We start from the raw sequence: 72,089 nt of genomic DNA, 5'->3' as shown, positions 1-72,089 counted from the left end.
TTGATATTATCTATTTTGTATACCTCCTAGTGGATAAGAACAAGTTTGTTGTTAATCCTAAATCACTAAATATATTGATAAACCAATTATATAGGACCAAACTTCTTGTGATAGAGGAAGGTATCAGTGAGGAGAAAGTGTGTTAAATATCATGGAATATATAGATTAAATTGTATCAAATAATAAATAAAGTTTGATGTTGATTATCTATTTTCCCCTAAATGACCATAAAAATATATTAACCTATAGAGAAAAATTATCGATGTAACAATTGACATATACTTCATAAAATAAGACAAGTTGATAGTCTTGGGAGTTATGGATGAAGATTTATGTGCTAATTATGCCCATGGGCATAGTTGGTGGATCTTGATGTTGCCTTCATGAATTTTGTGCATTTCCCACTTTCCTTTATCCTATGCCAATATTTTCTTCAAAATTTGATCAGTTAATTGGTTATGTTCCCTATAGATATGTGAGAAAGATATGTAATAAAATTATTCGGTTTTATTAATCACATTTTGATATAGTGGAATGAGGGTGTAATTATTTAGCTTGTAGGATCCTTTCACGGATTTGATGACAACCAAGGATTCTCGATAAATATGATGCTCATTGAGGTGAAGATAAGAAGAAATCTACAGGAGCAATTTTAGAGCGAAAACATTTTCATAGTTGTTTGAAGGATGCCCATTATTACAGGAGAAAGTGAAAAAATGAGAGCCGGGCAAATTCTCCCTCTCGAGCCTCCTATAACAAGAGTTTGTTGTAATGCCCCATTAAAGTATTCCTAGGGTTTGTCTTTGAGGATTACCATTTCATTTCTATTCTAAATTTGAGTAGAGGAAAGAGGTTTCAAAATGGATGCAAATAAAGCCAACCCATTGATAAACACTCTGAGAAAACATGATCCCTTATTTTTTAAAATGGAGCTATTTCATTCCAGCTAGATTCCCCAACAAAAAATTAGAGGGAGAGATTGAATGATATTAGGAGGTTATCTCTCCAACCATTTTTTTAGAAACATATCCACAGAGACGTCATTCTATTGATGTGAGTTACCAATATATTTATGAACTTTAATTCAAACTATGTTAGTGAATTGAAAATTTATGAAAAGATGTTAGATGTCCTCAACATTTTCTACATAGAGTGGGAATCTATGAGGTCCAGAGAAAGAACTTTTATGTAAGATATCCCACATTGGTACTTTATTTTTTAGGAGAAACCACATGAATAATTTTCTTTTTGTTGGAAAATTTTGTTTCCTAATCTTTTTTTCCTAGTAGGTAGAAGGTAGGATAGAGGTTGATGGGCTAGGGACAAATAACCAACTTTGGGATTGTAGATACTCAAGGGGGAATTAGACCAAACCAGAGTGTTCATAATTTGGGAGAGATACTATATTACGCGAAAGAGTTTCAATGTAACTATTCCCTTCTACAACTATATCTCCATCAAACAAAAAGTCAATAGATTGTTTACAAGCTTAGTGGCCCAAATGACCCATATAAGCAGATTCCACACTTAAGAAGAAGACTAAAAGAGTGTGCAAAGCTTGGATGAGTTGGTAAGATAGGATGTGAGAGACACCATATTCCTTGTGGGATGATTGAAGAAATTTTTTTAAGAGCTTTCCAAAAGAACGATCCATATGTTATAAAAATTTTAGGAGTATGAATTCAATCTGGAATTGAAGAAGGGAATATATATTTTTTTGATACATCTTGCGCCCACATCCCAATACCCTGAGTTAACTTCCAGACCCCCTAAGTAGCAAGTGGCTTGGAGAACCAAATGAGATTTTTTAAACCCCAACCTCCCTGTTGCCTGGGGATAGTTATGGAAGGCCATGCTATAAGTGAAAAAGGGTGTCCATCCTTTTCCATTGCCGATAAATATCTTAAAGATATGTATTTAATTTGTGTAATATTCACAAAGGAACTGAAGCACGTGAGATAGGAATTGGATCAACTATTTCCTTGTAGAGAATTACCCTACCCACTCTATAAATTCATCTGTGGCACTAGTGCATAATTCAAAGTTTAGTTGTTGTGATGAGATAATGCCAATCCTATTTTGTATAATGATTCTATTTTGTACAGAACCCCAGATATTTGATAGGATTTCTTAAAGGAGATCTGGAGACAAAGAAGATCCTAGAGACATAAATGATGTCCTCCTCGCTGAGGGAATTTATGATTAAGGATGAATTTAGACAGTTAATTATCATACTAGTGGTCAGAGAGAATAAATCGAAAATACTATTCATCGCTTGGAGAATACCCACATCCATTTATATAAAAAGAATGATATCATACACCAAAAGAAGATGCATGATATATTAATCCAAACAAATCTCAATACCTTTAATAAGGTACAATTTTTTACATGAATGATGGCATGACTAAGGAATTTGTCCACAATCCATGAAAGGAGAGGGGACAGGGAAAACCTTGTTTTAGTTGTCTTTGGGGATTGGAAAACGGGGAATTCAATCCATTGTTTAAAAGGGACATTGATTTTGGACCAATACTACTATATATATAATAAATAAAGGAGGGAGCAAAGACCAAATTTAGGAGAATTAATCTTATGAATAGCCAGTCCACCTTGTCAAATGCCTTAGAACGTTCCACTTTACATATAACAACACTTTTTTTAGTATGAATGGAGTGAAATATTTATTGAGTTACCCCAATAGCTTCATGAATTTTTTGTTCCTTCAGGAAGCCACACTGTCGTGTTAAAATATGGTCTGAAAGAAAAATAATAATCTTAGAGAAAAATAGTCTTAGAGATGAATAATCTTAGAGAACAATAATCTTAGAGAAAAATAGTCTTAGAGATGACCTTGTAAATAGTATTGCAGAGAGAGGTGGCATCGAATTGATCAAAATAAATTGGATTATCATATTCAGGGATCAGAGAGAGAAAGGTGGAGTTGATAGAGGCTAGAATCATCATATTCCATCCAGAGTATTCCACAACCAACAATAGATAATTCCTTATGAAATTGAAGCATTCTAGGTAAATGTAAATAGACATGCCATCAAGGATAAGACTTTTTTCCTTTTTGAGTCTATGAAGGACAACTTCCAATTCGTATTTTGAAATCATCTTTGTAATATCTATGTTATCATCCTCCTCAATGAATCTATGATGGTAGGCTATTATTTGTGGCATCTTGTGAACGTTTTATCTTCCCGACAATTTGAAGATATCATTGAAATAACAAATTATTTGTCTTGAGATATCCTTTAATGAGTTTGGTTTTAATCCATCTTTTTTATTTATTTCCCGGATGGTTTTTATAAACTTTCTATGGTTTGTTATCTAGTGAAATAATTTGTGTTCTCATCCCTGACCTTCACCCAAAGGGACCTACTTTTCAGACGTCATTCCTTCTCCTTAACCAAGAGTAGGGATATATTTTTTTTCTTCAAGAGCATTTTGTATCAATAATTGATCCTCGGAGAGAGAGGAGTGATCCAAATTTAGAAGGGGGACCTTCACATTTTCCTCAATTTCAATTAAAGATCTCTTGTCATGACATTTATTTTCTTTGGCCTAAAGAGAGATGGTATTTTTTTTCCTTTCTAAGTTACCCTACAATTAAATCATAGGGGATGTTCCCTGAGTTGGATCATAGGGGTTCTAGTGGGCCTTTATTTTTTGATTAAGAGAAGCATGATCAAGCTAGCTAGAATTCAATTTGAAAGGTCCTGAAATATTTTGTACATAAGGATTCATATCTATGATAATAATTTGGTGGTCAAGTCCATCTCCAAGATCCACTCATTGACGAATATTGAAAGGTTGGTTTAGAAAAAATTTGAGATGAGAAAGCGATCAAGTCTTTTAGTAATATCAGAAGGGCCAATCCTATTATTCATCAAAGTAGGGAAAATATTTGTCAGGAGGACATCCACTAGGCCTAAGATTTCAATTTCGCCACAAAATAATGCACCATTGGGTCTAGGTGTGCACAGGCATGCCAAAATTTAAATTTCCCTAAGGATAAATTCAAGTCACCCCACAGAAAAATGAAATCTAAGTAAAAACGTGGGTGCCTAAAGATGTTGTCCCAAAATAATTTCCTATCCCCATAAGTACCATGAATATTCATTAGAGTGAAGAGAAAACCATCATCTTTGATAGTAAAGTAAGTAGTAAGACATCAGATCGGCGCCCAAGCCAAGGAATAATTTAGAAAATCTAAGTTTTGACTCATGGCGAGTCCACTTGATTTGTCCTGAGCATCAATATGGTGAAAGGACCAGGTTGAAAGGATAGGGGATATCAAAGATTCAACCTTTAGTTTTTTTGTCATAGTTTCTTACAAAATGATAATATGATGCTATACAATAAGCCTCTTCAATGCTAGTGATTTTGAGGGGTTTGTAAACAAATGAATATTTTGTGATGGGAGTCTCATTTGGAAACTCTTCTAGAGCTAAGTGCTCTAAGATCCCCAATAATATACCATTTCTTCCCAAGTTTCACCTCCAAGCAAGCTTTCTCCTTGGAAAGGGAGATATGTGATTTTTGCCCCCCTGCTTGAGCTCAGAGGTAAAAAGGTATCAATTGATCGTAGACCCCCTCCAATTTCAAGGATGAAATTCCTTTTCTAAAGACTATCCTCAATTGAATGAGAGGAAAGAGAGCAGAGATTTTGATGGTGATTGTGAGAGACTGAAGGGAGAGGAGGAAAAGAATCCTTTGACAGGAGGGAAATCTTCTTAATAAGAGAAATGGGAGTAATAGGGGAAGGAGGAGGAAAGGCAATAGAGGGAGAACGGAGGGGAACATAAATATTTAGTAGATCCAAAGGGGGGAAATTACATAGAGACAAAGCATCAAAAAATGAACCATGGGAAGGGCTTCATGTATGGAACATACGCAAAGAAGAGGTCGTGTCAGCTATGACACCAAGATGCACATCTCCCATGGGTTCCTCCAAAGTGACAATACAGTCGTCTATGTGCACTACCTTTGTTGTGCTCGAAGTTCCTTGAAAGGTTTCCATGAGGTTGTGATTTTTACCATTTGGATTATTTTTGGGGTCATATGCAGTGTCCATGGATATATTCCTTACAAAGTTTCTCATATGCAGGTTTTTAACTCATTTTTTCTTCAGCTCACCACTAGGGAAATCCTCTCCTAGGTGTTCGTATGAATGGCACCTAGGAAATTTATATGGGATGCCTTCATAGTTGAGGACTTGATTGTGCAATTTTATGTCTGTTGTAATAGTAATAGAACTCGATGTTAGACTAAGTATGAGAAAAATTTGAGGCATTGCAATATAACTCGATTCCTTCAAAGAAAAATCCACATCATAACAAAAACCACGGATGTTCCAAATTTCTAGGAATACCTCTTCAAACCAATCTTTTAGGGGGAGCGCAAGAAGTCTTACATAAATGGGGACCACTTGGAGTCACTCAGAATGGGCATCAAATTACACCAACCATTTTTTGAGAAAGAAGTGTATTCGCATAATCCCTTAACAATTAATCCACCCTAACCACCCTTTTAGCAAGATTATGCATCTGGGTGAGTACCATATAGCCAGAGTGAAATGTTTTGTCATCCAATATCACATAACATCAATGTCCATCCTTTTACTTAAAAACCTTCCCACAATTGTGGCTTCTTCCATCTTGGAAATGTCATTCAATTTGATATCTACTCCAAGGACTAAGCTTGGCTAAACTAGATTCTTCTTGACACATTTTTTTTTTGTATTTCAATGTAGTTTTCTGAGGTGGTATCGAGGATGGTGATCGAAAAATCAAAGAATAGTGACCGTAGAGCATTTCCCCCATAAGTATATTGCACATAAATCTAGTTGTGGAAGGAAAATATAAAGGGGATACCATAAAAAGCGATGTAGCATTGTCGAAAATGTCGAATAGATGATGTTGAGGAGAGTTCATGGTAGACAACACGAGGGTTACAAGTAGATAGTTAAATGGAACAATAAAGGGGAAGGGGGTAGCATACCGAGAGTGTGATTGGAGATGGGCATGAAGGTTGAGAGGTGGGAAAGTGTAGGGAGACGATGAGGGACAACAAGAAATGTCAACAAAATGATGTCTTGGATCAATGTTCTAGGTCTGGCAAAGTGACATCGTCAAAATTGACAAAGAGGCTAAAATAGGAGGGGAACACCAAATTTCATAACCATAATAAGGGTCATCAGAATAATTGAGTTAGCTAGCTTCCATCCTGGATCAAGAGAGAACAGGGAAAAACTAAGCCCTAAAACCCCATTCCTTTGGAACTCTATTCATTAGAAATATATAATATACCATTATTTTTTTTCTTTTTAACTTTTAATCTATAATTACTTTTTTTAATATTTAATTTATTTATTTTTAAATTCTGTACTTAAGTTATTGAAAATTTCCCATTTTCCTTATGAAATTCTCCTCTCTTTCGTTTATAGCATTTTTGTTGAAGATATTCGTATGACTGAGGTTGCAGTATTCCTGCAACATCTCCTGACTTTCAACGATTATGATTATTTTTAAAATAACTTATAATGAATATCTAAGTATGATAAACATAAATTTGAAATTTCAAAAATAATAGGAATTAAATATATTAAAAAAAGATAAAGAGATTAATTTTTGTAAATTATAAAAAAGAATTTGTCATTTAATTTTATATCATATATTAAATTTTTTCATATTAAATAATAATAAAATAATTTTAAAAATTTAGTTATATAAAATATCATAAATATCATTAATCTAAATACAATTCTAATATATCGTTAGAAATAAAATGTAAAACACCATAATAATTAAAAAAAAAAAAACATATTAACAATTTAATATATAATATATAATATATAATATATAATGTTATTTGTATATTTCATTACTATATTTCCGTATTTTTCATTTTTATTCACTGCCAGGTTAGGGTGGGCAAACACTGTTCACCCTAACCAATGAGGAAGCTTTATTTTCGTGCTCCTTGCTCTCATAAAAAAATCCGACACGTGGAAAAATCAATGTGGGATTCCCCACCGACACGATGTGTGCCAGCGCCTTTGCCACCAGCTCGGCCAGTGCCCCCGCCACCCATCATGTCCGCATTGTCATCAAACAAATTTGCTTCATCAACCGGTCCCGAAGTATGACTTCGTAGGGTCTATCATTGAAAGCTGAAACTGCTCTGATGAAACTGTAGACATGGCTTAGAAAAGCTCATCCTGTCTTGATGAAGCTCATCCCCGAGGTTCGATGACTGATGTTTACATATGAGGCAGTAAGAGTCGTGCAAATGAATGTACCATCTTTCCTGGCTCTGGTAGAGGGGGAGGAACTGCATCAGTGCACGACTCATTTTGTTGCAATTTAAACAAAAATCATTAAGTTAAATCTAACTCTTGAAACAATGAATCTACGGCCAAGATCAAATTATTAGATCAATGTTAAATTTTTAATATCTAGGTTGAGATATATATAGTTAAATTTCAATATGTAGGTTGAGATATATATAGTTAAATTTTTTATATCTATTGGTTAAAACTATCATAGTTTTATCTTAACTCCAGATGTATCAAGAGGTAAGAGGAATCAAATCCCTTAAGGTGCAAAATTTTCCTCAAGTTTTGCATCTTGAGACATTTGATCCCTCTCATCTCTTGGTAGATACAGAGTTAAGATGGTTCTATGTTGGTATACATATAATTTGATAGAGGTTGTAATTGCTTTATAATTTTATTGAATATTTGTGATATATATATATATATATATATATATATATATATATATATATATATATATATATATATATATATATATATATATATATATATATATATATATATATATATTTTATATATATATATATATATATATATATATATATATATATTTATATATATAATTTCATTATAATTGAGAAATTTTATATCAATCAAATTTTATGTTTGGAAATGTAGTAGAGATTTAAAACTATATGGAAAATTATTATTTAGTGATCGAAGCATCTCTCCTTTGTATAATATAAAATTAAAATGCTAGCATAATCAAAAGTCTTGGTGGTGTAGATTTTGTAATATATACTTATAATTTAAAAAAATATCACTTTCATGTTACTTAAATAAACGGGGATTTCTGACCAAACCTTGTGAGGTTTCAAGCTCCACAATTTGAGCATATACATTCATGTCAAGAAGGATGATGATATGAGAGCATCTAAAGTTGGAAGAGGAGGTACAATATAGAGTACCCTACATGGAAATTTGCTTCATTTCCTCTATTTGACTCCTTAAACTACTTATTTCATCTTCTTCCCTTTTAGTTGTTTTGTTTATTCAATTAGTAATTCCATTATGGATGTCTATTGTGTTTCTAGCCCATGGTACTTTAATTGTAGTTAATCAATGTTTTTTTAAAGGCATGAGATCTCAAAGGAGGGAAATTATTGGATTTTCTATCAACAATGTAGGCATTCACTGTCATATTTCATTGGTAATCCATAGAAATCCCCACGAGATAGATAATCCTTACAATGCTAAATCTCAAAAATTATATTCATGTAATTGTTTCCTTTGATGCCAAGAAAAGAGAATATTGCATCCATTCAAAATCCATGAGCCTCGCCTCCACAGAGTCCCAAGCTTTATGCTTACGAAGAAATGCCACATAAACCAAATGGAGGGGTTGCATCATAGTTACCATCTATTATATGATCATAATGATATTCCTCCTTCATTTCCCTTGATTTGGAATGTACATTTCCATAACCATTGGGCGAGATGGGGAAAAAAACCAAGTATTGAATATTGATTTATATTGAAGTGCTGCAATGCCATTTGTCAACATAACCCTAGACATGGCCTCTTGTGTCACTAGATGATGCCTGCATAAATGACCAAGTTGCTTCATTGTCATCAAATGGGGAGTGATACTCCCAATCCTTCATATTGAATGTTCCCTTTGCACTGTAAATGGTGAGGTTGGCTAAAGAATCGACCTTGATGTTATTATTCTTTTGAACACAAATTCATTGGAACTTAATGGAACCTAGATTATGTTGAATCCTTTTAAATATTAAAATGATCTTAAAGTCTATAGGGGAGAATTCAAAATGAAATTGTTTGATAGTGAGTTTAGGGTCACTCATAATGATTAATTTCTGAATACTAAGTGAAGCCACTTGTTCAATTCCTTGTAGCACCACATAAGGCTTTGCTTGGTTATTAGAGGCTCTGGTCAAACTTTGGGAAGAAGATAATTCTACTTGTCCTCTAAGGTACACTAGCAGCCCCTTGCCAACAAAACCCACCCAACACCTGCCACTCCTCTTTCCACATGTATTATTAGTTAAAGTTATGTGTCATGATTCAGTTGTATAGTTTATCATGAATTGTCATGTTATTGCAACCCAAAACTTGCCACCCCTCTTTCTACATGTATTGTTTGTTAAAGTGATCTATCATGCTTTCATTTTATAATTTATCATCAATTGTCTTGTTAGTTGAACTTGGCACCTGCCACCCCTCCCTCTACATGTATTGTTAGTTAAAGTCATGTGTCATGTTTTTGCTATACAATTTATTAGATATGATCTTAGTTGTATTTATAGTATATGGTACTTCAATTTTAGTTGATCCACACTATTTTGAAGGTATGATACATCAAAGAGGGAAATTATGGGATTTTCCATTGAACAAACTAGGCATGCACTATCATATTTTCCTTGTAATCCATAGAAATCCCCACAAGCTAAACAATCCTTAAATTCTAAATATCAAAAACTATATTCATGTAATTGTTGCCTCTCATTGCAAGCAAAGAGAATACTACATCCATTCAAAATCCACGAGCCTCGCTTCAACAGAGTCCCAAGATTTATGCTTTAGAAGAACCACCACATAAACCAAATGGCGGGGCTACATCATAGTTACCATCTATTGTACCATAATATTTAACTCCCTCCTTCGTTTTCCATGAATTAGAATGTATATCACTATAACCATTGGGAGAGGGAAGAGAAAACCAAACTATTTCATAATTGAGTTATATTGAACTACCACCATGCCATTTGTCAACATAATGCTAGACATAACCTCTTGTGTCACTATGTGATTCTCGCATAGATGAGAAAGTTCTTTCATTCTCATCAAATGGGGGCAGGAAACTCCCAATCATTGATATTGAATGTTCACTCTACATTACAAAAGCTAAGGTTGGCTAAATAATCCAGCTTAGTGTTATTATTCCTTAGCACATGAATTCATTAAAAATCAATGCAACCTAGATTACGTTGAATCCTTTTAAATATTGAATTGAGATTGAAGTCTAGGGGACAGTGTTAGAGGTTAATTAAGGGAGCAATGAAATACATAGAATATTGTAGAAACACAAATACAAAAATGCATAAAATAAGAGAGACACGGATATATGTGGTTCACCCAATTTGGGCTACATCCATAGAGAAACAACCAGTCGTTCCTTTTATATTATCAAACAAAATGAAGAGATACAACCTACAACAGATCCGTTATAATTTGCTCTTCTATATCACACAACCTGCTCCTGCTCCCTCTCTCTCTCTCTCTCAGAATAATAATACACAGTCGCACTATAATTCCCTCATATAAACTGAGGGTTGCCTTCTAGGGTAAAAAACCCTAAATTAACATAACTTTTGTTGTACCTTCAAAGATAATTCTAGGTTAGAAATTATGTGAGAGCATCTAAGATATTTTGTTGGTTTTTTAAAATGTTTGGATGCCCAATGTTCTAAAATAATTCAAATAGGTGTTGACTCTTAATTAATCATGATATAATAAAAGGGTTGGTTCTCCACCTCTTGATATAAATTTTGTTTAAAAGAGATGTGTAAGGTAGAAATCAAAGTGTTTATGGACTATAAAAAATCGGATATATTATTTAATTAACTATATGGAAAAGATGCATGTAACCAATGTTTACAACCCAAAAAAATATATATTTAAATTGATGAAGAAGTGACAATTTAAAGATGTAGAGTTATTTCAGACAAACAATCCAATAAACTAATCCCTGTAATATATTATAACTTCATAGGGGATTTCAGATAGGTTGATACTCAACCTTATCTTACCTATATTTATTACCTCAAAATTAAATATTTGAAGAATTTACAATATGAAACAAAATAACAACGGATAACTCACATGAACACAACTGCTTTGAGGAATATTCAGAATCCTTTCATTAAAATCAGAAAACTTCAGATGAATACATTTTTGCTTGGTAGATTATCACAAGGGTTCAAACCTTTGTACTTCGATATATGAATTATTTATCAATTTTCCTCAAAATATCTTGATTAAAATATAAAGAATTCTTTACAAAATATCTAAGAAAATTGTTTACAAAAATAGTACAAGAAAATAGGAAAATTAAACTACTAAAGCTTTCTGGCACTTATTTTGAGGATTCTGTTGATGACCTGGACTGAAAAGGTTGTTTCTTTGCTGGTGAAGATTAATATCTATTTACTCAAGATGATGACAAAATTTATCCCATCTTTCTTCATCTTGGATGGAAAATTTGATTGACTTTCTATAAGTTTCATCCTCTTTGGTATATTTCTAGAAAGTGGTCTTGACAATAAACAAATGTTCTATTTCATGTTTGATAACTAATTTGAAGTTACAACCTTCCATTAAAGCCTTCCCTATAATAGTTCCCTTTATGGTGGAAATTTTGGATTTATCTCTCGCTATGGAATATAAATTTTGTTGATAATCATCGAGATGAACTAATTTATCCCTGATCCCCTTTAAACCTAGAGGTCCTTTTTGATGCAGTATATTGAACTTTCTGTGGAAATTTTGAATGCTGGTCTGTAGGTTATGACATTTATTTTCTAACTGTAGCATTAAATTTATTTTAGTAAGAACTCGTCTTACCTCAAGAATTGTCTTAGTTCTATCTGAAATCTCATATTCTTCTAGTTCGTCTTTTATATTTGAATTTAAAATTCTTACAGAGGCAGTAGGTTCACCTAGCTTATGTCCCAAATTTTCCTTTACATCTTTTATGACTTCTTTTTATTTCCACACCAACCCTTCTTGCTCGAAAGTAATTTCAATTGAAGGCCAAATTTTAGTGATTGCTTCATTAATCTCTACCCAGATATTCTCCTTTTCTTGTGTAATTGTCTGTACCATAATAGATTCATTATCTAGAAATTAAATCCTTTAAGTTAATCTATGAGTTTTCTAAATCTCTCACAAATACACATTATCAATTTTTTATTTTTGTTCGTGGAGATTATTAAGTCGAGCTTTCAGTTTTTCAATCTCCTACCCTCTGATAGATAAATCTTCCATAGCTCTGATTAATTCAGTTGATGTATTTGTAGACTGTGTCTCCACTGTTGTAGTATTTGCTAAAGTAGAATCCCTTGTTGTTGATATACCTATGATTGGAACTATTGTTAGAGGAATAACTCCTAATTGATTTTATTATTGTTATTTCTCTTTTATCAGTTTTTCTATTTCTGTCTCCATTTCCTTAATCCATCCATTTTGTTCAATGATGATTTTGAACATATATTCTTCTTCCTTTCCTAGTTGACTAAGTTCCTTTGTTTGTGGATCTTCAATAGATGGAAGTTTGAGTTGCTTCTTTAATGCTGCAATATCAAAAAAAAAACTTTTAATTATCTCCTCAAAAACTTTTACATTATTGCGATCATATCCCACTTTAATCACCAAATCCTCTAAATACTTTATCTTGGTGTCTTTTTCTAAAGAGGACAATTTTTCTAATTTTAATTGACTGAATATTGTCAGCTAAAGTCTAGAGTCTAAATGTTTCCATTGTTGAATTTGTTAGAGTAGAATACATCATTTCATCAGTTTGTTTATGCAAATCCATTTGATCAATAGGATGGATTTGATCAATGTTAAAATAAAAAATGGATTTTTTGTAGTCATCTTCAGTCTTACGAAAAGGAACTTTGGCTTCAAGGAAAGATATTTTAATTTTTCCTTTCTCAGTACCAAAAGAAGAAAGAATTTGGTGTTGTGATGATGTTGTTTGCTTCCATAACTGAGAATCGGTTGTAGCTTCCAAGATTCATTCTTCTTTTTTATTTCCTTATATGTTGCAAATATACATGGTTCAACTTGATCATGGGCTAATTCTCCTGATTGAGATGTTTCCACTAGCTCTTGAGAAGCTAAAGATGTTGGTGACCCTATAAATATTTCTTCATTTTGAAGGAAGGTAGTAGGATAAGGACCTGTTAAGACTATTGTATTCCGTTTATTTTCTTCCTGCAAATATTCTTTTGTTGGATTAATTTTATGCCTCTTTTTGCATATCTAGAATTCTTTCCCTTGAATTTTTGAGTGTAGAGAGGAAACAATTTCCCTTGGTCTTTTATCCTACTTTTCAAGTGGCACTGGAGTTTGTGATGTTGTAGAGGAAAGTACATGTTCCTCTACTTCTTGCAATGTATTTCCTTGTCATTCATATTGATTCATATATTTCTCAATTTCAAGTCTAGGAGTGTGAGTATAAGGAGTAGTTTTCTACTCTACTCTTAGCTTTGAGACAATTCCTAAAGGATCATATGACCAAGTAAAACTGAGTTTAAATTTCACTTGTTTAAGGAGGAGATATGCTCCCTTTTTATTGTCCTTGCATTACAAATGAAAGGTCCAACTTGTGTTTTGATCTTAAACTGAGATTTCTTTTTAGCGGACACAAAGTGTAGCTCATCAATATTTATTATTTTCCTAATATACTCTAATGAAAAAATCCTTATGGGAACAAAATTAGGAAATTTATATGAAGGAAATTCACATCAATACACTATGATCTCGGTGTAGTTTTGATACAGGTACTAGTCACATGTCTTTGTTTGTTCATTGAGATGTAGAATTCTCTTAATCTCAGGTACAATTATAGGTTCAACATCACTGTTAAGTAGGCAAGAACCTCTGTATAAAAATTGATGCATATAATCACTAAATGTGAAATCAATGGTATTATTCTTTACCAAGGAATTCCAATGAATCACAAATGGTGCATTTCCCTTTTCACTAATTTCTGCAGTGGAAATTGAAATTTATCTACTTGATGAAATAAGAACAAGTAAATTAAGACTGAAGCATGCTTGAAAAATCCTTCGGTAGAAAATTTAAGAAATTGTCCATGGATGACCTCTGCCAAGAATTCACTACAATGAAGAGGAACTGAAGGATTTTCTCCTCCTGCGAACACTGATAGAGAAGCTATAATTTCTTCATTAACCCATTGATGAGTTTGATAGCCTCACAAACAAGAAACTATAGAAATATTTTGTTTTTTCATTTTTGAAAACATTAAGAATGGGTAAGGCAGGTTTGTTTTAGGCAATTGGACACTTTCAGGTAGAAAATCCTTAAAAATTTTGGCTCTGTGGGGCATAGCTAGGTTTTTGTAGAGTTCCATGAGGGAGTCTATAGAGAAGGCATGTAAAGAGGCTGAATTTTGGATTTGGAGCAATTGACATATGGATTTAGGGGTAATTGTGAACAAGATGTCATTTTTCTGGGCAACAATAGCTCTTTGAATGGGTATGTACCTGAAATGGTACCATGAGACAAATTCTGGGAAATTTTGGTTTTGTAGAAAAATGAATTGAGGTAGGAAGCAGTCCCACAAACTCAATTCGTGACTGAGATCATTTCTTTTTTATTTTTTTAACCAATTGTGGAGTTCGTAGAGATCAAACTTACAATTGGTTTCAGAGGTTTTATAATGTTGATCTACTAAGGGTTGGTGATCTAGGTCAATTATAGGGGGAAGCATAGGGTTTTCAACTATGACTTTAGATTTACCCTTGAAGACATTTTGAAAAGAAATGAAAGAGAAGACTGTAATTACCCGAGAGTTGGCTGGTTGGAAATTGTTTAGCTTTATTCTTGGTTGCAAAAATAGTCTAAGTTGCTCAGCATCACAAAATAGTAGAGGAAAGGACAACTGGACGAGGTTTTCTTTTATTTAATGGGCGAGAGAGTTTACCATTGAAAAATATATGTTAATGGAGCAGGTTCATTAATTTTGGCAATGGTTATATTATTGGAATAGATCATTAATGGTAGCATAATAGTTGAAATAGGAATGTGACACTTGGCAAAGGATGATTGGATTGGCGAGAACAAGATTGATAGTTATTATTTAGGCAGGAGTGATGGAAGGTGGATTTCAGAGGGGGTGAGAAATAAATGGTTTAGGTCGAGGGGGTCTGAAATTGATGATAGAGTGACATGTAAACAAAGCGGGATGGGGAGAATCCGTTTTCTAGATCCACCCCTTTGATTAACTGTCAGAAGGGAAAAGGGGGTCCAAAGTCAATGAGGGCCATCAATCTTGGTAGAATAGATCGTGGTGCTTTATTGTAGAGAAATTGATATAACATAAGACAAACAAGTTATATAAACAACAACTTTATTAAAAATTAACTAATCGTGATTAAATTTGTGATTTAAACTAATTAATTTAAATTTATTTAATATCTCTTACGACATTTGAGATAGCTCTCACATTTTGATTTTTCTAAGGGTTTTCATCGCTCTTTTTTTTTTAATATATATCTATTTTTTCTTTAAATACCCTTTTCATTTTTCCCTTTTCTTTATATATATATATATATATATATATATATATATGTATGTATATATGTTATTTTTCTTTCTGTTTCTTTTTGTTTTATTTTTTATTTTTGACAATAAAAGTAAATTGCAGAATAATGTTACAACATCTTCTACCCTCATATCATCTTCCTAATGAATGACCCAGATTGAATTCGAAATTACAATGTTTTACAAAGCAATTTTTCATGTATTTTTAGCTTCGGGAGTGTCGCCCCTGAACCCCCGCCAGGGGGAGGCTAATTAAAAGTAGTCATTGCCCACTTTTGGAACCCTCTGATGGATATCATATGAATGTCATTGAGACCCCATTTAGGAACTAGTGTTCAATGCTATTAATACCTTCCAATAAAAAAGATAGCTAGGCTCCACACCCAATAGGAACGATCCAAAATGAAAGTGTTTGATAATGAGTTTAGAGTCACTGATAATGATTAATTTATGAATACTAAGTGAGCCCATTTATTCAATTCCTTATAGCACCACATAAGGCTTTGCTTTTTTATTACAAGGTTTGCTCAAACTTTAAGAATGTGATAATTCTACTTTTCCTTTAAGGCACACTAATAGCCCCTCACCAACAGTCCCCACCTGGTACTTGTCGCCCCTATTTCTACATGTATTATTATTTCAAGTATTTTTAAAGTGATATGTCATGATTTGGTTGTATAATTCATCATGAATTGTCTTTTTAGTTCAACTTGGAGCTTGCCACCCCTCTTTTTACATGTATTGTTTTTTGAAGTCATGTGTCATGTTTTGGATATAAAATTTATTAGAGATGATGTGATGGATTAACATATTTTTCCCTTCAATATTCATAATCTGAATAAGGTGGAAACTTTTTCCGTCTTGGCTTATGAGGGGGTAAGTTTGACCATTTACATTTCTTAGTTTCAAAACATGAGAGTTTTAGACTTGTGAGAGTGTGGCCAACTTAGGGAGCTTCCTGCATACTAAATTGGGAGTGGAATTATGGGTACTGCTTTTCAATGTTGAAGAGCTTGAAACTTCACAATCTAAAAAAAAATAGAAATAATGGTGGGATAGTCAAGAGAAGAAAAATTGTCAGAGTTCAGTGATATAGATATATGTGCTTGTGGTAAAATGAAGAGATTGGGAACGAAGAAATTACCGCATCTAGAGAAGTTATGCATCCACTATTGCTAGAGCTTTGAAGCATTGGAACTTGAGAGTGGTGTTCTTCTAATTTTTTATGACATGAGGCTTCTTCAACTATACAAACTTGTCCATTGTTGAGAAGCTATCTAATTTAAGGGACATTAAAATATGGGGGGTGAAATGAGCTAAGGAAGTTAGAGGTTGGAGCTATTGGAGTGTTATAAGGTAGAGAATACAGTGGGACCTTGTGATGTGAAGGATGAAAAACAAATATCTAAACATCAATTGTTAAGGATAATACAATGTCCATTATTGAGGAGATTGCTTAGAGGAATGGGAAAAACGTCCAAGTTGCAGAAAATAATTGATTGACTGGTCGAAAAATCTAACTTAGGGAGATGAAAATGTAAAAATTAATCTGTCTCCTCTTATCAATGTTGAGAGCACATTATAAATGTTTTTGCTATATACTATAATTTGTAATATTTTTTTAAATATATCTTTTTATTTTTTGAAGTAATATTTGAATATTATTTCTATGTCATATACAAAATGTTTACATGAAAGTAATCTATTTATTTTTAAATATTTTTTTTGATAAATTACAAGTTATTTATACTTTTATTTAAATTTAATATTTTATAATTTTATTTTTATTTTTAATTTTGAAAAATAATTATAATCTTTTATTTATTATTTTATATTTGCATTAAACATAAGAATTCCATATATCAATACATAGTGTTTAATATTGGAGATTTAGAGTCGTGACAAAATTTAATTTGTGAAGGTGATCATGTAAAAATTAATCTTTCTCATTTTCAATGTTGAACACAAAGGAAGAAACAACACACAAGTACGCATTCCAAACTAAAAGGTTTATATTTATATAAATATGGATAATATAGATGTTTCTATTAGAAGGACTCATCAAAATTCAATATCTAAAGAGCCACTTCCCTAAAATTCCAAATAACCTCTATAATTATGACATTATATTCACCATCTTTTATTGACAAAACAAAAACATTTGTTTAATGATAAAAAATAATTGATGCTTAACATATTGTTTCAAGAAACATCTTAGAAACATTTGCACATCAAAGAGATACTGAAAATGATGAGTTGCAAATAATCATAATTAGAAATGGAACTCCACGATTTCCATCTCCTAGCTATCCCAATACTCATATAAACCAAAAAAGCTAGGCTATAATTCCAAAGCTTCCTCTGATAATTCATCTACCTTTTGATTCAACCTTTGAAGTTATGCTTGAAAGAGTACCATTGCAAAGGATAGAAGAATATTTTGTATTTCCTAACGAAAGGGGGCATGACATGCATTACCCAACACAATATTTTTACATGTCCAATCTATCATCAATTTAGAGTCATCCATGATGTCTAATTTGGATACTCCCCACTTGCTTGCAAAATGAAGAAAGACCCATAAAGCTAAAAAATCAACCTTTGTGTTTGTGCCTTTGCATGATTGGAATAGTTTTTCATGACAAATTTGGAAAAATCGTTTTTCCATCGATTCCATATTCTTTAGTTTGTTTATTTTCTACTCGACTAATTGAGGAAAATAAAAAGCACTATCCACAATAGACACAGAGATTTTACCCAAGAAATCCTTACAAGGAATACCTAACTAGAAGGTGAGGTCGATTTGTTGTGTTCTTTTCATAATTTAGTTCATATCATTTTAAAACACCCCAAAGAAATTGAACTCCTCTACTATGTACCTTGTGCCTACAAAGATTGCTATTGTTGTAGGACATTTATGTTTAATGTAACTTTCCTCTTCAATTTAACCTCTTATTACATTTTTAAAAATATATAAAAACTCAAATTTTAAATGTATTTCATTATCCATATATTTTGCTTAATTATTTCTTTCCATATTCCCCTTTCTTATAAATGTTGCATTGCACCTCTTAGTAAGGAACCTCTTAGTACAATTGCTCTCTATTTAAGCCTTTGCTATGGTCTGTGTTCATCTGGTCCTAATGATGAACCACACTTGTTGGTTCGAAATGTCGTGGCTAAAATATTCTCTCATGTGATTTCTACGAAAAAACTTTGTTTAATTCATTATGGATCAAAAAACTAGAATATAGAAAATATATAACTTTCTTTCTTTAAGCATCATTAATGACTTCTCATTAATGATCTTCTCATTGCGTTAATGTTGCATAAATGCCTTTTCAAAGCCGTCACCAGCAAACATCGATGTCAAGGACATTAATCTTATAAAACGTGTATTTGTGGTTTGAATTCACTAGCACAATTGCGAGTCCACTATTTTAGGTAAATTAGATCGATAAAATTCGTGCCTATGTTACCTTCCATGACCCGTTCAATTTCCATCCATCAGCATCATTGAAGCAACGCCATCCTAATTAAAAACGAATCGTTCTAAGCTTAACACGACCAATTATTTATATTATGTTGATACGAGTAAAAGTTAATAAATTAATGTATATTAATACTCGTAAATGAAAAATTGGGTATATTTTGGTTGTTTTACTGAAGAATGGATTTATATATATAACCAAAAAAACACAATATATGTTTTTATGGTTTGAGTTAAATTTTAAATATTAATTTTTTTTATAGGTGGGAATAGATAGGTTTATTTTAAAATAATTTAAGATTTTTTAATTTATTTATTATAGGGATGGTAAAAATTTAACTTCTATAAAATATTTTAGAATAGTCTTAATAGTTTATAGAAATAAAAAGTTGAGATTTATCCGCAAAGTAATGATGCATCATGCTATTTTTAAACTTTTAGTTAAATTGATTGATTAAGAAAATATCATAAACAAGTATCATAGAAAATAAATTATGATGTTTTGAGAGTGTGATATTAGTAAGCCTTTATATTGAACTATTGTATTGTATCAAAAAAACCTGTATACATGTTAAGAATTTCCATGATAAAATAAGGTTAAATTTTTATAATTAAGAATCATGTTTTCTTAAATATACATATTTTTTGTTTATATAATATTTTTTATTTTTATAATTATTAATAATAATAATTTAAAATAAAATTATACTTTACTCAGTTATCATTCTTTTAATTTTAGCAATGTGAGATGTATTATGAAAGAAACAATTTAATATTTATTATAGATTAATATGTATAAATATTGATTTGTATAAATATTTATGTATATTTTCAAAGATTTGTAGAAAAACATGTGAACACTTTATGAAACCAACATTTCGGACATGGAGCTATTAATAATTAAAAGAGAAATTATTTGATGTCTCATTTTATTGTCCACTTATTAAATGACTAACTGGTTAATAATAATAATAATAATAAGAAGAAGAATAACAATAACAACATTATTATTATTATTATTATTTATTTTTATTATTTTATTATTTTTTATTATTTTTATTTATTATTATTATTATTATTATTATTTTTTAAATATGTTTACTGGTTTAAATTAGTGATTGATTATGTACATACTTTTTAAATTTATATATTGATAATTATTAACTACTTATTATTATTATTATTATTATTAAATGTTAATGGTTTAATTAGTGAATGATTATGTAATTATTAAAATTTATTTACTTGATTATATATATATATATATATATATATATATTTATTTATTTATTTATTTATTTATTTAGGATATGTACTAAAAGCAGCTTAACTAGTAATGAAAATAATTTTAAAGATATAGTTTGAAGGTTTATTTAAAATGACTTATTAGGGTTAAATAGGGTGAAAATAATTTTAAAGATATAGTTTGAAGGTTTATTTAAAATGACTTATTAGGGTTAAATAGGGTGTTAGTTGTGATAGGCTATATTTATTTATTTATTTATTTATATGTTTATTTATTGTATATCTGTATTTACTCCTTTTTTATTTTATTTAATAGGCGTTTCCATGTGTTACTTAATTTTAGTCCGTCATCTCTATTCATGTTGTTGGAGGATGTTTCAATTTCAATTGCCTCTTTCACTCTTCTTTTTAAATAATGGTCTTCTTTGTGAATTATTTTGCTTGTTCCATATAGATATAGTGTGAAGAAAAACATGCATGCTCTGTTAGGCCTGATTTTTCTAATCTGTTTCTTGTGATATCATTTATATATATGTTGTAATAGTTATTAGTATCTATAATATTATATTGTTTTTTCCATTTAACCTTTTTTAATTAGTAAGACTATATTAGTATCATGTTTAAGAATAATAATGTAACGTTGATTTAACATTTAAAAGTGCTTTAAAAACCCACCCTATCACAATGTATGCACTTTTCAATTAAATTTTATCACAATGGATGGACTTTTCAATCAAATTTTTTAAATAGAAATAACCAAAAAAAAATGGGAAAAAAATCATTTTTACATATATCAATGGGTAAGAGAATTTTTTACGATCTCTGCAATGGATGCAAATTAAACCAACATAGTTGAAATTCTAGTCATAATGATTCCTGAGAAACTCAAGCAATTATGAATCTTACGGGACATCTCTACGGCCTTCAACTAATGTTTGTCTTTACGCCTCTGCCCTTATTTATCTGCCGATTCCATCAGTGGGAAGTTCAGCGACTGTGCGCTTGATTTCTATAAATATTCGAGCTTTCCCCGTTGCATGTTACTGTAGAGTTCTTCCACTCCTTGATAATTGGCACTGACTGTAAAGCTGCCAACGCTCTGCATATCTGTGCTTTTATAAAAATATATATATTCAAATTTCAAACTGATTTCTCTCTGCAGCCGCTTCCCTGTAGAACTCTTCAAATTCTAAATCTGCTGAACAGGTTACAGCAGACACGAACATATTCCAGTCGGGATATGAGTGCTCGTTCATATCAAATAAACTTTCACGAAAAGTAGCTGTTACGCCTGCCAAATGATCCGAATGTGGGGGATCCTCAGCCCTTAAAGTTGCCATGCAGAAAACAGAATTTGTAACTGCTTCTTCAACAACATTAGGCTCTGTCATCTCAGAGGCAAGGGGCTCAAAATCATCCAGTGTGATGGAATCGTTCATAAGTAGGTCACACCCTGACATGGAGAAATTTACAGTTTTTTTAATATTACACAATTTGAAGCCACAAGCTGAATTTTCACTATTACTGCAGCCATTTGCAATTACAATTTCAGGGTGTTGCCCTGCGATCGTTGTTTTTATGGGGGTGGTTTTCAACACAGGATTTTGTGACGAAGAAGGATCTTTTGACCTCGACTCCAGGTTTCGCTGTTCCCATTTGGGTTGAGATTGGTTTCGTAACGGCACCTTCTTACAGAGATGACTGTTCCAGTAGTTCTTGATTTCGTTGTCTGTTCGTCCAGGCAGTCGTCCTGCTATCAACGACCACCTGCACGCAGGTAGCATATATAGACACTCACATCACAATTGAAATTATTAGCATGCCATTAGCAATTCGAACCTCCGACTTGGGGCATCAACGAACTCTGATAATTGAATAAGTTTTCAGTCACTCTTTACATACCGATTGCCAAGAACGCGGTGCAGCCGAACAATGAGATCCTCCTCGTCGGGAGAAATGTTTCCACGTTTAATGTCGGGACGAAGATAGTTGAGCCAACGCAATCTACAGCTCTTTGCACACCGCTTCAGACCTGCCAAATAAAACCATTATGCTTATTTGGTTTCCACTTTCCAATACACATTTACAGCTGCATGAATAAATCAATGTAAGAGATTCCCTGAGATTCAGCCGCATTTTGAGGGAGCTTTTTCCATCGACCATCGCCATGAATTTGAATGTATGTGAAGAGAATCATATCCTCCTTTTCGGTCCAGGCCCCGCGGTTGAGTCCCTTGTTTGAGCAGCAAGGAGATCTACCCATCATCGATATTTTTCGTTTGTAACTCCACCGCAGATGATGTCCTCTTCTCTGAATATACAGAGACAGCACTGACTTCGTCCCTTCTTTGGCAAACACGGGGATTATATATAAATAAATAATTGGATTTCGTGCAACTTTTCTTTCGCTGAGGTGATGTATACATTCTCAAATTGTCAACAAAAAAATAGTTAAAAAGTCCCTCATGAAATCTTGAACCGACCATGGCCACGTGACAGCGTGATTATTCTTATTTCTGATTTAAACTGGCACAGTTCTCATTGTAATACTAGCCACAGATGGTTATTCTAGAAGGATATAGTCAAACAAAAATATAAGCAGAGCGATCTGTCATTCAAATCAACACAACACATCACATCACTAATTGGGGTTTTAAGAAGAAAAAATGATATTGTTCTATATGTTCTGTATAAAGGAGGTGAGGGTCATGGATTTTAACTTCGAGTACTTTGGCAGGTATGCGTAATTTCAATATTTTAGGTAGGACTTACCGAAGGTGTACCATGCTGATTTCTCTTTAAAAAGTTAAGGTTATGGATGAGGACTTTTCCCTTGGTTGGTTTATTGAGATGTTATTTTTTCTACCTAATTTTAAATTTCAAGGGAAACACTTCTGGCCCTTTTTAATAAAGCTTAGATTCTCAAATATACTATTCTATTCACTATGGTTAAAAACAAAATGAGACTTTCCATACAACTGTCTAAAATTTAAATTAAAAGTTTCTATAAAACTTAGATACTTGTAAGATTTTACAAAGTGTTATGATCTTCATGTACTCCAAAAAGGCCGGTTACAATGATACAATTTAAGCTCATTGTATTAGCTACAATGATGTATTTTAGGTTAAATAGATTTTTCTTTTTTCTTTTTCTTTTAAATTTAGTTGATATATTGATTAAATGTTTTGAAAATTTAATGAATATTATAATAGAATTTTGTAAATTATAAAGTTAAAATTGGTTGAATTTTTGGCAAAATTAATAAGGAGACAATAAAATTTTAGTCAAAATTTTGTCTAAATATTATAATATAATTTTTTTCAAGATTATAGATTTTAGTTATTTAAAATAAGTTAATAAAAGAATTTAATTTCACTTAAAATACTTACACACTCCAATTCTACAAATTATACAACTATAATCCAAAAACAATCCTACTAAATTATAGAAAAGGTTGAAAAGAAAAATCTCCAACAAAAATATATAATAATTCTTTACAAAATGTTCACAAACATATAAATTTAACTTTATTATTTTTTATTTAAATAAACAACAATCAATTATATATATGACCAAAAAAATATTTCAGAAAAATTTAATATAAAACTTTCCCAAAATATATATATTTATGATTTATTTATATTTATATAACATTGATAAAAAATTTAATATAAAATCTTCCCCATATATATATATATATATATATTTTTCAATTTAAAGTTTCCATTAATATCTATTTATATAACACTCATGCAAAATTTAATATAAAGCTCGAATGCAGTGGTTTTTTTAGATTCTTTTTAGATCTGTTTACCTCACAAGTGATTCGGAATTAAGATTATCTTTATATACCTCATAAGTGATTAATTAAGATTATATTTATTTATTTATATATATATATTTCAATTTAAAGTTTCCATTAATATCTATTTATATAACACTGATGTAAAATTTAATATAAAGCTCGAATGCAGTGGTCTTTTTAGATATGTTTACCTCAAAAGTCATTCGGAATTAAGATTATCTTAATTTTAGATTGTTAAATCAGTAAAATTTAAAAGATTCACTGATTTTCCAGAGCCTTAAATTCATTTTCACATTAAAAATTCATCAGCCTAAATAACCAAAATTGGCGCAGTCTTTCCTAACCACACTTTTATTGGGACGACTGTATTTTTTTAAATCATCTATAATTTGAATGGTTAAAATTTTTGGATTATTTTTTCCATGATGGAAATAAATTTAAAATTATCTAAAGTAATTAAGGCACCTAAAATCTTGAAGCCTGAAAACCACCATCTAGTTTTTTAAAATGGTTTACCTTATTATGATTATATTTATATTTATATGATTAATTTTTTCAATTTCTGTGTCATTTTCCAAGGCATATATAATTAATTATGTGATTACTGTTTTTTCTTCTGTCTTCTCGTTACCAAAGGATTTTAGTCAAGTATTATAAATTTGGCTAAACATTCTTTCTGTAGGCAAAGCAAGGTTGGTAGTGATATTTGACTGTTTGGTCTATTTAAGAGGCGCAGGTAATGTGAGGTGGAAATCAATGATAGAGAAATTATGTTGGCAATACCGTGAGAGGGACATGAGCTGTTATTTTTTTAGAAGTTTTAGGTAGAACTAGAAAATAAAGATATGAGGTGAAGAAAAGGGAGGATTCGATGTGGGTGAGAAAAACAGAAATTTACGGTCACCATGTCTGCGCTACCTTTAAATTTGATTCACGCTCTGCAAATACACGAGACAACGAATGATACCTTAAAAGATTTTCACGTACATGTTGAACAGAAAGTCGGCAAATTCAGTGATTATTTCACGTGAAATTTCTTACCAGTCACCTTCAAGTGGCGCATACGACAGATGTGAATATGTTATATTTGAGATTCCAAGTTCTCTACATGCGAGATCGCCAGAAAATGCCAGAACAACGTCGGACGGCTCTGTATATTTTTACTTTAAGAAAACGACAATTACGGTAATAAGGGTCATTGTCTCCGAACGACCTTTTTGGTAGTGGTCTAAATAGTCCACTTACTAAAATAATTGAAATTTCGATATGATTTTTGATAGAAATTTTTTAAATCTGGCTTACAGTTATGACGATTTAAAAATTTGGGTTTCTGGTGTGCTATATTTTAATTATAAGTAAATTTTAACGAATTTAAGTTTCAAAGTTTTTAATAATACTGAATCCAAAATTTAATTAAAAAATTTAAAATTAGGCTTACAGCTGTGGAAGATTCAGAACTTTGGATTTCGAAAGTGCTCAATTTATTTCAACTATAAATAAATCTTTACGAATTTGAGTTTCCAAAATTTTTAATGATACTAATCCATTTACATCCTAAATGATAATTTAAACACTACTGCAATCGTATTTCTCGGGAAAAAAAAAATCAATTAAAACGTACTCGTGAGTTAGAATTTGTAACTCATGACGACAGTGAGGCAACTACATCGAATTTGGTGCAGTTAGTGCAGAGGCTGCAACACTGCCTTGTCTAACTAAGTTTTGGAGTTCGTTTTTCCAATTATGTAACATAATTTTTATTTTTTTCAAATGGTGTTTTTTTTCTTTTATATTTAAAATGGATTTATGAATATATAAATTCAACATTCAAAGTTTTTATCTACAAGATCTCTACCAATTTTAAATAAAACAAAATTAAGCATATATTAAAAAAGGCATAGAACCAATAATTAAATTACAGATTTTTAAATTTTCAAAGTTTACGTATCAAACTATTTAATTATAAAATCTCTATCCAATTTAATGGGATAGAGACTTGTTCTCATCATTAATACTTTGATTGTTTGGTAATCCCTGTTTTGTAAATATCTGGTGTATTTTAAGTTATGTATCGGTGCCAACATTGGGTTGGATGTTAAAGTAAACTAATAATTGCAAAGGACCATTCCATAAGAATTTACTTCACCATAATAACATTCCATGACGAATTCCATGTGAGTGCAGATCATTTGTACATCATCACCTGTGTTGTACATATGTTGACGAGAGTGTGAAAGATTCCGAAAAGAAATAGCCTCATCGTGTAAGGGACCCAGGTTGCCCAGAATAGGTAGGCACTCAAATCGTTATTTTGATTGTAATTGATTCGAATTAATATAATTTTATATAAAAAGTGCCGTATGAAAATTTTAATTTGTATTTTTTTTTTTGGTTGGGCAAAATTGAAATTCGTAATGAGCAGACATTTTGGAGGAGTTAACTCAGTTAGCTAGAGTTAAAAGCATGAAGTTGAGTATGTAGCGATTTCTAAACTTTAAGATCCTAGGTTGAGTTAATTTCAATTGTAATTAGTTCAACTAATTCTAATTCTTAATAGAACTAGTTGGTGGTCAGTTAAGTAGTGGGACATCAACCATATCCATTTTAATAAACTTTAACCATAACCATCATAAGAATAAATTAATTCATAAGATAAATTTAAATGATTAATAAAAGTATACTTCAAAAAATTTGATTATATTGATCTTTCTTAAGTCCAAATAAAACATAAATTTAAATTAATAGTATTCATAATTATATAAAAGAACATTTTTTTTATATTCTAATGTTTTGCTATAAATATATAATACTTTTTTAATGTAGAAAAAAGCACATATTTTGTTCACATAAATAAGATACATATGTAGTCTATGCCACGAAATTCAAAAGGGCCCCTTGGCCTAAAAAAAGTTATGGTCTACTATATTCAATAGTTTGAACATTATATCAAAAAGATAAAGTTTTATCCTATGAATAAGTTACAAAAGTATATCAGATTCACTGGAAGATGTGCAAATAGTTGAGTTTTATGTTCTCTGTATAGGACCAAATAGAGAATAACACATTTTCTTCTTAGATCTTGGAATATATTTATAACCAAATTGTTAAACATCAAACTTCTTGCAATAGAGGAAATATCAAAGAGGGGCATGCAAAATGAAATGGCACTGAATTTGTTCCACTTACATTGTTGCATGTAATAAGAAAGGGTAATGTTGCGAACTATTTTCTAAGAAAAGACCATCAATTATAGTAATCTATAGAAAAAAAAAAAAGGTTGATATTGAATTCCAGATCCATCCTTTGTTCCTATGTGAGTAGTTACAAGATACGTAGTTGTGCACATGAGTTGATATTATCTGTTTCGTATACCTCCTAATGGATAAGAACAAGTTTGTTGTTAATCCAAAATCACTAAATATATTGATAAACCAATTATATAGGACCAAACTTCTTGTGATAGAGGAAGGTATCAGCGAGGAGAAAGTGTGTTAAATATCATGGAATATATAAATTAAATTGTATCGAATAATAAAGAAAGATTGATGCCGATTCTCTATTTTCCCCTAAATGACCATAAAAAATATATTAATCTATAGAGAAAAAGTATCGATGTAACAATTGAATATACTTCATAAAATAAGACAGGTTGATAGTCTTGAGAGTTATGGATGAAGATTTATGTGCTAATTATGCCCATGGGCATAGTTGGTGGATCTTGATGTTGCCTTCATGTTTTTTTTGTGCATTTCCCACTTTCCTTTATCCTATGCCAATATTTTCTTCAAAATTTGATCAGTTAATTGGTTATGTTCCCTATAGATATGTGAGAAAGATATGTAATAAAATTATTTTGTTTTATTAATCACATCTTGATATAGTGGAACGAGGGTGTAATTATTTAGCTTGTAGGATCCTTTCACGGATTTGATGACAACCAAGGATACTCAATAAATATGATGCTCATTGAGGTGAAGATAAGAAGAAATCTACAGGAGCAATTTTAGAGTGAAAACATTTTCATAGTTATTTGAAGCATGTCCATTGTTACAAGAGAAAGTGAAAATATGAGAGTCAGGCAAATGCTCCCTCTCAAGCCTCCTATAACAAGAGTTTGTTGTGATGCCCCATCAAAGTATTCCGAGGGTTTGTCTTTGAGGATTACCATTTAATTTCTATTCTAAATTTGAGTAAAGGAAAGAGGTTTCAAAATAGATGCAAATAAACCCAACCCATTGATAAACACTCTGAGAAAACATGATCCCTTATTTTTTAAAATGGAGGTATTTCATTCTAGCTAGATTCCCCAACATAAAATTAGAGGGAGAGATTGAATGATTTTAGGAGGTTTCCTCTCCAACCATTTTTTTAGAAACATATCCACAGAGACATAATTCTATTGATGTGAGTTACCAATATATTTATGAACTTTAATTCAAGCTATGTTAGTAAAAGGAAAATTTATGAAAAGATGTTGGATGTCCTCAACATTTTCTACATAGGGTGGGAATGTACGAGGTCCAGAGAAGGAAATTGTATGTATGATATCCCACATTGGTGCTTTATTTTTTAGGAGAAACCACATGAATAATTTTCTTTTTGGTGGAAAATTTTGTTTCCTAATCTTTTTTTCCCTGTAGGTAGGAGGTGGGATAGAGGTTGATGGGCTAGGGACAAATAACCAAATTTGGGATTGTAGATACTCAAGGGGGAATTAGACCAAACCAGAGTGTTCATAATCTGGGAGAGATACTATATTATGGGAAATAGTTTCAATGTAACTATTCCCTTCTACAACTATATCTCCATCAAACAAAAAGTCAATAGATTGTTTACAAGCTTAGTGGCCCAAATGACCCATATGAGCAGATTCCACACTCAAGAAGAAGATTAAAAAAGTGTGCAAAGCTTGGATGAGTTGGTAAGATAGGATGTGAAAGACACCATATTCCTTGTGGGATGATTGAAGAAATTTTTTTAAGAGCTTTCCAAAACAACGATCCGTATGTTATAAAAATTTTAGGAGTGTGAATTCAATCTGGAATTGAAGAAGGGAATATATATTTTTTTGATATGTCTTGCGCCCACATCCCAATACCCTGATTTAACTTCCAGCCCCCCTAAGTAGCAAGTGCCATGGAGAACCAAATGAGATTTTTTAAACCCCAACCTCCCTATTGCCTGGGGATAGTTATGGAAGGCCTGCTATAAGTGGAAAAGGGTGTCGATCCTTTTCCATTGCCCATAAATATCTTAAAGATATGTATTTAGTTTGTGTAATATTCACAAAGGAACTGAAGCACGTGAGATAGGAATTGGATCAACTATTTCCTTGCAGAGAATTATCCTACCCACTCTATAAATTCATCTGTGGCACAATTGCATAATTCAAAGTTTAGTTGTTGTGATGAGACAGTGCCAATCCTATTTTGTATAACGATTTTATTTTATATAGAACCCCAGATATTTGATAGGATTTCTTATAGGAGATCTAGAGACAGAGAAGATCCTAGAGACATAAATGATGTCCTCCTCCCTGAGGGAATTTCTGATTAAGGATGAATTTAGATAGTTAATTATCATACTAGTGGTCAAAGAGAATAAATCGAAAATACTATTCATCGCTTGGAGAATACCCACATCCATTTCTATAAAAAGAATGATATCATACACCAAAAGAAGATGCATGATATATTAATGCAAACAGATCTAAATACCTTTAATAAGGTACAATTTTTTACATGAATGATGGCATGACTAAGGAATTTGTCCACAATCCATGAAAGGAGAGGGGACAGGGAAAAGCTTGTTTCAGTTATCTTCGGGGATTGGAAAAGGGGGAATTCAATCCATTGTTTAAAAGGGACATGGATTTTGGACCAATACTACTATATATATAACAAACAAAGGAGGGAGAAAAGACCAAATGTAGGAGAATTAATCTTATGAATATCAAATCCACCTTGTCAAACGCCTTAGAACGTTCCACTTTACATATAACAACACTTTTTTTAGTATGAAAGGAGTGAAATATTTATTGAGCTATCCCAATAGCTTCATGAATTTTTCGTTCCTTCAGGAAGCCACACCGTCCTGTTAAAATATGGTCTAAAAGAAAAATAATAATCTTAGAGAAAAATAGTCTTAGAGACAAATAATCTTAGAGAACAATAATCTTAGAGAAAAATAATCTTAGAGATGACCTTGTAAATATTATTGCAGAGAGAGGTGGCATGGAATTGATCAAAATAAATTGGATTATCATATTCAAGGATCAGAGAGAGAAAGGTGGAGTTGAAAGAGGCTAGAATCATCATATTCCATCCAGAGTATTCCACAACCAACAATAGATAATTCCTTATGAAATTGAAGCATTCTAGGTAAATGTAAATAGACATGCCATCAAGGATAAGACTTTTTTCTTTTTCGAATCTATGAAGGACAACTTCCAATTCCTATTTTGAAATCTTCTTTGTAATATCTATGTTATCATCCTCCTAAATGAATCTAGGAAGGTACGCTATTATTTGTGGTATCTTGTGAACGTTTTATCTTCCCAACAATTTGAAGATATCATTGAAATAACAAATTATTTGTGTTGAGATATCCCTTAATGAGGTTGGTTTTAATCCATCTTTTTTATTTATTTCCCAGATGGTTTTTATAAACTTTCTATGGTTTGTTATCTAGTGAAATAATTTTGTGTTCTCATCCCTGACCTTCACCCAAAGGGACCTACTTTTCAAATGTCATTCCTTCTCCTTAACCAAGAGTAGGGATATTTTTTTTTTTCTTCAAGAGCATTTTGTATCAATAATTGATCCTAAGAGAGAGAGGAGTGATCCAAATTTAGAAGGGGGACCTTCACATTTTCCTCAATTTCAATTAAATATCTCTTGTCATGACATTTATTTTCCTTGGCCTAGAGAGAGATGGTATTTTTTTTCCTTTCTAAGTTCCCATAAAATTAAATCATAGGGGATGTTCCCTGAGTTGGACCATAGGGGTTCTAGTGGGCCTTTATTTTTTTATTAAGAGAAGCATGATCAAGCTAGCTAGAATTCAAATTGAAAGGTCCTGAAATATCTTGTACATAAGGATTCATATCTATGATAATAAGTTGGTGGTCAAGTCCATCTCCGAGATCCACTCATTGACAAATATTGAAAGGTTGGTCTAGAAAAAATTTGAGATGAGAAAGAGATCAAGTCTTTTAGTAATATCATAAGGGCCAATCCTATTATTCATCAAAGTAGGGAAAATATTTGTCAGGAGGACATCCACTAGGCCTAATATTTCAATTTCGCTACAAAATAATGCACCATTGGGTCTAGGTGTGCACAGGCATGCCAAAATTTAAATTTCCCTAAGGATAAATTCAAGTCACCCCACAGAAAAATGATATCGAAGTCAAAACGTGGGTGCCTAAAGATGTTGTCCCAAAATAATTTCCTATCCCCATAAGTACCATGAATATTCATTAGAGTGAAGAGAAAACCATCATCTTTGATAGTGAAGTAAGTAGTAAGACATCAGATCAGTGCCCAAGCCAAGGAATAATTTAGAAAATCTAAGTTCCAACTCATGGCGAGTCCACTTGATTTGTCCTGAGCATCAATATGGTGAAAGGACCAGGTTGAAAGGATAGGGGATAGGAAAGATTCAACCTTTAGCTTTTTAATAATTTTTTCTTACAAAATGATAATATGATGCTATACAATAAGCCTCTTCAATGCTAGTGATTTTGAGGGGTTGGTAAACAAATGAATATTTTGTGATAGAAGTCTCATTTGGAAACTCTTCTAGAGCTAACTGCTTTAAGATCCCCAATAATATACCATTTCTTCCCAAGTTTCACCTCCAAGAAAGCTTTCTCCTTGGAAAGGGATATATGTGATTTTCGCCGCCTGCTTGAGCTCAGAGGTAAAAAGGTATCAATTGATTGTAGACCCCCTCCAATTTCAAGGATGAAATTCATTTTCTAAAGACTATCCTCAATTGAATGAGAGGAAAGAGAGCAGAGATTTTGATGGTGGTTGTGAGAGACTGAAGGGAGAGGAGGAAAAGAATCCTTTGACAGGAGGGAAATCTTCTTAATAAGAGAAATGGGGGTAATAGGGGAAGGAGGAGGAAAGGCAATAGAGAGAGAAGGGAGGGGAACATAAATATTTAGTAGATCTAAAGGGGGGAAATTACATAGAGACAAAGCATCAAAAAATGAACCATGGGAAGGGCTTCAAGTATGGAACATACCTAAAGAAGAGTTCGTGTCAACTATGACACCGAGATGCACATCTCCCATGGGTTCCTCCAATGTGACAATACAGTCGTCTATGTGCACTACCTTTGTTATGCTCGAAGTTCCTTGAAAGGTTTCCATGAGGTTGTGATTTTTACCATATGGATTATTGTTGGGGTCATATGCAGTGTCCATGGATATATTCCTTAAAAAGTTTCTCATATGCAGGTTTTGAACTCATTTTTTCTTCAGCTCACCACTAGGGAAATTCTCTTTAGGTGTTCGTATGAATGACACCTAGAAAATTTATATGGGATGCCTTCATAGTTGGGGACTTGCTTGTGCATTTTTATGTTCGTTGTAATAGTAATAGAATCAGGAATACTTGATGTTAGACTAAGTATGAGAAAAATTTGAGGCATCACATTATAACTCGATTCCTTCAAAGAAAAATCCACATCATAACAAAAGCCAAGGATGTTCCAAATTTCTTGGAATACCTCTTCAAACCAATATTTTAGGGGGAGCACAAGAAGTCTTACATAAATGGGGACCACTGGGAGTCACTCAGAATGGGCATCAAATTACACCAACCATTTTTTGAGAAAGAAGTGTATTCGCATAATCCCTTAACAATTAATCCACCCTAACCACCCTTTTAGCAAGATTATGCATCTGGGTGAGTACCATATAGCCAGAGTGAAATGTTTTGTCGTCCAATATCACATAACATCGATGTCCATCCTTTTACTTAAAAACCTTCCCACAATTGTGGCTTCTTCCATCTTGGAAATGTCATTCTATTTGATATCTACTCCAAGGAATAAGCTTGGCTGAACTAGATTCTTCTTGACACATTTTTTTTTGTATTTCAATGTAGTTTTCTGAGGTGGTATCGAGGATGGTGATCGAAAAATCAAAGAATAGTGACCGTAGAGCATTTCCCCCACAAGTATATCGCACAGAAATCCAGTTGTGGAAGGAAAATGTAAAGGGGATACCATAAAAAGCGATGTAGCATTGTCGAAAATGTCGAATAGATGATGTTGAGGAGAGTTCATGGTAGACAACACGAGGGTTACAAGTAGATAGTTAAATGGAACAATAAAGGGGAAGGGGGTAGCATACCGAGAGTGTGATTGGAGATGGGCATGAAGGTTGAGAGGTGGGAAAGTGGAGGGAGACGACGAGGGACAACAAGAAGTGTCAACAAAATGATGTGTTGGATCAATGGTCTAGGTCTGGCATAGTGACAGCGTCAAAATTGACAAGGAGGCTAAAATAGGAGGGGAACACCAGATTTCATAACCATAATAAGGGTCATCAGAATAATTGAGTTAGCTGGCTTCCATCGTGGATCGAGAGAGAACAGGGAAAAACTAAGCCCTAAAACCCCATTCCTTTGGAACTCTTTTCATTAGAAATATATAATATACCATTATTTTTTTTTCCGTTTTAACTTTTAATCTATAATTACTTTTTTGAATATTTAATTTATTTATTTTTAAATTCTGAATTTTCGCTTTAATTGATCTTTTGTTTCATATTTTAAAAATCAAATGGTGTACTTAAGTTATTGAAAATTTCCCATTTTCTTTATGAAATTCTCCTCTCTCTTTCTTTTATAGCATTTTTGTTGAAGATATTCGTATGACTGAGGTTGCAGTATTCCCTACAACATCTCCTTCCTTGACTTTCAATGATTATGACTATTTTTAAAATAACTGATAATGAAACTCTAAGTATGATAAGCATAAATTTGAAATTTCAAAAATGAATAAGAATTAAATATATTAAAAAAGATAAAGAGATTAATTTTTTAAATTATAAAAAAGAATTTGTCATTTAATTTTATATCTTATATTAATTTTTTTCATATTAAATAGTAATAAAATAATTTTAAAAATATAGTTATACTTAATAAATACAAATTTAAATTAAAATTATTTATATTTAATACATTATTCATGAAAATTGTATTTTGAAAGACTAATAATCATACCTTTCATTTACTTTAAAATAAACTTAATTGACATGATAGCATTTCCCATATCTTAAATATCATTAATCTAAATACAATTCTAATATATCGTTAGAAATAAAATGTAAAACACCATAATAATTAAAAAAAAAAAACATATTAACAACTTAATATGTAATATATAATGTTATTTATATATTTCATTACTATATTTCCGTATTTTTCATTTTTATTCACTAGTTAATTATGTTGATAGGATAGGTGTTTCCTCTGCCGGGTTAGGGTGGGCAAACACTGTTCACCCTAAGCAATCAGGAAGCTTTATTTTCGTCCTCCTTGCTCTCATAAAAAAAAGATTCCGACACTTCCCACCGACTTGCGCCTTTGCCACCAGCTCCGCCAGTGCCCCCGCCACCCATCATGTCGGCATTGTCATCAAACAAATTCGCTTCTTCAACCGGTCCCGAAGTCTGACTTCGTAGGGTCTATCATTGAAAGCTGAAACTGTAGACATGGCTTAGTGAAGCTCATCCTGTCTCGATGAAGCTCATCCCCGAGGTTCGATGACTGATGTTTACATATGAGCCAGTAAGAGTCGTGCAAATGAATCTACAGCCAAGATCAAATTATTAGATCAATCTTAAACCATAATAACCAAAAATCCATAATAATTGTCTTCGTTGTTTCCCATTCACCTTCTTCGTATATTTGATCTTGTTGGCTTGATAACAATAATTCTGTTTAGATTGCGATAAAAATAATACTATTTAAATAACAAAGAATCACGTATTGTTATGTGGTTGTAATTAAAGAATTATGTTTTGATGAATTCACATTATTTTTATGTCAATCTCAGCAATTATAGGTTTAATGAACATGGCATTAACATCATCGATCTTGCCCCTGGCATGCCAAAGTTAACTTGTCATCTAAAGGTTCATAGTCTTGACTATATATATATTATAATTAATTTACCAAACCAGTAGTGATGAGAATCATTACTTGGTGCTATAGAGTGGTCGAGGAGCATATTTTTCCCTTCAGACTTGATAATATGAAGAAGTTGAAAAAATTTCAATGGTGAGAGAGATGTATAATTTATTAGGTTATCAATCTAGAAAAAGTGTAATTTATTCGATTTTTCATATGGAATTTATATATAATATTTAAAAATTATTAATAAAAAAAAATTGATTAATATAAGATAAATAAAATATTTCAATATGTAGGTTGAACTATATATATAGAGTTAAATTTTTTATATCTATTGGTTAAAATTATCATAGTTTCATCTTAACTCCAAATGTATCAAGAGGTAAGAGGAATCAAATCCCTTAAGGTTCAAACCTTTCCTCAAGTTTTGCATCTTGAGACATTTGATTCCTCTCATCTCTTGTTAGATAGAGAGTTAAGATGGTTCTATGTTGGTATACATATAATTTGATAGAGGTTGCAATTGCTTTATAATTTTATTGAATATTTGTGAGATATATATATATATATATATATACAATCTCATTGTAATTGAGAAATTTTATATCAATCAAATTTTATGTTTGGAAATGTAATAGAGATTTAAAACTATATGGAAAATTATTATTTAGTGATCAAAGCATCTCTCCTTTGTATAATATAAAATTAAAATGCTAGCATAATCAAAAGTCTTGGTGGTGTAGATTTTGTAATATATACTTATAATTAAATAAAATATCACTTTCATGTTACTTAAATAAAAGGGGATTTCTAACCAAACCTTGTGAGGTTTCAAACTCCACAATTTGAGCATCTACATTCAAGTCAAGAAGGTTGAAGATATGAGAGCATATAGAGTTGGAAGAGGAGGTACAATATAGAGTACCCTACATGGAATTTTGCTTCATTTCCTCTATTTGACTCCTTAAACTACTTATTTCATCTTCTTCCCTTTTAGTCGTTTTGTTTATTCAATCAGTAATTCCACTATGGATGTCTGTTGTGTTTCTAGCCAATGATACTTTATTTGTAGTTAATCCATGTTTTTTTGAAGGCATGAGATCTCAAAGGAGGGAAATGATTGGATTTTCTATCAACAATGTAGGCATTCACTGTCATATTTCATTGGTAATCCATAGAAATCCCCACGAGCCAGATAATCCTTACAATGCTAAATCTCAAAAACTATATTCATGTAATTGTTTCCTTTGATGCCAAGAAAAGAGAATATTGCATCCATTCAAAATCCATGAGCCTCGCCTCCACAGAGTCCCAAGCTTTATCCTTACGAAGAAATGACATAAACCAAATGGAGGGGTTGCAACATAGTTACCATCTATTGTATGATCATAATGATATTCCTCCTTCATTTCCCATGATTTGGAATGTACATTGCCATAACCATTGGGCGAGATGGGAAAAAAAATCCAAGTATTGAATAATTGATTTATATTGAAGTGCTGCAATGCCATTTGTCAACATAACCCTAGACATGGCCTCTTGTGTCACTAGATGATGCCTGCATAAATGACCAAGTTGTTTCATTGTCATCAAATGGGGAGTGATACTCCCAATCATTGATATTGAATGTTCCCTTTGCACTATAAATGGTGAGGTTGGCTAAAGAATCCACCTTGATGTTATTATTCTTTAGAACACAAATTCATTGGAACTTAATGGAACCTAGATTATGTTGAATCCTTTTAAATATTAAATTGATCTTAAAGTCTACAGGGGAGAATTCAAAATGAAATTGTTTGATAGTGAGTTTAGAGTCACTCATAATGATCAATTTGTGAATACTAAGTGAAGCCACTTGTTTAATTCCTTGTAGCACCACATAAGGCTTTGCTTGGTTATTAGAGCTCTGGTCAAACTTTGGGAAGAAGATAATTCTGCTTGTTCTCTAAGGTACACTAGTAGCCCCTTGCCAACAAAACCCACCCAACACTTGCCACTCCTCTTTCTACATGTATTATTAGTTAAAGTTATGTGTCATGATTCAGTTGTATATTTTATCATGAATTGTCATGTTATTGCAACCCAAAACTTGCCACCCCTCTTTCTACATGTATTGTTTGTTAAAGTGATCTGTCATGCTTTCATTTTATAATTTATCGTGAATTGTCTTGTTAGTTGAACTTGGTGCCTGCCACCCCTCCTTCTACGTGTATTGTTAGTTAAAGTCATGTGTCATGTTGTTGTTATAAAATTTATTAGATATGATGTTAGTTGTATTTATAGTATATGGTACTTTAGTTTTAGTTGATCCACACTATTTTGAAGGTATGATACATCAAGGAGGGAAATTATGGGATTTTCCATTAAACAAACTAGGCATGCACTATCATATTTTCCTTGTAATCCATAGAAATCCCCACAAGCTAAACAATCCTTAAATGCTAAATATCAAAAAATATATTCATGTAATTGTTGCCTATGATTGCAAGCAAAGAGAATACTACATCCATTCAAAATCCACGAGCCTTGCTTCAACAGAGTCCCAAGTGGCTTTATTAAAGGCTCGATATTCTGTCACGAGGCGCCATTCAGAAGCATATTTTTTGGGAATAATAAAAGCTGGAGATGCACATGGCGAGGATGACGTCTGAATATGACTGGATGTCAACAATTCTTCAATTTGGTGTTCTATCTCAGTTGCCTCTCGAGGAGCAAGGCGATAAGATGGGGCATTGGGTAAGGAAGCGCCAGGAATAAGATCAATGTGGTGTTCAACAGAGCGTGCTGGAGGCATCCCTGTGGGTTGGGTGAAGACATCTACAAATTCATGGAGTAGAGGAACCATTGAAGGAGAGACTGGATTGGTGAGGTTGTCTGGCTTGACAGGGTGAACCAAGCACAAAGAAACATCTTGGTTTAAATTGACTCTCATAATGGGAACTTTGCCAATGGAAGGTTGGGTTGATGTGCTAGCTGAGGATGTGAGCACATAGGTGCGCCCATCGTGCTGCAAGTGGTATTGGTGATCTGTAGCATGATAAACAACATGTCGAGCCTCTTGGTATGGAATTCCTAGCAATAAATCAGCGCAATCTATAGGAGAAACATCACATACCACAGTATCACGAAAAGGTCCAATAGCGAAGGTGATAGCACAACATTGTGAGATGGTAAGACGAGGACCGTCCTTTCTGACCCAACCGAGCTGATACGGGTGGGGGTGAGGAGTGGTGGGACGGCAAAGGCGTTCAACTAAGTCTTGTGACACAAGATTATTTTGACTCCCATTGTCAAGAATAAGCGTGTCAAACTCATGTTTGATTTGACAATTATGGGTAAACAAAGGCGTAACAGAGGTGTTTGTTGCATTAGCAGTCATGAGGATGAGAGAGGGGTCCACTTCTGCCGGATTTTCAAGAGAAACAACTGGAAGTGGGGTAGTGGCCTTTGGTTGTTTGACCTCTGGAAAAAGAGTTTTCTGGGGGCGGAGATTTTTCAATACTCGACAATCTGCAGAAGCATGTGAGTTGGTCTTGTGAAATGTGCACCAGGGGGTGCGGTGAGGTGTGGGGGATTTGGCAGAGGCGACATTAGAAGAATCAAAGGAAGATGGACCATTTCTAGCTTGAGGATATCGGATTCTAGTACCCACTTTGCGTTCCACCGCCAGGGCCCGAATAAAGGCCTTGTCTAATTAAGCACTATCAAACAACTCAACTTCACGACGAAGAAGCATTAGCAAACCAGAATTAAATTTGATAATTAGTACCTCTTCTGGATCGGATATATGGAATTGAATGCGCAACTTGCAGAAGACATCAATGTAGGCTTGCACTGATTGATTGGGTAGTTGTCGAAGCTGCAACCATTTGGCAATGAGATTTTGTATATACCCTGGAGGATAGAAGCGTTCACGTAAGGCCTCGTAAAAGAGATTCCAAGATGTCATAGGCGTCGATTTGGTCTCGGCTTGTTCTCCAAGTTCCACAACCAAGGACATATTCTCAAGATGAGTATCCCACCATGTTTGTGCTAGGCCTTCCAATTGTAGACTGGCGATCTGAAGTGTCATCTCCTCATCCATTGTTGGACAGGTTCTAAAATAGTTGGAGAGGTTGCGGATCCAAGAATCAACAGTCTCACCATTCATTTTCCCTGAGAATTTGGGCAGTTGAAAGCGTGTATCAAGCTGCATTTGCCCTGTAGGACGTTGCTGTTGTTGCAGCGTAATTAGCTCTTGAAGAGCCCTAGCTAAATCATTCACTAGCGAGTCTGCATGGGAGGGCTCTTGACGCTCTTGACGGGGCAGCATGATTTTCATCCACTGAATGGAGTGAAATGTATGACCCTTAAAAAAAAAAAGAGAGAATCGCCAGGTGGATGGCTTCCAAGATCTTACGCTCCGATATAAATTGATCTACTTGCACATCTGAAAATTAAAAAAAAAACAGAGAATCACAGAATAGACTGTAGACACAAACACTGGAATAACACAGGTCTGTAAACAATACCACTCACTTTATTATGAAGAAGAGATGAGCATTTTATAAACAATGCCATAATTCTCTTTATTACAAAAGATAAAATCAAACTGCATAATTAGATAAAGTCAATATATTTTAGATGTTTCCTTTTTCCTAGTTTTTCAGATGTTTCCCTCTTTTCTATTCTTGGATGTTTCCAATGAAATAGTACGCTTTTTCTTGGTTACCCAATTAGTGAGATGTTGCTGATTTTTGTGTCCTTTCTGGTTGCCGAGATTAACTGTCAGAAGGGAAAAGGGGGTCCAAAGTCAATGAGAGCCATCAATCTTGGCAGAATAGATCGTGGTGCTTTATTGTAGAGCAATTGATATCACATAAGACAAACAAGTTATATCAACAACAACTTTATTAACAATTAAATAATCGTGATTAAATTTGTGATTTAAACTAATTAATTTAAATTTATTTAATATCTATTACGACATTTGAGATAGCTCTCACATTTTGATTTTTCTAAGGGTTTTCATTGCTCCTTTTTTTTTAATATATATCTATTTTTTCTTTAAATACCCTTTTCATTTTTCCCTTTTCTTTTTCTTTATATATATATATATATATATATGTTATTTTTCTTTTTGTTTCTTTTTGTTTTATTTTTTATTTTTTGACAATAAAAGTAAATTGCAGAATAATGTTACAACATCTTCTACCCTCATATCATCTTCCTAATGAATGACCCATATTGAATTCGAAATTACAATATTTTACAAAACAATTTTTCATGTATTTTTAGCTTCGGGAGTGATGCCCTCAAACACAAAGAAAGAAACAACACACACATGTACGCATTCCAAACTAAAAAGTTTATATTTATATAAATATGGATAATATAGATGTTTCTATTAGAAGGAGTCATCAAAATTCAATATCTAAAGAGCCACTTCCCTAAAATTCCAAATAACCTCTATAATTATGACATTATATTCACCATCTTTTATTGACAAAACAAAAACATTTGTTTAATGATAAAAAAATTGATGCTTAAAATATTGTTTCAAGAAACATCTTAGAAACATTTGCACATCAAAGAGACACTGAAAATGATGAGTTACAAATAATCCTACTTAGAAATGGAACTCCACAATTTCCATCTGCTAGCTATCCCTATATGCATATAAACAAAAAAAGCTAGGCTATAATTCCAAAGCTTCCCCTGATAATTCATCTACCATTTGATTCAACATTTGAAGTTATGCTTGAAAGAGTTCCATTGCAAAGAATAGAAGAATATTTTGTATTTCCTAACGAAAGGGGGCATGACATGCATTATCCAACGCAATATTTTTACATGTCCAATCTATCATCAATCTAGAGTCATCCATGATGTCTAATTTGGATACTCCCCACTTACTTGCAAAATCAGGAAAGACCCATAAAGCTAAAAACTCAACCTTTGTGTTTGTGCCTTTGCATGATTGGAATAGTTTTTCATGACAAATTTGGAAAAATCGTTTTTCCATCGATTCCATATTCTTTAGTTTGTTTATTTTCTACTCGATTAATTGAGGAAAATAAAAAGCACTATCCACAATAGACACACAGATTTTACCCAAGAAATCCTTACAAGGAATACCTAGCTAGAAGGTGAGGTTGATTTGTTGTGTTTTTTTTCATAATTTAATTCATATCATTTTAAAACATGCCAAAGAAATTGAACTCCTCTACTATGTACCTTGTGCCTACAAAGATTGCTATTGTTGTAGGACATTTATGTTTAATGTAACTTTCCTCTTAAATTTAACCTCTTATTACATTTTTAAAAAATATATAAAAAACTCAAATTTTAAATGTATTTCATTATCCATATTTTTTGCTTAATTATTTCTTTCCATATTCCCCTTTCTTATAAACGTTGTATTGCACCTTTTAGTAAGGAACCTCTTAGTACAATTGCTCTCTATTTAAGCCTTTGTTATAGTCTCTGTTCATCTAGTCCTAAATGAACCACACTTATTGGTTCAAAATGTTGTGGCTAAAATATTCTCTCATGTGATTTCTACCTAAAAACTTTGTTTAATTCATTATGGATCACAAAAACTGAATATAAAAAATATATAACTTTGTTTGTTTTAAGAATCTTTAACCTTAAACGCCTTTTCAGTCACCAGCAAACTTCGATGTCAAGGACATTAATCTCATAAAACGTGTATTTGTGGTTTGAATTCACCAGCACAATTGCGAGTCCACCATTTTAGGTAAATTAGGTCGATAAAATTCGTGCGTATGTAACCTTCCATGACCCGTTCAATTTCCATCCATCAGCATCATTGAAGCAACGCCATCCTAATTAAAAACGAATCGTTCTGAGCTTAACACGACCAATTATTTATATTATGTTGATACGAGTAAAAGTTAATAAATTAATGTATATTAATACTCGTAAATGAAAAATTGGGTATATTTTGGTTGTTTTACTGAAAAATGGATTATATATATAACAAAAAAACACAATATATGTTTTTATTGTTTGAGTTAAATTTTTTGGAATAATAGAATTTGAAATATTAATTTTGTTGATAGGTAGGAATAGATAGGTTTATTTTAAAATAATTTAAGAATTTTTAATTTAATTATTATAGGGATAGTAAAGATTTAACTTCTATAAAATATATATAACAAAAAAAACACAATATATGTTTTTATTGTTTGAGTTAAATTTTTTGGAATAATAGAATTTTAAATATTAATTTTGTTGATAGGTAGGAATAGATACGTTTATTTTAAAATAATTTAAGAATTTTTAATTTAATTATTATAGGGATAGTAAAGATTTAACTTCTATAAAATATTTTAGAATAGTCTTAATAGTTTATAGAAATAAAAAGTTGAGATTTATCCGCAAAGTAATGATGCTATTTTTAAACTTTTAATTAAATTGATTGATTAAGAAAATATCATAAACAAGTATCATAGAAAATAAATTATGATGTTTTGAGAGTGTGGTATTAGTAAACCTTTATATTGAACTATTGTATTGTTTCAAAAAACCTATGTACATGTTAAGAATTTCCATGATAAAATAAGGTTAAATTTTTATAATTAAGAATCATGTTTTCTTAAATATACATATTTTTTGTTTATATAATATTTTTAATTTTTATAATTATTAATAATAATAATTTAAAATAAAATTATACTTTACTTAGTTATCATTCTTTCAATTTTAGCAATGTGAGATGTATTATGAAAGAAATCATTTAATATTTATTATAGTTTAATATGTATAAATATTGATTTGTATAAATATTTATGTATATTTTTATAAATTTGTAGAAAAACCTGTGAACAATTTATGAAACCAACGTTTCGAACTAACTTAGTGAGTCCATTAATTTGTCTTTTGAGAAGAGAGAGCATAAAGTCATGGAGCTATTAATAGTTAAAAGAGAAATTATTTGATGTCTCATTTTATTGTAGACTTATTAAATGACTAACTAGTTAATAATACTAATAATAATAATAATAATAATAATAATAATAATAATAATAATAATATTATTATTATTATTATTATTATTATTATTATTATTATTATTATTATTATTATTATTATTATTATTATTACTACTACTATTATGTTAATGGTTTAATTAGTGAATGATTATGTAATTATTAAAATTTATTATTATTATATATATATATATATATATATATATATATATATATATATATATATATATATTTATTTATTTATTTATTTATTTATTTATTTTGCATATGTATTAACTAGTAATGAAAATAATTTTAAAGATATAGTTTGAAGGTTTATTTAAAATGACTTACTAGGGTTAAATAGGGTGTTAGTTGTGATAGGTTATATTTATTGGAGTAGTCTATAATGCGACTTTTTGAGAAATTCGGCGAACTGAATTTTCTCATTTCCCGATTGATGTGACATTTCGCGGAGTTCCCTCGCCCCTCGCCGGAGGTCCCTCACCCGTCGCCGTCCGTCGACTGCCGTTATGCCCTCCACGTTGTCCGCATAGCATGTCATTCATCATATATGATACATGAACCATCATCCATCAAAGTTGAATTTTAAAATTGCCGCGTTTTACACGAAATTTGTTTTGAATTTGAATGGCACAGCTGCTAGTCTAGCTAACATTCGGCTCCCCCAAACAACCAGAGACTAGTCTTGCCAACATTCGGCTTCCCCAAACAGCAGTGTTCTCTCTCGTCCGATATGAATGCACCTTTCGCTACGGCGCTGGATCGTGCACACCAAACCCTGGTCATGGCAACATTGGTTTCATTATTTACGACGACGATGATGGTTTTGTTGTGGAGAAGTTCAGCGCATATGTTAAGGATTGCTTCAGACTGCGCAACAATGCTTCTCCTTACAAATCCCTAATCGTTGGTCTCCAACATGCTCTTTGGCTTGACATCTCCGCGGTTGGACATTGGAAGGTCCTTATCCAGTAGGTAATAAGTCCTCTCCTCTCTTTCTGGATTTAAAATTAATATATTATGATTGCATTGTAAGGGCAATTGGAGAGTGGATAGCCCGTGGCTGAAGAGATACCGCATCAGAGTTCCGAAATTGGCTTCATAGTTCCAGAGCTTGAGAATGGAGCATATCTATTCTCAACATAAGTCTGAAGCACGTTCCCTAGCCCGGGCAGGCTTTTACAGTAGACGTGCAAAGCAGGAGATTTTGCAGAGCTGCAGATAAGACCCAGAGTCTGCCAAGATTTTTCAGTTTTGTTTCTTTATATTGGCCTCTTAAGCTCTATGATTCAAGGTTGTTTTGAGTTGTTTGTTTTGTTTGGTTTCTTGCCTGGTAAAGGGTTTCATTAATATGCCAAAAACGCTTTTAATTGATAAATCCAAGGTTCGTTGGTTGCAGGATTTGCATTCACGGGAGAGATTGTTTGGTGCAAGAAGAAGTTCATGCTCAACTGGACCGTAGCAAACTGTGATAACATGTGCTCATTGAATGTCATTTTCTGCAGAAAGCGCACTAAATGAGTGAATGCCATACTACTTGGATTGGGATTGCAAGGTACCATTTCACCATCTCTGGGCAACTTCTCATTATTACGCCCTCTGAATCTTTCTCCATTTATTCTTATGGACCAGAGATGCTCCATTTATATTAATATAATTAAATGATTTGTATGTACAAATTAAAAAAAACTTTAATTTAAAAAAAAAAAATTAAATGGCAATTTCGTGATTTTACTTTTCAAAATGGGAATTTTTTAAACTAAAATATAAAGAAATACACATTAATAATTAATTGAAGTATAAGTTTTTAGTAATTGAAGTATAAGTTTTGGGAATTTTTAAATTTACTTTAATTTCTAGAAGAAAAAATAATAATAATAATAAGTAAGGAGAATGTGATTTTAATATATTTTTTATTTATTAAACTGATTATAATTTTTTTTCACTTTGAGCATTTTCAAATTTTATATATATTTATGATTTTTTTAATTTGAGTATGATTATTAATATTAACAAAATGAAAATCATGATAATTAAATTTAAAAAAATACATATTTGGTATATGACAATCAACAATTAATTGAAGTGTCTTTTTTCAAATATCTTGGAGTTCATATCACAGATTCAATTAAAGTTATATTATTGAAAAAAAGATTAATAGAGTTTCCAAAGTTTATAATGAACCTAGAGGAAGTCCTCAAGAAAGATACAACAAATTCAAAACAACTTAATTTTAAAATTCTATTCACTTCATGAAAGCAAAGCAAACCACTTTTCATTGAGAGCATGACTATGGTTGTGTATGAAATGTATAATAAGAGGTTAAACCACATGGAAAACAAGTCGTTTTATAAAATCATTTCAAAGTCTAGCCAAAACCACCCTTGACTTAAGATGGGTGACATAAGGAGGCTTGATCCTGGTTAGACCATGTAAGCATAAAAAAAGATATCATTTTGGGGAATAAGGATAATGTAAAAATTGTGGTGTGATAAGGAGTTCCAAGTAAAAAAAAAATATAAACATTGTTAAAATAAGAACAAATTCTCATAAGCTTAATTCACAAAATCTAAGAGCAAATCTAAATTTGTAAAACTTATTTTGTAACATGAATTTTTGATAGGATGTCAATGATGATAAGAAAGTTAAGGTGATGAGATTGAAAAGGCACACAAAATTATGGTGGGAAGAGGTGCTAGCACAAAGGGAAAATAAAGGAAAAGAAAAAGTTAAGAGCTATGATAGGATGGTACAACATTCAAAGGAAAATTTAAGCCAAAATATTATTAGTTGAAAGGGCACACAAAATTATGGTGGGAAGAGGTGCTAGCACAAAGGGAAAATAAAGGAAAAGAAAAAGTTAAGAGCTGTGATAGGATGGTACAACATTCAAAGGAAAATTTAAGCCAAAATATTATTAATTGAATGTTTTTAGACAAATGCAAAATCTCAGACAAAAGGCTATGGTGGACAAAGAATATATAGAAGAGTTTTATCGGATCAATATTAGAGTAAGTTATGTGGAAGAGGATGAGGAGTTGAGAGTATTCAGGTAAATCAGTGAATTGAGATATGATATCCCAAATGAGATATGCATTCTACCCCTTACAACAATTGACAAGGCATACCAAGTTACTCTTAAAGTAGGGGAAATTTTTATAAAATGGCTTAAAATCACCCCTTATACACACATCTAATTTTATAAAAAAATAATTTTCAAATCTATAATTAATTTGTATGTTATATTAATTTCATAAACCTTAACTACATAAAAATAATATTATAATGATTTTTATTAAAATTTTGTATTTGTAAAATATTAAATTTTGATGTTTCTAAAGAAACTTTTTAAAGAGAACCAAAGAATAATTGACACCTGAATATTGAGAGAATAAAGATCTTACACTCCTAAAAGTGTATCCAACACTTTTATAGGGTATTATTATAGAGGATTTTTACATTCATTATATATATATGTATGACAATGTGTTAATTTAGTATAAGTTATTTTACATATTAATTTAGGAATTTTTAAGGGTGTACATTTTCTTTCAACAAATTTTAATTGAAAAAATTATGGTAGAAGTGTTGTTGCCATATTTTTGCTAATCGATTTGGATAGCAACAACACTTACCACAACACCATGATTAGGTAAAGATAGAACTCTAGGTCGATGGTTGAAGTGTTGCAACTCTAGATGTACTGTAACTCTCATGCTACTGAAGATCCCAAATGCCTTTTTATGGCCAACATGACAACACAATGAAGGTATGGAATATAATGAATCTTTATACCAACCTAGAAGGAAGTGATCACTCACAATAAGTTAGAAAAGTGCATTTCCTAACTCCATAATGAATGGCACTAATTTGGCATAGGCCGACTTGACCACTAATTTGATCACATACCTCAACTACCATCTCTAACACTAAACTCTATTAGATCACTTATTTTGTTTCTAGATAATATTGTAGGCTCAATTGGATTTGAATGTACATTACTTTCTATGATGATTTATAATATGAATTTTGGCCTATTCTTTTAGATATATATTTGTTCCTCTAAATTGCCAAAAAAATGGAAATGAATGGGCACCTTGCAATAAATTTTCTCTAGGTTTCTTTTATTATTTCCATTACTCTTGGTTATTACAATGACAATGAATTGAATTGAAAGGGAAGGGAACCAAAATCATGAATCAAATGGAGGGATAGAGTGATAGTTTTATGGTAGGGAATTTTGAACAAAGTTATTTATGAGGTTATTAATAAACTTTCTGATGGAAAGATGTTATTAATAAATTTTCCAATGGAAAAGTGTTATTAATAAATTTTCCAATGGAAAGGTGTGATGAATGAGTAAATGATCCAACTTAACAACTATATGACCTATTCCATTCCTTCTATTTGACTAGGTATACTTTCCTCCCTTTCGGAAAATATTCACAAACTCTCAATATAAAATTAGGTCCTCTATCTTCTCTCCAAATAAGTCCCTTACCTTTCTTCTTCCCATTTTTTTCCATAGTTGATAGCACCATGTTGAAGTCACACTACAATATTGCTTTTACCATAGTCAAATTCCCTCATTTCACTTAATGATTTTGATATATATATAAAATAAAATTATTTTGAAGAAAAATTACGCCATGAAATTTATTAGTTATTATGCACTTTAAATCCAAATTTATCCTATAGTAAAAAAAATCTGCAAAATATATTTTTCGATTAAAATTTTTTGAAAGAAAATGTACACCCTTAAAAATTCTTAAATTAATATGTAAAATAACTCATACTAAATTAACACATTGTCGAAATAAAATGTAAAAATCCTCCATAATAATACCAAAAGCGTTGGATACGCTTGCTTTTAGGAGTGTAAGATCTTTATTCTCTCAATATTCAGGTGTTAACTATTCTTTGGTTTTCTTTAAAAGGTTTATTTAAAAACATTAAAATTTAATATTTTACAAATATAAAATTTTAAAAAAATATTTATAATATTAATCTTTATAATATTATTTTAATGTAGTTAAGGTTTATGAAATTAATATAACATACAAATTAATTATATATTTGATAATTATTTTTTTATAAAATTAGATGTATGTATAAGAAGGGTGATTTTAAGTGACGAAAAATCTAAGTTTAATTAGAGTTATGTAATTGGAATTCAAGTTTTTTTTTTTTGTTTTTTCACTCGACTAGTTTATTGTATTCTAGGGTTTTTCTCTTTAATGTAACCATGGTGCACTCAAGGGGAGGGGGCGGTCTCTCTCTTATAGTAACATGATCTTTGGCAATGCATGAATCAAAAAATGATGGGCTACACATGCAACCCCTCCATTCAATTTTCGTGATAAGGGGAATGTATGAAGGGAATCTCTTCTTCTAGAGATCCACTACTAGGAACTACCTTGTAATCATGAGGATCAGGTCATTATTTGTCTAAAGCAACACATACCTTAAATGTGAGATTAAATCGAATAGGATTGAGGAACATATTCATTTTACACAAGACCATGTCTTAATTAACAAATTTATGTGATTTTGTCCCATAAAAAAGAGCCTTGATAATATGGATACAAAAAGAGCAAATTGATTTGGAGTTAGGAGCAAAGGAATTTTCCATAATAATCTTTGCCAATATTGTGAATTGGACTTGAATTTTCGAAAGATTATACTTCTTTAATTATGTTGGACTATACCTCCAATTTTGGATGGACAATTTAAGCCAAGGGAAACAAAATTTCAAAATGATGCCAATCTAGATCTAGCTCTTCTCTTTTCCAAAAGAATTTTGGGAGGAAGAAACTCTTTAGTGCATAGCAAATGTGTTGGGGCACTTTGTCAAAACCTTTAAGGTTACTCAAAGGGGACTATATACATCATATGCCATGATCTATGTGAATATGGACATAACACAATTCCTATTGGCTTTGATTGATATATTGTATCAGGATATAGTATGGAAGCAATCATTAGAAAATGAGCACATCCCCTTGCAGTGCAAAAAATGCCATGAATATGGTCACCTTTTTAGGGATTATCCCACACAAAAAGCAAAGCCTACCAAAAACTTTGAATCTCAAATGAACAAGGACGACTTTATCTAGCCCAATCAACAGTATTGACAAACCAAACCACAACCAACTTCCATGACATATATGTAAATATCAACTCCTAATAACTTTGAGTCACTAGCTAAGTTATAAGATCCCTCCTTTAAAGAGGTATCCCAATGTAATATAACCAAAAACCATGTGGCAATGGGTTAATAGAAACAACTAGAGGAAATGTTAGGGTTCAAGAGAAATAAATATAACAATCAGGAAATACACATTCAAACCATGTACACCATGATTATCTGGAAAACCCCAATTGGGGGGAAAACCAACCAACAATAGATCTATTATTGTCCTTGGCTAAAACACAGCCAATCCGGCCAACAACCTGAGCTTTCACCGCTCAACCATGGTTGCCTACAATGGAGAATACACAGCCTTTTTAAGGGCTTCAACTACATGTAATACCATGAGCTCAATACCATGAGTCACCAATACTAGGTGCCCAAAATCACAACTGTTAACCATAACTGTTGACATAACCTCAACTCCACCATAGGGTCAAGTTTAACTAACAATCCCCCCTTTAAACTTGACTTTGGGTTTTCCTTGGGCAAATCTAGCCAAATCTGCCAAGTGAGCCAGCCATCACTCACCTCAAGCCCTACCCAGTCAATGTTAGGGTATTTGATAATCTCACAAGCTGTCCTAGTTCAGCATGCTTCACCATACCACCACATGCATCCCCATATCACCCAAGTGGACATTCAGACTTTACCAGTGATTTACTGGGGTACGCATGCCTTACCAGGTCTTACAGTCGTATACCCATTTACATGAAAATTTCCATTTTATTTTTATTTTGTTGCTATCTTGACCCACACAACTTGAACTGCCGACTTTCTTGATTTTCTGAAAACAATGCTCTATTCTTTTGTTTTGATCTCTCGGCTTCAGCAGATCAGACAGGTTTTCAACTCAGACAAGCTTTCTGGTAATCCTTTGCGTCCTCCTTTCTCTTCGATAATAGCAGCGTGGTCAACGATGGAGGGGTTCTCACGCAGGAATGCAAACAGTTCGGTCTTCACGCAGAGGGCAGTGGATTTGGTCTTCACGGCCTCCCCTCAGAGAATACACGCAGAGAATACGCAACACCTCGACTCGAGCTTTCATGCCACGCAGCAGCGAGTCTTCCTCTCGTACACGCAGGCAGCACTCTATATGCAGGCAACAGGCTTCTGCTCACCTTCACGCAGAGACAGGATTTGGCACGTAGAGATCTACACGCCTTCACGCACAGACACGCAGCGTTCACAGGGTTTGGCAACAACTTTCTCGACTTCCTCCCTTTGACACAGCCTCTGGACAACACTCCTAGACTCCAGACACAACTTTCTCGACTTCCTCCCTTTCACGCAGCCTCTGGACAACACTCCTGGACTCCAAACTCAACTCAACTCAATCTAATTTAAACTTTCAAAATTTAATTTAAATTTCCAAAAAATATTCCCAGGGTTTAGCAAAGGCTCGAGACTCAGATTTCATTTTCTTCTTGCTCCTCATCGAACCATCACTCAACAGACATTGTTGTTGCTGGTTTGTGCAACGAGCTATTGCTTCAACCAGCGCCACCACTTTGTCGATGGGAACATTTCGAACAGCTATCCAAGGCCCTTGCCAACCAGAGCTCTGATACCACTTGTTAGGGTTCAAGAGAAATAAATATAACAATCAAGAAATACACATTCAAACCATGTACACCATGATTATCTGGAAAACCCCAATTGGGGGGAAAACCAACCAACAATAGGTCTATTATTGTCCTTGGCTAAAACACAACCAAGCCGGCCAACAACCTGAGCTTTCACCGCTCAACCATCGCTGCCTACAATGGAGAATACACAGCCTTTTTAAGGGCTTCAACTACATGTAATACCATGAGCTCAATACCATGAGTCACCAATACTAGGTGCCCAAAACCACAACTGTTAACCATAACTGTTGACATAACCTCAACTCCACCATAGGGTCAAGTTTATCTAACAGGAAAAACAACAAACCCAGCTAACAAAGTCAATCTCATAGCCAAAAAAGAACATACCCACTACCAATTAGGTGATTATGTCAGAAGGACCAATCCAAGAATTCAAGACACCCCAAAAGATATGGATCTAGATTCCCTAGATATCCAGGCCATTGCAGTAGTTTAGAAGGGAAAAGACCCTTAGTCGATATTAGAACATCATGTACAAATCCTCAAGGAAGCCTTGCTAAGAAAAGATATTCTTCACACGTAACAACCATCATGTAATAACTGTAATAACCATAATCTAGGCATCAATCTACATTTTTTCATACATCCCTTAAAACCATTGAAGGATGATAGAGAAGGGGAAGGAGAAGTAATAAAAAGCTATTATAGGAATTAGATGAGATTCTTGTCAACTTCAAAAGAATATTCCACTTCTACACTCACTTCTTCTATATGCTTGGCTCAATTGTTTTAAGTTGCTTCCTCTCATTGAACCTGGAATCTTCCTCTATTTCCTACTGCCCTTTACCCCTTGTCAAACTTCTTCGTCTTCCTCTTTGACTTTGTTTCCTTGCAAAATTTTCCACTGCTTTAAGAGTAACTTGGTATGCCTCCTCAACTATTGTTAGGGGTAGAATGCTTATCTCATCTTGGATATCATATCTCAATCCATTTATGTACCTGGATACTCTCAGCTCCTCATCCTCTTCCACATAACATACTCTAATATTGATTTGATAAAACTCCTCTATATATTCTTTAATCATCATAGCTTTTGTCTAAGATTTTGCATTTGTCTAAAAACATTCAACTAATAATATTTAGGCTTAAATTTTCTTTTGAATTTTGTACCATCCTATCATAGCTCTTAACTTTTTCTTTTCCTTTATTTTCCCTTTGTGCTAGCACCTCTTCCCACCATAATTTTGTGTGCCCTTACAATCTCATCACATTAGACTTAACTTTATTATCATCATGGACATCCTATAAAAAAAAATTCATGTTACAAAATAAGTTTTACAAATTCATATTTACTCTTAGATTTTGTGAATTTGTTCTTATTTAACAATGTTTATATCTTAATTTTTTTTAACTGGAACTCCTTATCACACCACAATTTTTATATTATCCTTATTCCCCAAAATGATATCTTTTTTTTTTTTATGTTTGCATGGTCTAACCAAGATCAAGCCTCTTTATGTCATCCATCTTGAGTCAAAGGTGGTTTTAGCTAGATTGAAATGATTTTATAGAACGTCTTGGTTTCCATGTGGTTTAACCTCTTATTATACATTACATACACAACCATAGTCATGCTCTCAATGAGAGATGATTTGCTTTGCTTTCATGAAGTGAATAGATTTTTGAAATTAAGTTGTTTTGAATTTGTTGTATCTTTCTTGAGGACTTCCTCTAAATCCATTATAAACTTTAGAAACTCTATTAATATTTTTTTCAATGATATAACTTTAGTTGAACATATAATATGAACTCCAAGATATTTGAAAAAAAACACTTCTTTCAATTAATTGTTGCTTGTCATATACCAAATATGTAATTTTTTTGTCAATATTAATAATCATACTCGAATTAAAAAAATACTTTTGGCAAAAAAATTATAATCAGTTTAATAAATAAAAAATATTTAAAAATATATTAAAATCATATTCTCGTTATTTTTTTATTTTTTATTAATTTCTAAAAAATAATGTAAATTTAAAAATTCTGCAAACGTATACTTCAATTAATTAATGCGCCATGTTTTATATTTTAGTTCAAAAAATTCACATTTAGAAATACAAAATCATGAAATTGGCATTTTAAAAGTAAAAAAAAATATTTAAATTAAAGTTTTTTTAATTTGTATATACAAATCATTTAATTATATTAATATAAATGGAGCATCATCTCTCCATCACATAATTCTGGGCAGACTCGTGCTCCATAACATAACTTTGAATATTTTCGATAAGACTATTGTTTGCCAACCGGAGTTGTTCGAACTGGACTAGACCACCGAATTCTGTTGGTATTCTTCTTATCAACCTGTTTCTTGAAAGTCGGATCCATTGCAGCTTTGTACAATTACACCTAGTTTTTGGAATATAACCACGGAGCAAATTATAGCTGAGGTCGAGTACTCCCAGCGCCTTCAACTGGAAAAACTCCGTTGGAATTCTTCCTGTGAAGTTATCCTGAGAAAGATTCAGAGGGCGTAATAATGAGAAGCTGCCCAGAGATGGTGAAATGGTACCTTGCAATCCCAATCCAAATAGTATGGCATTCACTTGTTTAGTGCGCTTTCTGCAGAAAATGACATTCAATGAGCACATGTTATCAGAGTTTGCTACGGTCCAGTTGAGCATGAACTTCATCTTGCACCAAACAATCTCTCCCGTGAATGCAAATCCTGCAACCAACGAACCTGGGATTTATCAATTAAAAGCGTTTTTGGCATATTAATGAAACCCTTTACCAGGCAAGCAACCAAACAAAACAAACAACTCAAAACAACCTTGAATCATAGAGCTTAAGAGGCCAATATAAAGAAATAAAACTGAAAAATCTTGGCAGACTCTGGGTCTTATCTGCACCTCTGCAAAATCTCACGCTTTGCACGTCTACTGTAAAAGCCTGCCCGGGCTAGGGAACGTGCTTCAGAATTATGTTGAGAATAGATATGCTCCATTCTCAAGCTCTGGAACTACGAAGCCAATTTCGGAACTCTGATGCGGTATCTCTTCAGCCACGGGCTATCCACTCTCCAATTGCCCTTACAATGCAATCATAATATATTAATTTTAAATCCAGAAAGAGAGGAGAGGACTTATTACCTACTGGATAAGGACCTTCCAATGTCCAACCGCGGTGATGTCGAGCCAGAGAGCATGTTGAAGACCAACGATTAGGGATTTGTAAGGAGAAGCATTGCTGCGCAGTCTGAAGCAATCCTTAACATATGCGCTGAACTTCTCCACAACAAAACCATCATCGTCGTCGTAAATAATGAAACCAATGTTGCCTTGACCAGGGTTTGGTGTGCACGATCCAACGCCGTAGCTAAAGGTGCATTCATATCGGATGAGAGAGAACACTGCTGTTTGGGGAAGCCGAATGTTGGCCAGACTAGTCTATGGTTGTTAGTTAGACTAGCAGTTGTACCATTCAAATTCAAAACAAATTTCATGTAAAACGCGGCAATTTTAAAATTCAACTTTGATGGATGATGGTTCATGTATCATATATGATGAATGACATGCTATGCGGACAACGTGGAGGGCATAACGGCAGTGGATGGACGGCGACCAGTGATCAAATTTGAAGGGCAGATCTTCATTTAATTTAGAAGGGCACACATCTAGGTCGCACTTCTATAATGAAAAGCATAAAAAAAAAAGCAATTCAATTGACAATAGTAAATTATTTTCAAATTTCTTTTTATTTTTTCACAAACAAAAATATACCACTACGTCAAAGGCTGCATTAGTAAATGAATTACTCTTACACATGTGATTGAGAAATGTAGTCACATAAGATCATATTGAGCAGGCCTTGAACTCAGCCACAATTGAACCAACTATAGGGACAAAATCATAGTTGGGAAACTGCATATGAGTACAAAAAATAAACATATAGGCATAATTATATCTTAATGGAATTGAAATAAAAATAAAAATATGAAGAAACAAAAATACTTATATTAAAAGTATATGGAAGGTCTCATTTATAAAATTAAAAATAAATTCTAGCTTATAGAGGAAGTATCAGTGTAATTGTAGCTTATAAACTTCAAATTTGACCAACTCACTATTCTATTGTCTATTAAAACTATTTTGGAAAGCTGAGACTTCCAATATTTGCACATCTCAAATTATTGGAACTACAGTCCCTATACTTGGCTGCAAAATTGATACTCCTCATTATTCTCCCTTCTACATGCAGCAAAAGGAGACCTGTGTACGTAGCAAGAAGAGGATCATTATACACTGGGAAGAGGAGGCCTTAACCAGCCCTAGACACAGTCAAAGAGGAGTCTATATAAGCTGCCCTAACTGCAGTCCTCAAGGTTGATGTAATCCGCAATTAAGGGTGACACTTACACGCTATCAAAGGAGCCCTAACGAAGCCTACTAATCTATTGTTTGATGATGCCCTAATCCGCAGTTATGATGAAGCCCTATTCGCAACGAAGGAGAGTTGATCAGTAGTGAACCCATACACTGTAATAAGGACCCTAAATATGCAATTTAGAAGGGCTTCTATTTGTTGTCATCTAGCTGCAGCAAAGTAGCCATCATACAGAATGAAACTGGAATAAGTTAAGGGACGGTTTGAGCCTCCCTCTTGCAACTATGTGAGGATGGTTCCTTCTTGTAAGGACGCCAAGTTAAAAGAAGCAGTGGATCAACCTGTTGGGATATCATTGGAAGATCAAGAGTAATGTTTATGCTGCTATAGAAAAACTATGTGTTAGGCTATAGGCCATAACACCACACTCAAATATTTCTTATGGGTATTTGAGGGTTCAGATCATTAGCTTAATCTAACAAGGTGTTGTGTATAACGCTGTTGAGATCTAAGGCTAATATTGATGACTATATGATGTTGTCTAGAGAAAATGGACTAATTGCTAGATGCGGGGTAATAAAAACCACTGGTATTTCACATCTCATGTTTGTGGATGACTTGTTGTTTTCTAGAAAAATAAGTTAAGCAAACTACAAGCATTCTGTAACATACTTTCCAGATTTAGGGTGGCATCTAGAATTATTATGAACAAAGATAAATCGGATTACTAGTATCTTGCCTCCAAGTCACTAGCACATTTACTAACACTGATACAAGTAACTCATTCAGAAATTGGGAATATGAAAACATACCAGGAATTGGGAATCCGCAAACAAATAAAATCCAGTACGTTAGGAAGCCTGTGGAATGCGCTCCTCTCCAAGCATAAATTGTCATCAAACCTTGCTTGATAGGTGTTTGTTGAATCATGAATCTATGCTTCTCTTCAGCTTAAATCGTTGTCAAACCTTGCTTTGGGCAGCCTTCAGGCACAACCCAATAAAATTACAGACCCAATACATGACTCATATTGACATCTAGTGGCTCCCAATTGAAACTACCAAATGAAATGGTATCAAAGGGTAATTGTGAAATAATAATTAATAAGAACTTGGATCATATGCACAATTAGAAAAAACAACTCAAAAAGAAACTGTTGTTTTCTAAATGAGAGCAACTTAGAAACTGCGAAATGTAATGGTATGAAAAGGTAATTTTGACAAAATAAGTAATAAGAACTTGCATCATATGCACAATTAGAAAAAACAACCCAAAAAGAAATTGTTGTTTTTGAAATGGGAGTTTCTCAAATGGAATTTAAGTTTTAACATGAAAGGAAATTCACAAATTCAACATTCTTAAAATTTTAATTTCAGAAAAAATGAAATTTAAAAAAATGTTGAAAATTTAACAGCATTTCTTAAAAAAATTTAAGATATTATTCCAATTTTTTTTTAAATGACAAAAATCATATTTTAAATTTCTTTTGACGTGTAAAAATTTCTCCTTACTTCTCTGACGTGCCAGAGGCCCTTTGAAGGGCTCTGACGTGTTCAATTTTGAACGCTGACGGCGACGAGTGAGGGACCTCCGGCGAGGGGCGAGGGAACTCCGCAAAATGTCACATTAATCGGGAAATGAGAAAATTCAGTTTGTCGGATTTTTCAAAAAGTCGTATTATAGACTATTCCATATTTATTTATTTATATGTTTATTTATCGTATATCTGTATTTACTTCTTTTTTATTTTATTTAATAGGCTTTTCCATGTGTTACTTAATTTTAGTCCGTCATCTCTATTCATGTTGTTGGAGGATGTTTCAATTTCAATTGCCTCTTTCACTCTTCTTTTTAAATAATAGTCTTCTTTGAGAATTATTTTGCTTGTTCTATACAGATATAGTGTGAGGAAGAACATGCATGCTCTGCCACGCCTGATTTTTCTGATCTGTTTTTTGTGATATCATTTATATATATATATGTTGTAATAGTTATTAGTATCTATAAAACTATATTGTTTTTTCCATTTAACTTTTTTTTTTTTATTAGTAAGACTATATTAATATCATGTTTAAGAATAATAATGTAACGTTCATTTAACATTTAAAAGTGCTTTAAAAACCCACCCTATCACAATGTATGGACTTTTCAATTAAATTTTATCACAATGGATGGACTTTTCAATCAAATTTTTTAAATAGAAATAACCAAAAAAAATAAAAAGGAAAAAAATCATTTTTACATATATCAATGGGTAAGAGAATTTTTTACGATCTCTGCAATGGATGCAAATTAAACCAACATAGTTGAAATTCTAGTCATTATGATTCCTGAGAAACACAAGCAATTATGAATCTTACGGGACATCTCTACGGCCTTCAACTAATGTTTATCTTTACGCCTCTGCCCTTATTTATCTGCCGATTCCATCAGTGGGAAGTTCAGCTACTGTGCGCTTAATTTCTATAAATATTCGAGCTTTCCCCGTTGCATGTTACTGTAGAGTTCTTCCACACCTTGATAATTGGCACTGACTGTAAAGCTGCCAACGCTCTGCATATCTGTGCTTTTATAAAAAATATATATATTCAAATTTAAAACTGATTTCTCTCTGCAGCCGCTTCCCTGTAGAACTCTTCAAATTCTAAATCTGCTGAACAGGTTACAGCAGACAAGAACATATTCCAGTCGGGATATGAGTGCTCGTTCATATCAAATAAACTTTCACGTAAAGTAGCTGTTACGCCTGCCAAATGATCCGAATGTGGGGGATCCTCAGCCCTTAAAGTTGCCATGGAGAAAACAGAATTTGTAACTGCTTCTTCAACAATATTAGGCGCTGTCATCTCAGAGGCAAGGGGCTCAAAATCATCCAGTGTGATGGAATCGTTCGTAAGTAGGTCACACCCTGACATGGAGAAATTTGCAGTTTTTTTAATATTACACAATTTGAAGCCACAAGCTGAATTTTCACTATTACTGCAGCCATTTGCAATTACAATTTCAGGGTGTTGCCCTGCGATCGTTGTTTTTATGGGGGTGGTTTTCAACACAGGATTTTGTGACGAAGAAGGATCTTTTGACCTCGACTCCAGGTTTCGCTGTTCCCATTTGGGTTGAGATTGGTTTCGTAGCGGCAGCTTCTTACAGAGATGACTGTTCCAGTAGTTCTTGATTTCGTTGTCTGTTCGTCCAGGCAGTCGTCCTGCTATCAACGACCACCTGCACGCAGGTAGCATATATAGACACTCACATCACAATTGAAATTATTACCATGCCATTAGCAATTCGAACCTCCGACTTGGGGCATCAACGAACTCTGATAATTGAATAAGTTTTCAGTCACTCTTTACATACCGATTGCCAAGAAGGCGATGCAGCCGAACAATGAGATCCTCCTCGTCGGGAGAAATGTTTCCACGTTTAATGTCGGGACGAAGATAGTTGAGCTAACGCAATCTACAACTCTTTGCACACAGCTTCAGACCTGCCAAATAAAACCATTATGCTTATTTGGTTTCCAATACACATTTACAGCTGCATGAATAAATCAATGTAAGAGATTCCCTGAGATTCACCCGCATTTTGAGGGAGCTTTTTCCATCGACCATCGCCATGAATTTGAATGTATGTGAAAAGAATCATATCCTCCTTTTCGGTCCAGGCCCCGCGGTTGAGTCCCTTGTTTGAGCAGCAAGGAGATCTACCCATCATCGATATTTTTCGTTTGTAACTCCACCGCAGATGATCTCCTCTTCTCTGAATATACAGAGACAGCACTCAGACACGGGGATTATATATAAATAAATAATTGGATTTCATGCAACTTTTCTTTCGCTGAGGTGATGTATACATTCTCAAATTGTCGACAAAAAAATAGTTAAAAGTCCCTCATGAAATCTTGAACCGACCATGGCCACGTGACAGCGTGATTATTCTTATTTCTGATTTGAACTGGTACAGTTCTCATTGTAATACTAGCCACAGATGGTTATTCTAGAAGGATATAGTCAAACAAAAATATAAGCAGAGCGATCTGTCATTCAAATCATCTCATCACATCACATCACTAATTGGGGTTTTAAGAAGAAAAAATGATATTGTTCTATATGTTCTGTATAAAGGAGGTGAGGGTCATGGATTTTAACTTTGAATACTTCGGCAGGTATGCGTAATTTTAATATTTTAGGACTTACCGAAGGTGTACCATGCTGATTTCTCATTAAAAAGTTAAGGTTATGGATGAGGACTTTTCCCTTGGTTGGTTTATTGAGATGTTATTTTTTCTACCTAATGTTAAATTTCAAGGGAAACACTCCTGGCCCTTTTTAATAAGATTCCCAAAATTCACTGTGGTTAAAAACAAAATGAGACTTTCCATACAACTGTCTAAAATTTAAATTAAAAGTTTCTATAAAACTTAGATATTTGTAAGATTTTACAAAGTGTTATGATCTTCATGTACTCCAAAAACACGAGTTACAATGATACAATTTAAGCTCATTGTATTAGTTACACTGATGTATTTTAGGTTAAATAGATTTTTCTTTTTTCTTTTTCTTTTAAATTTAGTTGATATATTGATTAAATGTTTTGAAAAGTTAATGAATATTATAATAAAATTTTGTAAATTATAAAGTTAAAATTGGTTGAATTTTTAGCAAAGTTAATAAGGAGACAATAAAATTCAATTATTAGTTAAAATTTTGTCTAAATATTATAATATAATTTTTTTCAAGATTATAGATTTTAGTTATTTAAAATAAGTTAATAAAAGAATTTAATTTCACTTAAAATACTTACAAACTTGAATTCTACAAATTATACAACTATAATCCAAAAACAATCCTACTAAATTATAGAAAAGATTGAAAAGAAAAATCTCCAACAAAAATATATAATAATTCCACTTCTTTACAAAATGTTCACAAACATATAAATTTAACTTTATTATTTTTGTTTAAATAAACAACAATCAATTATATATAGATGACCCAAAAAAATTTATTTCTTTAAAAAACTATGGATAAATCTATTTATATTTTTATAACATTGATGAAAAATTTAATATAAAACTTTCCCATACGTACGTATATATATATATTTCTATTTATATTTATATTTATATTTTTATGATTTATTTATATTTATCAAATTTAATATAAAATCTTTCCCATATATTTCAATTTAAAGTTTCCATTAATATCTATTTATATCACACTCATGCAAAATTTATATTATCTACTTATATCACACTCATGCAAAATTTAATATAAAGCTCGAATGCAGTGGTTTTTTTAGATTCTTTTTAGATCTGTTTACCTCAGAAGTGATTCGGAATTAAGATTATCTTAATTTTAGATTGTTAAATCAGTAAAATTTAAAAGATTCACTGATTTTCCAGAGCCTTAAATTCATTTTCACATTAAAAATTCATCCGCCTAAATAACCAAAATTGGCGTAGTCTTTCCTAACCACACTTTTATTGGGACGACAGTATTTTTTTTTAAATCACCTATAATTTGAATGGTTAAAATTTTTGGATTACTTTTTTTCAGGATGGAAATAGATTTAAGATTATCTAGAATAATTGAGGCACCTAAAATCTTAAACCCTGAAAACCACCATCTAGTTTTTTAAAATGGTTTACCTTATTAGGATTATATTGATATTTATATGATTAATTTTTTCGATTTCTGTATCATTTTCAAGGCATATATAATTAATTATGTGATTACTATTTTTTCTTCTGTCTTCTCGTTACCAAAGGATTTTAGTCAAGTATTATAAATTTGGCTCAACATTCTTTCTGTAGGCAAAGCAAGGTTGGTAGTGATATTTGACTGTTTGGCCTATTTAAGAGGCGCAGGTAATGTGAGGTGGAAATCAATGATAGAGAAATTAGGTTGGCAATACCGTGACAGGGACATGAGCTGTTATTTTTTTAGAAGTTTTAGGTAGAACTAGAAAATAAGGATATGAGGTGAAGAAAAGGGAGGATTCGATGTGGGTGAGAAAAACAGAAATTTACGGTCACCATGTCTGCGCTACCTTTAAATTTGATTCACGCTCAGCAAATACACGAGACAACGAATGATACCTTAAAAGATTTTCACGTACATGTTGAACAGAAAGTCGGCAAATTCGGTGATTATTTCACGTGAAATTTCTTACCAGTCACCTTCAAGTGGCGCATACGACAGATGTGAATATGTTATATTTGAGATTCCAAGTTCTCTACATGCGAGATCGCCAGAAAATTTCAGAACAACGTCGGACGGCTCTGTATATTTTTACTTTAAGAAATCGACAATTACGGTAATAAGGGTCATTGTCTCCGAACGACTTTTTTGGTACTGGTCTAAATAGTCCACTTACTAAAATAATTGAAATTTCAATATGATTTTTGATAAAATTTGATAGGAAATTGTTTAATTTTGGCTTTAAAAATGTGGGTTTCTGGTGCGCTAAATTTTTTTAATTATAAGTAAATTTCGATGAATTTAAGTTTCCAAAGTCATCCAAAGTTTTTAATAATACTGAATCCAAAATTTAATTAAAAAATTTTAAAATTAGGCTTACATATGTGGAAGATTCAGAACTTTGGATTTCCAAATTGCTCAATTTATTTCAACTATAAATAAATCTTTATGATTTTGAGTTTCCAAAATTTTTAATGATACTAATCCATTTACATCCTAAATAATAATTTAAACACTACTGCAATTAGATTTCTTGGGAAAAAAAAAATCAATTAAAACGTACTTGTGACTTCCAAGCATGTTAGAATTAGTAACTCATTACGACAGTGAGGCAACTACATCGAAGTTGGTGCAGGTTGTGGAGAGCCTGCAACACTGCCTTGTCTAAATTTTGGAGTTCGTTTTTCCAATTATATAACATAATTTTTATTTTTTTGAAATGGTGATTTTTTTCTTTTATATTTAAAATGGATTTATGAATATATAAATTCAACATTCAAAGTTTTTATCTACAAGATCTCTACCAATTTTAAATAAAACAAAATTAAGCATATATTAAAAAATGCATAAAACCAATAATTAAATTACAGATTTTTAAATTTTCAAAGTTTACGTATCAAACTATTTAATTATAAAATCTCTATCCAATTTAATGGGATAGAGACTTCTTCTCATCATTAATACTTTGATTGTTTGGTAATCCCTGTTTTGTAAATATCTGGTGTATTTTAAGTTATGTATAGGTGCCAACATTGGGTTGGATGTTAAAGAAAACTAATAATTGCAAAGGACAACTCCATAAGAATTCCATGTGAGTGCAGATCATTTGTACATCATCACGTGTGTTGTACATATGTTGACGAGAGTGTGAAAGATTCCGGAAAAAAATAGCCATCGTGTAAGGGACCCGGGTTGCCCAGAATAGGTAGGCACTCAAATCGTTATTTTGATTGTAATTGATTCGAATTAATGTAATTTTATATAAAAAGCGCCGTATGAAAATTTAATTTTTTGTTTTTTTTGGAAAATTGAAATTCGTAATGAGTATACATTTTGGAGGAGTTAACTCAGTTAGCTGGTGTTAAAAGCATGAAGTTGAGTTGTATGTAGTGATTTCTAAGCTTTAGGATCCTAGGTTTAGTTAATTTCAATTGTAATTGGTTAAACTAATTCTAATTCTTAATAGAACTAGTTGGTAGTCAGTTAAGTAGTGGGACGTTAAGGATTATCTATTAATCAATAAGATAATAATGCATGCAATGAATTGGATTTGCTGAGTTGTAGTGGAGTTTGCATGACAGTTAGCTAGCAATTGTAAACTAGTTGAGTGTACAGGTGTTGCATGAAGTCAGGTGATCAACCCTTAGGAATTGCGAAAGCATTTTGGAGGGAGTTCCTAATTAATAGGGGCCTATTTAGTCAGGGATTGGGAAGGCAAATATGGGCTCAAGAACAAGAATTAATTGACTAAGTTTGGGTAAGAGCTTCTTAGTGAGGAGAGAGATAGGTTATGCACTTGCAGATTGTGGTAAGTTGAGCAAAGAAATTGTAATACATCTTTATTCCTTAGATTAATATAGGTAAACATTGGGGTTTTTAGCAGATTGTTTTCCATGAGAAAAATATTATTTGCATATTTGTGATTTCTTATTACATGTCAGAGATTTTTGTTCTAATTTGTGAATTAATGTTCGTAGAGTAGTAGAGTACTTTGTGTCTTTTGATTTTGATTAAAACTTCACGAGAACTTGCAAATCTACAAATAATTTCTACATATTGAAGTTCATATCACATTAGAACATGAATTTCGAAGTTGTTTCTCGAGAGGTTCGAATTTGGAACTGAGTGTAGCATGATTTCAGAGAAGATTGCCTTCAATGGACTAAGGCTAGCATATCCCTTGGAAGACACCTCTAATTTGGTTGCATGGAAGCATCCCATGGAGGCAGTGTTTGATGATAATGGATTGCTAGAATACATCAAGACAGATTGCTAGAATAATGGATTGCTAGAATACACTACTGGCCCTTTTGACATCAGCCCGCAAAGCGTGGATCGAAGTCTCACCCGAAGCAATATGGGGGGATGCTGGAACCAAGTTTTTGCACCTTGAAATGGTCGTGAGGTTGCTTTATACCACCTGGTCCTGCCTTCGTGCAGGTTGGTAAGCCTTCGGGCTTATTGATCTACCCTTTATCCTGCACTTCAGTACCTCCATGAAGGTCTATGATTGGCCTTTGTGTAGCCCTACCCAATGGTTCAGGTACTTTCGTGCTTCTATGACAATGAATTGTATAGGTTTCCAAGTTATCTCAAGTGTTTTACTTATTCTACCAATTAATTATAGTTATCATCACGTAAACTGATATTCTTACTTGCGTTCAATTAACAGATATAATCTCATACATTCGCGCATCAAATAAACATTGTAATATAAACCCATATCGTAACGTGATATAGTCAGATGCATTAACAGAGACTAAATACACAGTAATTGCAAAATACTTCTCTTTATTGATATCTTTAGTTTAATATAGAATCTATCCACCCTGCACACATAGCTGTAGGGGTCTACGCACTTAGCTGCGAACTTCTACCCAAGCCCTCTGTTCACTTAGCTGTAGAACCTCTACCTACGCTAAGACCCAAAAACACTTAGAATTCTCCCAGCTAGATCACTCTGTAGAGACCATCTCCATTCTACTTCGCTAATAACTATCTAGAGCTTACTTACTTAGCTCCTTTTTATACAATCCCATGGTCCAGATACAATGGGTAGATCTTTACAGCCGACTTGACACTTTATAAAATCAGGGCGGTCAACCCTTTATGACTCTTGACACCTTTGTACTCTGTGACCACAAAATTTAGAGACTTTATAACTTTATTACAAAATTGTCCCAAAACGTGGCATTTTAGCCCTAAAACTGCTATTGGGGGAACCCGTTCCCAACATGTAGGTCGACATGGTATTTTTGTTATGACAAGGTCTTCGAGAGTACCTTGACACAAATAAATTATCTTTACAATATGTAACATCCCCATGAAGGCTCTTTCATACATAACGATGACTCTCTTGACTTGGAAACTCAATGACAAGGCCTAAAAGCTCTCAATGGGAGCTTCACCTATAAAATAAATTTTCTTTAGCATGAAACCCATGCCTCAAGAATATTAGTAATAATTTTATTTTTCTTATTACATCAAATACATAAAAATCATGATTACATATGTCATTATGAAGACCGAACCTAGTTACATATTTCAACATTAGGGAGGTACCCACAAGCACCCCTTTTTGGAAAACACATCCTCCACATTGGGGAAAAATTTACCCTTTACTTTCGTTGAAATGTTTCCCAAGGTGTCTCCTATCCTCGGAGCTTGGGTAACATGGGGAGCATCCCCTTTGAGGGAGGCCTTCCCATGGAACACTCATGAATACATATTTATGTTTATGAGTTATTTATAAAAATATAAAAATCGTTATTACTTTTTATTTTATAATTAATAAAGAGGGTCATAATTATACTTTATCTGTAATTGATTGTACAACATTAACAAAAAAAAATACTACATATGCAGAAGGTGTAATAATAATAATAATAAATGATAATTGCATCTCTACTTATATTTATGATGATATCATATAATTAGCTTAAGCATTGATATATCAAGTATTGACACAGATCAAATTTAATAAAGTATTTTTTTATGATTTAATTTGGTAATCCTTAAATGTTTTTCCTGATATTTTTGAAGCATATAAATAAAATGCTATTTTTTTAAGGTAATTCTCTTATCTTTTTAAGATTTATAAACCATATCCATTTTAATAAACTTTAATCATAACCATCCTAAGAAATAAATTAATACATAAGATAAATTTAAATGATTAATAAAAGTATACTTCAAAAAATTTGATTATATTGATCTTTCTTAAGTCCAAATAAAACATAAATTTAAATTAATAGTATTTATAATTATATAAAAGAACATTTTTTTTATATTCTAATGTTTTGCTATAAATATATAATATTTTTTTAATGTAGAAAAAAGCACTTATTTTGTTCACATAAATAAGATACATATGTAGTATATGCCACGAAATTCAAAAGGGCCCCTTGGCCTAAAAAAAAGTTATGGTCTACTATATTCAATAGTTTGAACATTATATCAAAAAGATAAAGTTTTATCCTATGAATAAGTTACAAAAGTATATCAGATTCATAGGAAGATGTGCAAATAGTTGAGTTTTATGTTCTGTGTATAGGACCAAATAGAGAATAACACATTTTCTTCTTAGATCTTGGAATATATTTATAACCAAATTGTTAAACATCAAACTTCTAGCAATAGAGGAAATATCAAAGAGGGGCATGCAAAATGAAATAGCACTGAATTTGTTCCACTTACATTGTTGCATGTAATAAGAAAGGGTAATGTTGAGAACTATTTTCTAAGAAAAGACTATCAAAATTATAGTGATCTATAGAAAAAAAAAAGGCCAATATTGAATTCCATATCCATCCTTTGTTCCTATGTGAGTAGTTACAAGATATGTAGTTGTGCACATGAGTTGATATTATCTGTTTTGTATACCTCCTAATGGATAAGAACAAGTTTGTTGTTAATCCAAAATCACTAAATATATTGATAAACCAATTATATAGGACCAAACATCTTGTGATAGAGGAAGGTATCAGTGAGGAGAAAGTGTGTTAAATATCATGGAATATATAAATTAAATTGTATCGAATAATAAAGAAAAATTGATGTTGATTCTCTATTTTCCCATAAATGACCATAAAAAATATATTAATCTATAGAGAAAAAGTATCGATGTAACAATTGACATATACTTCATAAAATAAGACAAGTTGATAGTCTTGAGAGTTATGGATGAATATTTATGTGCTAATTATGCCCATGGGCATAGTTGGTGGATCTTGATGTTGCCTTCATGATTTTTGTGCATTTCCCACTTTCCTTTATCCTATGCCAATATTTTCTTCAAAATTTGATCAGTTAATTGGTTATGTTCCCTATAGATATGTGAGAAAGATATGTAATAAAATTATTTTGTTTTATTAATCACATCTTGATATAGTGGAACGAGGGTGTAATTATTTAGCTTGTAGGATCCTTTCACGGATTTGATGACAACCAAGGCTACTCAATAAATATGATGCTCATTGAGGTGAAGATAAGAAGAAATCTACATGAGAAATTTTAGAGTGAAAACATTTTCATAGCTGTTTGAAGCATGTCCATTGTTACAAGAGAAAGTGAAAATATGAGAGTCAGGCAAATGCTCCCTCTCGAGCCTCCTATAACAAGAGTTTGTTGTGATGCCCCATCAAAGTATTCCGAGGGTTTGTCTTTGAGGATTACCATTTAATTTCTATTCTAAATTTGAGTAGAGGAAAGAGGTTTCAAAATAGATGCAAATAAAGCCAACCCATTGATAAACACGCTGAGAAAACATGATCCCTTATTTTTTAAAATGGAGGTATTTCATTCTAGCTATATTCCCCAACATAAAATTAGAGGGAGAGATTGAATGATTTTAGGAGGTTTCCTCTCCAACCATTTTTTTAGAAACATATCCACAGAGACATCATTCTATTGATGTGAGTTACCAATATATTTATGAACTTTAATTCAAGCTATGTTAGTAAGAGGAAAATTTATGAAAAGATGTTGGATGTCCTCAACATTTTCTACATAGAGTAGGAATGTACGAGGTCCAAAGAAGGAAATTTTATGTATGATATCCCACATTGGTGCTTTATTTTTTAGGAGAAACCACATGAATAATTTTCTTTTTGGTGGAAAATTTTGTTTCCTAATCTTTTTTTCCCAGTAGGTAGGAGGTGGGATAGAGGTTGATGGGCTAGGGACAAATAAGCAAATTTGGGATTGTAGATACTCAAGGGGGAATTAGACCAAATCAGAGTGTTCATAATCTGGGAGAGATACTATATTATGGGAAATAGTTTCAATGTAACTATTCCCTTCTACAACTATATCTCCATCTAACAAAAGGTCAATAGATTGTTTACAAGCTTAGTGGCCCAAATGACCCATATGAGTAGATTCCACACTCAAGAAGAAGATTAAAAAAGTGTGCAAAGCTTGGACGAGTTGGTAAGATAGGATGTGAGAGACACCATATTCCTTGTGGGATGATTGAAGAAATTTTTTTAAGAGCTTTCCAAAACAACGATCCATATGTTATAAAAATTTTAGGAGTATGAATTCAATCTGGAATTGAAGAAGGGAATATATATTTTTTTGATATGTCTTGCGCCCACATCCCAATACCCTGAATTAACTTCCAGACCCCCTAAGTAGCAAGTGCCTTGGAGAACCAAATGAGATTTTTTAAACCCCAACCTCCCTATTGCGTGGGGATAGTTATGGAAGGCCATGCTATAAGTGAAAAAGGGTGTCGATCCTTTTCCATTGCCCATAAATATCTTAAAGATATGTATTTAGTTTGTGTAATATTCACAAAGGAACCGAAGCACGTGAGATAGGAATTGGATCAACTATTTCCTTGCAAAGAATTATCCTACCCACTCTATAAATTCATCTGTGGCACAATTGCATAATTCAAAGTTCAGTTGTTGTGATGAGATAGTGCCAATCCTATTTTGTATAACGATTTTATTTTATATAGAACCCCAGATATTTGATAAGATTTCTTATAGGAGATCTAGAGACAGAGAAGATCCTAGAGACATAAATGATGTCCTCCTCCGTGAGGGAATTTCTGATAAGGATGAATTTAGACAGTTAATTATCATACTAGTGGTCAGAGAGAATAAATCAAAAATACTATTCATCACTTGGAGAATACCCACATCCATTTCTATAAAAAGAATGATATCATACACCAAAAGAAGATGCATGATATATTAATCCAAACAGATCTAAATACCTTTAATAAGGTACAATTTTTTACATGAATGATGGCATGACTAAGGAATTTGTCCACAATCCATGAAAGGAGAGGGGACAGGGAAAACCTTGTTTTAGTTATCTTCGGGATTGGAAAAGGGGGAATTCAATCCATTGTTTAAAAGGGACATGGATTTTGGACTAATACTACTATATATATAACAAACAAAGGAGGAAGAAAAGACCAAATGTAGGAGAATTAATCTTATGAATAGCCAATCCACCTTGTCAAACGCCTTAGAACGTTCCACTTTACATATAACAACACTTTTTCTAGTATGAAAGGAGTGAAATATTTATTGAGCTATCCCAATAACTTCATGAATTTTTCGTTCCTTCAGGAAGCCACACTGTCCTGTTAAAATATGGTCTAAAAGAAAAATAATAATCTTAGAGAAAAATAGTCTTAGAGACAAATAATCTTAGAGAACAATAATCTTAGAGAAAAATAATCTTAGAGATGACCTTGTAAATAGTATTGCAGAGAGAGGTGGCATGGAATTGATCAAAATAAATTGGATTATCATATTCAGGGATCAGAGAGAGAAAGGTGGAGTTGAAAGAGGCTAGAATCATCATATTCCATCCAGAGTATTCCACAACCAACAATAGATAATTCCTTATGAAATTGAAGCATTCTAGGTAAATGTAATTAGACATGCCATCAAGGATAAGACTTTTTTCTTTTTCGAATCTATGAAGGACAACCTCCAATTCCTATTTTGAAATCTTATTTGTAATATCTATGTTATCATCCTCCTAAATGAATCTAGGAAGGTACGCTATTATTTGTGGTATCTTGTGAACGTTTTATCTTCCCAACAATTTGAAGATATCATTGAAATAACAAATTATTTGTGTTGAGATATCCTTTAATGAGGTTGGTTTTAATCCATCTTTTTTATTTATTTCCCAGATGGTTTTTATAAACTTTCTATGGTTTGTTATCTAGTGAAATAATTTTGTGTTCTCATCCCTGACCTTCACGCAAAGGGACCTACTTTTCAAATGTCATTCCTTCTCCTTAACCAAGAGTAGGGATATTTTTTTTTTTCTTCAAGAGATTTTGTATCAATAATTGATCCTCAGAGAGAGAGGAGTGATCCAAATTTAGAAGGGGGACCTTCACATTTTCCTCAATTTCAATTAAATATCTCTTGTCATGACATTTATTTTCCTTGGCCTAGAGAGAGATGGTATTTTTTTTCCTTTCTAAGTTCCCCTAAAATTAAATCATAGGGGATGTTCCCTGAGTTGGATCATAGGGGTTCTAGTGGGCCTTTATTTTTTGATTAAGAGAAGCATGATCAAGCTAGCTAGAATTCAATTTGAAAGGTCCTGAAATATTTTGTACATAAGGATTCATATCTATGATAACAAGTTGGTGGTCAAGTCCATCTCCGAGATCCACTCATTGACGAATATTGAAAGGTTGGTCTAGAAAAAATTTGAGATGAGAAAGAGATCAAGTCTTTTAGTAATATCAGAAGGGCCAATCCTATTATTCATCAAAGTAGGGAAAATATTTGTCAGGAGGACATCCACTAGGCCTAATATTTCAATTTCGCCACAAAATAATGCACCATTGGGTCTAGGTGTGCACAGGCATGCCAAAATTTAAATTTCCCTAAAGATAAATTCATGTCACCCCACAGAAAAATGATATCCAAGTCAAAACGTGGGTGCCTAAAGATGTTGTCCCAAAATAATTTCCTATCCCCATAAGTACCATGAATATTCATTAGAGTGAAGAGAAAAACATCATCTTTGATAGTGAAGTAAGTAGTAAGACATCAGATCGGTGCCCAAGCCAAGGAATAATTTAGAAAATCTAAGTTCCAACTCATGGCGAGTCCACTTGATTTGTCCTGAGAATCAATATGGTGAAAGGACCAGGTTGAAAGGATAGGGGATAGGAAAGATTCAACCTTTAGTTTTTTAATCATTTTTTCTTACAAAATGATAATATGATGCTATACAATAAGCCTCTTCAATGCTAGTTATTTTGAGGGGTTGGTAAACAAATGAATATTTTGTGATAGAAGTCTCATTTGGAAACTCTTCTAGAGCTAACTGCTTTAAGATCCCCAATAATATACCATTTCTTCCCAAGTTTCACCTCCAAGAAAGCTTTCTCCTTGGAAAGGGATATATGTGATTTTCGCCCCCTGCTTGAGCTCAGAGGTAATAAGGTATCAATTGATTGTAGACCCCCTCCAATTTCAAGGATGAAATTCCTTTTCTAAAGACTATCCTCAATTGAATGAGAGGAAAGAGAGCAGAGATTTTGATGGTGGTTGTGAGAGACTGAAGGGAGAGGAGGAAAAGAATCCTTTGACAGGAGGGAAATCTTCTTAATAAGAGAAATGGGGGTAATAGGGGAAGGAGGAGGAAAGGCAATAGAGAGAGAAGGGAGGGAAACATAAATATTTAGTAGATCTAAAGGGGGGAAACTACATAGAGAGAAAGCATAAAAAAATGAACCATGGGAAGGGCTTCAAGTATGGAACATACCCAAAGAAGAGTTTGTGTCAGCTATGACACCGAGATGCACATCTCCCATGGGTTCCTCCAAAGTGACAATATAGCCGTCTATGTGCACTACCTTTGTTGTGCTTGGAGTTCCTTGAAAGGTTTCCATGAGGTTGTGATTTTTACCATATGGATTATTGTTGGGGTCATATGCAGTGTCCATGGATATATTCCTTACAAAGTTTCTCATATGCAGGTTTTGAACTCATTTTTTCTTCAGCTCACCACTAGGGAAATTCTCTTTAGGTGTTCGTATGAATGGCACCTAGAAAATTTATATGGGATGCCTTCATAGTTGAGGACTTGCTTGTGCATTTTTATGTTTGTTGTAATAGTAATAGAATCAGGAATACTCGATGTTAGACTAAGTATGAGAAAAATTTGAGGCATCACATTATAACTCGATTCCTTCAAAGAAAAATCCACATCATAACAAAAGCCAGGGATGTTCCAAATTTCTTGGAATACCTCTTCAAACCAATATTTTAGGGGGAGCACAAGAAGTCTTACATAAATGGGGACCACTGGGAGTCACTCAGAATGGGCATCAAATTACACCAACCATTTTTTGAGAAAGAAGTGTATTCGCATAATC

The 72,089-nt window shown here is 32.5% G+C and overlaps 2 protein-coding genes across 2 annotated transcripts; both read right to left on the bottom strand.

Moving 5' to 3' along the window:
- Positions 1-21,526: 21,526 nt before the first annotated feature.
- Positions 21,527-34,838, bottom strand: LOC149264128 (uncharacterized). Its single transcript, XM_089395856.1, has 3 exons — positions 34,796-34,838; positions 22,296-22,425; positions 21,527-22,160 (listed from the first exon to the last, which is right to left on the bottom strand). Exons 1-3 carry the CDS (start codon positions 34,836-34,838, stop codon positions 21,527-21,529), a joined length of 807 nt encoding a protein of 268 aa, XP_089251982.1.
- A 23,270-nt stretch (positions 34,839-58,108) lies between these two features.
- On the bottom strand, positions 58,109-59,131 carry LOC149264127 (uncharacterized). The gene is made up of 3 exons (XM_089395838.1): positions 59,093-59,131; positions 58,872-58,963; positions 58,109-58,736 (listed from the first exon to the last, which is right to left on the bottom strand). Exons 1-3 carry the CDS (start codon positions 59,129-59,131, stop codon positions 58,109-58,111), a joined length of 759 nt encoding a protein of 252 aa, XP_089251964.1.
- Between the last annotated feature and the right edge of the window lie 12,958 nt (positions 59,132-72,089).

The sequence above is a fragment of the Pinus tabuliformis genome, chromosome 6 (genome assembly GCF_031772625.1).
Source record: "Pinus tabuliformis cultivar Carrire ecotype Pingquan chromosome 6, CPIR1, whole genome shotgun sequence".
NCBI classification, from domain to species: Eukaryota; Viridiplantae; Streptophyta; class Pinopsida; order Pinales; family Pinaceae; genus Pinus; species Pinus tabuliformis.
The sequence above is the reverse complement of the archived record's forward strand: the minus strand, read 5'-3'. Positions and strand labels throughout refer to the sequence as shown.

Bases quoted from the DNA above. Each gene is read 5' to 3' on its own strand.
- LOC149264128 (XM_089395856.1), bottom strand. From the start codon at position 34,838: ATGGGTGGCGGGGGCACTGGCGGAGCTGGTGGCAAAGGCGCAA. The intron at 22,426-34,795 runs GTCGGTGGGAAG...TTTATTTGGCAG, and splicing joins AGCTGGTGGCAAAGGCGCAA to GTCTGAAGCGGTGTGCAAAG. The intron at 22,161-22,295 runs GTATGTAAAGAG...ACCTGCGTGCAG, and splicing joins CACCGCGTTCTTGGCAATCG to GTGGTCGTTGATAGCAGGAC.
- LOC149264127 (XM_089395838.1), bottom strand. From the start codon at position 59,131: ATGGCGATGGTCGATGGAAAAAGCTCCCTCAAAATGCGG. The intron at 58,964-59,092 runs GTGAATCTCAGG...AGATTGCGTTAG, and splicing joins AAAGCTCCCTCAAAATGCGG to CTCAACTATCTTCGTCCCGA. The intron at 58,737-58,871 runs GTATGTAAAGAG...ACCTGCGTGCAG, and splicing joins CATCGCCTTCTTGGCAATCG to GTGGTCGTTGATAGCAGGAC.